Genomic DNA, 72,089 nt, shown 5'->3' on the forward strand with positions numbered 1-72,089 from the left:
TAGGTTCAACATCTTTTGGCTATTTGTATTGTATTCAAGTATATAGGTCTATATTTCCACGTTTTTACAAAACTGTAATGGAATTGCCTTTCTCCATTTTGGCCAATAATTTTGTTGACAGAAAAAGAATGGGACTCAATATCAACACAACTCACTGATGAATTTAGTAGCCAAAATTACTATTGGTTATCATCAATCCGTGATCCCATATTCTCATGTGCATGCGCATGCATAAAAACTTTTTATTTATTTGGATATCCATTGCCTCTTCAAGGGCATTAGACTGTCTCTTCCAGGACAGTAATACTTTAGAGAATGTGGATCATAACCTCCTCTAGAGCGTTATAGAGCTTGGATTTTAATCTTTACTTCCGGGAGTTGAGTCATTGGAACCTATACGTCTATCTTGCTTCATGTATGAGACATTAACATTCCCATGTCTGCGAATTGACCTTTCCGGGACAAGTATCCTTGCGGCAACTGTCATGCTTCTGGCATGCGACAGTTATGCTTCGTGAATGCAATAGTTTTAGTGGTGCCATATTCTTCTTCTTTTAAAAGACTAAACCTTTTGAGTCTGATGGTCTGCCACGTTTCAGGCGTGTAATAGATAAATCATTTGCTGCCACATTATTTTGTCTAACAGGGACATCAATTCTTGTAGGCATATTTGCAACAAGTATATGTGATTTCATCACTTTCGTGGTATCATTCAATTATTCTTACTTCATTTTCTCATTGATCACTTCGTGGATCAAAATAAGACAAATTCTATTCGTTCTTTTGGAACAGTCTTTTCTCATCATTCTTCTGGAATGATTCTCATTGTTCTTCTGGAACAAAGTTATTTTCTCCCGTTAACGATGGGAAAATTGTCTTATCAAAATGATAGTCTGCAAAACCACGCGGTAAACACATCTCCAATCAAGGGTTCTAAATATTGAATGATAGATGATGAAGCAAATCCAACATAAATTTCCAATTTGTGTTGATGCCTCATTTTAATATATTGTGGAGCGTAATAGGTACATAGATAGCACAACCAAAAACTCATACATGTATAATGTTTGGCTGGTTCCCAAACACAAGTTGTATTGAGAAGTATTGATGGTTGGAGACAGGTCCCAACCAAACTAATAATGCATCATGACATGTCACCATGTAGAAAACTTGACAATTTTGTTTTCATGAGCAAAGCGTGGGTAATCAATTTCATCCGCTAAATAAATACTTTTGCTAAACCATTTTGAGTATGGGCATGAGGAATTTCTGGTCCTTATTTAATAGTCTGTAGACTGAGACTCTTATGGCTTTTATTGCAATTAAGTTGTGGCACTGCGGCACTTCAAACTTACTGTACTCATCAAGGAACTTCATGTCCTGATCTTGAGGATCTAGGGACTTCATGCCCAATCTTATGGAACTTCTAGTCCAATCATTTTTATATGATGAGGATCAAGAAACTGCAGGTTCTGATCTGATCAAGGAACTTCGGGTCCTATATATAGTCATCGTAACAAAAAAAATACAATAAATAAATTAAAGCAATAGGCGGTAATTTCAGCCGTAGTGAATAAATTGCATATAAGTAAATAAAGCTTGTGACAAGGGCTTTAATTCAGTACCATTCACATAAATCAAAACTTAAAGCAGTAGGTGGTAAAACCGTCCATGATAAATAAATTGCTTTAAAGTAAATAGAACTTGTGAAAGTGTTTTAAGCCAACACCATTCACATAGATAAATATATTTTTCCTTCTTTCTTTTCAAATGGTGTAACACCATCCAAAAACCTTTACCCTTTTTTTTATTGATTTTTTTTTCTTCTTATTCATTCACATGCATTATTCCAAAAACTTTGCCTTTTGTTTTCTTTCACATGGTGCAATGCACCTTTCCAAAGCTTTGGCCCCAATTCCAACACATCAAAGTAGCTCTTCTGGAGCTTTATGGCTGCTGGTTTTTCTTTGCCCTGAGCAGAAGTCATCCTACTTAATTATCTCCCAACTTCTTGTAGGTAATGGGGAGCTCTGGGGATTTTTCAAGCTTAATTCAGAGAACTGCAACGCCATCAAAAGACAGCAGCCATGGGTGCCAGGCGAAGTAACGTAAAACTCAGAGCTAGAATTCCTGTGAGTCCTCAGATCCATTGAGAGCGATGCGATCTGGGTTTCCAAGTCTAATAAGATTATTTTGGATCTCTGGAAACCAATTGTCAGATATGAGTTTTCTTATCTCGTGACGATTACAAGTCGTTGTAAATTTCAATTCTCACCGAAATTTGGTGGGGCGCTTCTGGCGCGGTGGGAGAGACAAACAAATAATGGAAGTCATATAATAAGATATATAATTGCTTCAAGAAAATCAGTAGTACAGAAAATTTGAAGATGAAATGAAAAGATTTTCTTATCTGGGAGATTTTAGCTCACGGAGATGAACTGGATTTGTGGTGTTGTGCTTTCCACTGACACAAGAGCTTTCCGTGTTGATAACGTGTTGTAAAATCGATGATGTATGCAGTGGAATAAAAGAAACAAGACACAAAATTTACGAGGTTCCTCTACAGTCAGTGTGACTGGAGTACATCCTCGAAGTAGCAGTGGTGCTTCCATTATAATTTAGAATAATAAGAGTACAAAATAACTCTCTCTATTATCCTCTCTCCTCCTCCTCTCTTTTCTCTCTTCCTCTTCTGTGTGCCTTGTGGCTTCTATACCCTTATTTGTTTTATAAGTAAAGAGAATATTATTCACTTTACAAATTTTCCACAAATGAATAGTGAAAATACTATGCATATATAGTAATAGACTATTCATGTGGGCCATCCACATATTATTCACAACACATGTAATACTACAAAAAACGAAAGGCAATTGTAACCTAAGTAGGAAAATAGAGTAGAAGACCCCCAAATCAAAAGTATTATTCACGTGTTTAATTATTGGGTTCTGATCTTCAATCCACACGTTCCATGTGGCACCATTGGGTAAAAATGGTCCCTATTTTCAGGCTACTATCCAAGCTCAATTAGGTTATAAATAGGGCAGGCATATTGCAAGTTCTACACTCACACTCACACAAGCCAAACACAACTACACAGATGCCATCATTATTCTCTCTTTCCCTACCTTCAAACCCCCCAAAGAATCACCATGCTAGGTCTAGCAAACAATGTGGCTACCAAGGTGGCCTCAGTAGTTACCACTACGCACGAACACCTTGATGGCCATCATGACCTTATTAAGGGTACAAGTGTTATACAGTTAGAAATACAGTTAGTAAAGTTGTTAGTATTTGGTTATCGTAGTTAGGATTTCGCTTATAAAAACAGAGTGTGTAATCTTCACTTAATCAGTTAATACAAATCATATTTCTCCCTCTAAACTCTCTATCTCTCTCTCTCTTTTTCTCTCTCTATTATCTTTGTATTCATCCTTCTGTACATCTTTTCTTCTTGATTTTCCTTGCAGTTCCCAAACATTACAATGTAGTTAACATGCTATCAGAGCCAGGCTCACGCCATGGATTATGGTGGTTTGTCTTTGTAGTAGTTTATATTTTTTTTTTCTCCTAGTTTAGTTTCTCTTCAATTTCCATTAGATTTTCGGTGCTTTCGTGATTGTTACGATTGTTCTGGTTAATTGTTCTTGTTGGGCTCATAATTCTTTGGGGAGTTACGTAGCAGCCTTGCCGTCAAGCCACTAGGTCTTGGCGGTGCAGATAAAGAACTGAGATCTGTTGGTTCCGGAACCAGCGTTAGCCATGGTTCGTATGCGGCAGAGTCCAACGGGTATTGGGCAGTTGGTGTCGGTGTCTAAGCATAAGGAATACAGAACTAAAGTCGGTGTTTGTCACAGAAATAAGTCGGTGTTTGTCACAGAAAGAAGTCGGTGTCTAAAAGTGTATGCAATCAGCTTGTTATTTTCTGAGTATTTCGCATTTGTTGGTTATCTTGGTTGGAGGAAGAAGACAAAGAAGTCACCATTGGAGACAACAAAGATGAAATCTCGAAGAATGGAAGTGGGTTGTTTGGATTTCTGGAAAATAGGGTTTCTGCAAGACTAATTCTTATGAAAGGTCGATGCTTTAAGAGGAAGACAAGATGTGACTGAGAACAGAGTACGGCAAAAAGTTTAGACCTATGTGTAGTCCAAGTGTTTCACAAAATGCCCAGCTTAGAATTTTCATGTGAAGAGAAAGGACACGATGGTATCTTGGGTGCTTTATCAAGATTTTCCTTATAGGCAGCTTCCTGGAGGATCTTATTTTCATTGACATATGCAATTGATGTTGCAGCAAGAGGCCTGGATATTCCTAGTGTTCGAATTGTTGTTTACTACTAGCTTCCACATTCAGCAAAAGTTTATGTTCATAGAAGTGGTAGAATTGTTAGAGCTTCTGCTGATGGGTGCAGCATTACATTAATTGCACCAAATGAGACCTCCAAATTTGCTTTTTTGTGCAAATCATTTTCTAAGGAAAGTTTTCAATGATTTCCCATGGACAACACGTACATGCCTGGGTCATGAAAAGGTTATCCCTTGCACGTCAAATAGACAAGATTATGTGGAAAGATTCCCAGGAGAAATCGAAGAAAAAAAAATTGGTTCGAAAGAAATGCAGAATTGATTGAATTGGTTGTGGACCATGATGATAGTGAAGAAAAAAGGTGAAAAGTCATAAGCAAAAGAAAGCCAGCTCTGCGAGTTTAGAGAAGTTGCAGTAAGAGCTCAAGATGTTACTTTTGCGACCATTACAACCAAAGTAATTTTCACATCGTTATTTGACAGGGGCTGGTGTGTCACCTTTCCTGCTACATCAATTCGAAGAATTGGCTAAGCAAAAATTTGATGATGGCAGTGACTCCGGAGATAAGAAAAGAAGTAAATTGGTAGTTATTGGTCAGGATTTGCATATTTTGGTATGGTTCTCTACTTCTTCCTTCCATAATGTTTCACTGCACTTGCACTGGATTTGGGTATGGTTCTTGGATTAGTGATCTTATTGAATAGCATTTGTTGAATTTGTTGAGTTGTTGAAACTATTGAGTTGTTTTCTCTAAGAATTCATGAAAGTTAGGAATACATTGTTGTATATTTGGGTTCAAGATTGATATGTTTGATGGTTTCACTGAGTCTCTTTATTGGGTTTGATCTTTCTGCAACTCTTGATTTATTTTGAAGAAATGGGTGTGAATTCTTGCATTCTGGCATGTATATTGTGGTTGTTTGGATTATGGTTTGCATAGACAGAGCACTTGCACGATCTTGGAGCCTCTTCCACCTCTGATTCTTGAGCTTTCTCAACCTTTGTATCGAGTTATCCAAGCTATCAATTGTATTGTTGCTTATGTCCTTTGCTCCCTGAGAATCAATCAAAGTGGGGTGGATTTCATGAATTGTCTGCTTAAAATCCATACTGAGAACCAAGCAGAGAAAGGTTATTATGTTTAGGTGGTCCATTATCAGTTTCAAACGGTTTCTCTTCTCATCTTGATATTCAAGCAGCTGTCTACGCAATTTGTCAAGTCTCTTCAAGGACAATTTGTTTTCCTATCACAGCCTATAATTTCAGAGTCTAATCAACTCAATTGTTAGAATGAATCTACAATAAGTCCAGTTATACGATGAAGTTTGAAGAAGTTGTAAGTGGTAAATCCCACGAAGGGTAATTCCGTGATGTGAATAGGTAAATCCCATAAAGGGTAGGAAAAGTTGTTAACGGTAAATCCCACGAAGGGTAATCCTAAGTAGATGTTGATTTTCAATTTTTGAAATTTTGAAGGCCGATGCCATTGTTCAAAGAAGTTGGTTTTTGGTAAAATCTACAAAGGGCGATCCCGTGGTGCTATAGTTAAGGCCGATGCCACACTATAATTTGTTATTTTTCTGTTTTTTGTAAATATTAAAGGCTCAAGCCAAGTTGAATGAGATTGTTGACGGTAAATCTCACGAAGGGTAAACCTGCAAGAAATTGTTTTAACTGGTATGAAGGTGTGTTACAACTTTATAAGAGGTTGTTCTTTGATTGAAGCTCCTGTTAGAGGCAGTAAGGTTTTGTGTTGTTAGAGGCAGTAAGATACTTTGAAGGAAAACTACGGGTTGGTGAATCAAGACACAAAAATAAGAAGAAGAAGATATTGTTGCTGCTACTGTCCTCTGTTTCTACAAGTTGTTGCTGCCTATTGGAAGTATTTTGTACAATATTAGCAGTAAGGTCATCCATAGTTTGGTCAAGATTCATCGAATTTTGGTGCAAGTCTAGCAGAAGATTTATATGTCGGGTCGTTGGCAAGTTGCAAGTCTTTTGGTCCATTGGAATTATTTTGAACTTCCTTCCAGATTTCTCTTTTGTGTTTTTTGGCAAGTTGTTGCAGGACTTGTTCTAGCTTTTCCATATCATTGTAGCTATGAAGATCATGCAGATGTCTCAAAATTGCAAGATTCAATAGTCTATTTTATACTCACATTGCTGCAATTGTGTTATGGTTTATGGTTTGTGGACATACAGGAGGGAAAACAGATGATGCATTGTGGCATTGAATGTATGGTGGAGATTGAAGGACTTATGGCTTGTGGAAGAATACAGAATTGAAAGAGGAGAAGTGGTGGATCTGTTGATTTTTGTTGATGGGTCTGATGCCTAACTGAGAAGTGATTCCATCAAAAGCAGCTTTTGAAGTTTCAAGTGATTGCAAGATTGCAAATTATTCAACTCTGTGTTCTGTTTTCTGGTTTCGTAGCAGTAATTGTAGATATGTTCTTCCAATCTCAAACTGGGCTACCCAGTTAAGATTAAGGGGTAGTATTAAGGGTACAAATGTAATAAAGGAAAAAAAAGGTTTTTGAATTAGCTTTCAAAGTAGAACATGTGAAGGCGACTATCAAAATATTAAGCATTGCTTCCGCCTCAACATCCCATGTGTTACCTAAAGGTGTTGGAGACTATGAAAAGTGTACTCGCACCATGGAGACATTCTTAAGCTATAAGGCCATCTCCAACTGAAGGGTCCTAAATCTAATAATTTATATAGTCGCCTTCACATGTTCTACTTTGAAAGCTAATTCAAAAACCTTTTTTTGTCCTTTATTACATTTGTCCTTTATTAAGGGTACAAATGTAATAAAGGACAAAAAATGGACAAAAAATGGTTTTTGAATTAGCTTTCAAAGTAGAACATGTGAAGGCGACTATATAAATTATTAGATTTAGGACCCTTCAGTTGGAGATGGCCTTATAGCTTAAGAATGTCTCCATGGTGCGAGTACACTTTTCATAGTCTCCAACACCTTTAGGTAACACATGGGATGTTGAGGCCACAACTTATCCATCATCAATTTTGAGAGGGCCCCAACTTTGGAAAATCTCTCATAATTGAAAAATCTCTCATCAATTTTTCTAATAATTTTGAAAAATCTCTCAAAATTGAAAAATCTCTCAAAATTGATGATGGAGACTATGAAAAGTTTCTGAGAGGGCCCCACAGAATTGGAGTTGTAGTTTTTAAATTTAAATTGTTAGATTTAAATTTAAGTTGTTGTAGTTTTTAAATTTAAATAATAAATTATGTTTGGCCCTATGACCCTCGGTTGGAAACGGTTTTTTGTGGCATGGCTAAAACGAGCCCTCTGGCCCTCTAGCCCTCAGTTGGAGACAGAGGCAAATATGACCATGTACTGTTCATTAAAATATTAATATCTTGGAGAATTTTGGAGGACCAGAGGGCTATAACGAGCCCTCTGACCAGCCCTCGGTTGGAGATGGTCCTCTCTATGCGGTTCTCTTTGTTGAATAATACGTGTACTATTTCCCACCATTTATGCCAATTAGGGTATCTAGAGCATAAAGTGCTCTAATATTTCTTTTGTTTGTCCAGTGTCTTGTCACATAATGGGCATCAATTATCACTATGCATGTTTCTCAAGCATCCTAACAATGTGATGTTCACTTTTTAATTATTGTTAATTATATGATGATCCACAACTTATCCATCATCAATTTTGAGAGATTTTTCAATGTAATCGGTACACAGGGTAGTACACCACGTGTCACTATATAAATTATTAGATATGTGTGATGAAAAGTTAATAACTTAAAAAATAAATTTCCTACCACATATATAAAAACATATGATATACCACCCATGTTCTGGTTACAATGAAAATTTTGTCCACCAGTTATAGGTGCATGGTTTCTTTCACGTAATCACCATCATTACATCACAACTATATCCAAGTCAATGAGTACTAGTCAACAAGTATAGGCTAGTGATGATATTTTTTTTTTACTTGTAAGTGAAAAACTCAACTCTCATAAGTCACATGTTCGATACCATCTTACTTGGGAGGTTTTTGCCTACAAGTTTCATTCTCTTGATGGTTGCAGATTTGCGTTTTGTGGCATGATGGAGGTGGGTGGAACCTTCTTGATTTCCGATTTGGAGGCTTCGTTTGGGTGGATTGCGGTGCCTGCAAGAGGTGGTGGTTTGTGGTCGGCGGTGTAGACGGGGGCCGTGTACTTAGGGTTTTTTTGCTTTTGTTTTGTTTGTTCTGTCTCAATCTTTTGGTTGGGCCTGTTGTTGTGGGATTCAGATCTTAGTTTTGAGCTTTATTTGTAATTGGATCCCATATTTTCAGTTTTGGTAAAGAAAATTATCCTTTAGACCATAAAAAAAGAAAAAGAAAAAGAAAAAGAAAAAGTCGGTACATGTATAGTTGATCCTTTCGAGAGTGTTCACACGGAGAAAAGTAGGTTTATTCAAAAAGATGTAATTCAACCCAAAGGTCCTATCTTATCCTATGCAGCTCAATAATAACCAGACATTTTTTCTTAGCTATTGGTACCTTACTATACCCCAAATTATCTTCCATTTTTTCTTTATAATTTTATATTCGTTCTTTCGTTGTACGTTGTCTATACTTTTATATTCGTTCTTTCCTTTATCAATAAAATTATAAATGTCGTGTTACATGATGCCAAGCTTAATCAATAAAATTATAAATGTCGTGTTACATGATGCCAAGCTATGATGAGCAGACCTCAAATGCTTAGTTGAAAGCCAAGCTAACCAAACCACAAAATTTCTTTAATCAATAAAATCATAAATGTTGTGTTACATGATGCCGGTGAAAACAAAATTTTAGAAGATACGGCTTTCATTTTCATGACATTATTTCTTAGAAAACAAATGCGCATTAATAAACGAAAGAACTAGGATTTCCTGGTTAACTGATAGAGTTTGAATCAACTTTGGTCCACATTCCACACATTGTTTTACAGTTGGCCAGATTCTTGATATTCAATACCTTATCCCCTTTAACAGATGCATGTGAAGCACGAGGGAATCAGATCGTCTGTCTCCCTTCAACAATTGGACCAAATTTAATCACCACAAGGGTTTCAAACCAAAAGAGATAAGCTTCTCTCTACATCTTTTTCGCTCCCTTATATTTATTAATTTAGAGAATTGTTATTAGCACTTCAAAAATCTCATTCTACACTCCTCATAAATATATTTTTCTTTTTAATTATAAAAATTTAGAGTGCAAAATAAGATTTTTGGAATGCCAATAACAATTCCCTTAATTTATACTTTTAATTTTAAGTGCTGAATTCCAAAACCAAATTGACAAATTGTATATATGTGCAGTGCAGAGAGCTGTAAATGTTAAAAGATGTTATTTGTCTTGCTCAATTGATTTTGTTGGGTGCTTGCCAGTTCATGTATATGAACCGTTGATGCTACAGCTTATTTAACGCGAAAATCACTAATTAATCTTTCTCATATTTTACGTGTTCGTTTGAGTTTTATTTGGACAAACAATAGTAATCTGTGCCATATTCATTCTGGGTAAGTACATTTCACAGGAAGCTCACTACAAGTAAAATGATTTTTAATGACATATATTAGTGGCGTTTAACCCAAAAACGTCATTAAAATGTACAAATATGACGTTTTTGATATCTGCCTCCTGAAAAATATATATGATGGCGTTGATTTTGGTGCCATTAGAAATGTACTACTTGGTGATGTTTTTATAACACCATTAAGAAAAAAAAAACTAACGAAAAATTTAAAAAAAAATTACTTTTAATGAAAAATGACAAATAAATGTGTAGTGAATAATACCAAGGAAACGTAAAAATGTGGTTTTTTGTTAAAAGTGAATAGTACCGGAAGTGTTTTGTTTAAACTCCCTTAAGGAAAATGATGTTTCTAAAATGTCATGGAAGCTGAAACAACCGCGCTCAACAGATGTATTCCCATTTAAGAGAACAACATACGGATCATTTTTAGTGCAGACAATGAAGGATGGTTTGAGAGGAAAAGATTGGGAAATTTAACTCTCTAGATAATAGGTTTTTAGACTTAAGTTGACTAAAGATTGGGAAAATCATTTTGTTTTGTAACTGGATGTTTTTGGGTTAATATTTAACATTGGGCTTTGCATTAGAGAAAAGCCCAAAGGCGCCAAAACAAGTCGAACTTGCCCAAAGCCCAGCAATGAGGCCTAAACCAAACTAAAGCCTTTTCAAGCCAAGGCATAGGCCATGTGCCTATGATGGAAGTAACAAATGACAAAGACCAACTCACTATCAGCCAAAAAGCAATTTCTAGTGGCATTACAAGTAAATAAATGATGATTCAGTGCCCTTCGAGAGCCATTGGCCATAGTAAAGCTAAAGCAGTCAGGCCAAATTGTTTATAAACGAAGAAAGAGGCAACAGAGATAAGGATACTCAACCAACCAATCAAAAAAACATACAAACTCTGCTCTTAAGCCAGTTCGTACCCAGAAAGCTGAAATTTGTCCAGATTCAATCCTTTTAAAGCTATAATTCCCTTAGAAAAGCTATATTTTGTCTATTGTAATAGTTCTGCTTCTTTCCCTTGGTGTTGTAGTATATATTCCCTCGTGTAAAACCTATTTACCATCCATCCTTTTTAGCATACAAACTCTGTAAACTCAAAGAGAAGTGGTTGCAAGAAGTTTGACCTTACCTGACAAGGTGAAATCTTGCCCGAGTCTCTTTCTTTGCACTTTAATTTAGTAGATATGTCGCTTAATGTACTTTTTAGCATGTATTTAAGCTATTTCAAACTATTTTCCATCTAAGAGTCTCATTTATATTCGAATCTGTTTAACTTAATAAACCTGTTCTCATTAAAAACTAATTGCGTTCGAGGAAATCGTTAAAAGGGCCCTGAACTCCCTTCGTTTTGAACATAAAAGATTATGAACTAAAAGTCGTTGTTCACAAGGCAAGAAAACGAATTTAATGCAGAAGAACAAGAAGTTTAACGTAACTTAGGGCGTAAGTAATCAACTTAAATCACATATGTTCAACGTTTGTTATACTGAGATAACAGTGGCACGTCAAAATCCTTGTTAGTTTTGATTACGAGCCTCAAGGCCTACACCTAAGGCCCCCCAAAGGCACATTTCAAACTAACTTTAAAATCTTCTTGCATCGCACTAAGCAGCAAGAGCTCACCTGACAACACACCAAATGCCAAACCCCTGGGGAGCTACGCAAGGGGAAATTATAGCTCGAACATAGTTTTGGCACACCCGATAGGACCTACACAAGTATTCTTGTATGCCAAGAAGAAGGAAGGAGCAAACTTTTAGGTGGAAAATAGAGTTTGGACAAACCCATTGTCCAACAAAAGCAAATATGACATACCACCCAGAAGATTTCCCCTCTCTATGAGGTCCTGCGATCTTAAAGAACCCAACTTCTTCTGAGAAGTCTGGCGGATAAATTACTAATAAGGATCTGCAAGCTACTATGGTACAAGTTTTAAGAAGTATGGGGAAGATCACTCTGGAGACTAGAAGAGAAGTGAGCAAACTTTGTTCCTTAACAGGAACTTTGCAGAGAAGGCTGGAGTTAGAGTACTCCATACCAAGATATGGTTTTGCCACAAAGGTGATCATAGAAGCGTGCCCTAAGAAAGAACCAGTGATTCCCCTATTTCCTTTGCTAGAAGAAAAGAAGGATAAGGGGAAGAATAAGTGTAGACATGTAAATTCGGTTGCATATTGATGCATCACAAAGTTCCACGTGACATATGACTCATCACAAATGGACAAGTCATCAATGACATGTGGCACAAATCAAGCAAAGGAAGCTTAAAACTTCCCACAATTCGATCCAAGAGAGAAAACCTCTCTTAAAAAAAGGGCAAAGGTTCAAAGTGTTCTCGAAAGAAAGTTAAGGCATCTTTATAAAAAAAAATAGGCAACAAAGGCCTTATAATTCGGCCAAGGGAGTAAAGATGGCTAAAATTAAGACAAAAACATCCCTAAATTCTCCCATGGACGAATTAGTACATAAATCAAAAAGCCAAATCCACCCAACGGCAAGCTTTGAAAAGCCTATAAATACAAGGTCATCCCACAAGCATAGGGGTCAAAAAATTACACATTGAGAAGAACCTCTGCACAAATCTTTGAAGACAAATACGCTACTAAACCTCTCTTCGATGAACGTACAAGCAAAACTGAAGCTTTCTTTTGACCAAAGCCGAAGCACACCCTTTGAAGAATCAACAAGCACTCGTGCCGATTTCTTCACGACTTTGTTGCAAGCTCAAAACTTGTAACAACGTTCGTTTCAAGATCAACTCGCCAAGACCCTTCAATTAACGACATCCTACATCAACACTCCCTTTGCCACAGCCCTAAACTTGAGGTGAAGACCATCCACTTGTTGTTTCAAGCTCAAAACTTGAAACAATCGTTCGTCCGAGATCAAGTCATCTCGACCCTTGGATCAACAACCTACACATCTACATCAAATTTGAAGACTGAATCAGAGGAAAATTGTAAATAGAGATTGTAACCTACAAATTCAAATCAATACAAATGTACTTTGTACATGTGTTCTCGTTTCATTTGTTGTAGAATTTTCGTGTTTACAAATTTGGCACGCCCAATGGGACATCTCTGCTTCTCATCTCTGACTTCAAATTCATAAGAAGCACAAATGGCATCAAGAAAGGATCAAGTTGTTCCACAACCAATGCGAAGAACAAGAACATCATTGCCATAAACGGTGGCACTTTAGGCGTCATAACCCGAAGCAAGGCAGGAGCTCTCTCTGTTGTGCCTTCCACCCCTACATCTTCTCTATCAAAGGAGCATGACCACCCGAGGCATGAGCCCGTGATTACCCTGGCCTTACTAAGAACGCCAAGGGAATAAAGCCCAAGGAGGTACTCCGAGTCGTTAACTTCTAATGCTGACTCAAGCAGAACCTCGTATCATGTAGCCATGCAAGTTATGACTACTGGTGCGACGTCCATCGAGGAGCAGCTAGCCCAAATGAATAAAGTAATTGCAAAGCTGACGAGGACCGTGGAGGAAAAAGACTTGCAAATTGCTACACTCGTTAACCGTCTAGAGGTGCGGCACGACAAGAAAGCTAACCCAAAGGTTGATCTGCCAAAAGAGGAAACGATGAGAAAGAGGAGCCTTTGGTGGAGAAAGCTGAAGAGAAGCTAGAGGTGGAGAGATGTGATGCATATTTTCATATTTTATCATCATATATTTTCTTTGGATTTTGTCTATATGAATGTGTTAAATGCACTAATTTATATTGTTTTAATTTATAGGCATTCAATACAAGAGTTACGTGAAAAAGAAGTGAAAAAAGGAGATTTTAGGTGTCTATAGTAATTTCAGTGGAACAAGAGGCTAACTAGCTACACGAAGACATGTGCATTACAATAAGAAGATAAAACCGAGCAGTTTTGGAATCAAATAGAGATGAGAATGCTATTCAATGGAATTTAGGAGAGAACTTAATTTCTAGTTTTTATTATTTCCGTTTATTTTTCATTTTCTTTAATAAGGACTTCAAGTCCATTAGTGTTAAGATTTTAGTGGGGTTTTAACTGGATTTCAATTAGCCTTTAATACCCTTGTTGTGGGTTTTATATTAAGGAGATCCATTCTCCTTATGAAAAGTCAACCACAAAAAAAATAAATAAAAAAATAAAAAAATAAAAAATAAAAAAAACAAAACAAAACAAAACAAAACCAAAAATCATCTATTCTGCATAAAGGGCTGTAGCAAGGAAGGCCAAGAGGAAAAGCTACTTTGGAGTTTTTCTTTACTAGGGCTACGACGTAGCCTAATCATGAATACTTAATTGCCTTGTGGCATTGTTATTATCAAGTTTTTCATCTTTATTGAGCATCTTTTGCTATTCATAATGTGCTTGATTTTTATTTAAATGCTTGATCACCATCTAGGTTTTAATTAGGTTGATTTGATGCAAGTTAGAGTAGATGCCATACTTAACTTGCGTTTAGCTTCTTGGAATTGATACCATAACCACCTATTTGTGGATGCCATACAATTAGGGTTTGTGTGATTTTCCAACAATTTCCATAGAGCTTAATGGGTTCTTACTTGTTTAAATTCATCTAGATGCCATAGAGGGTTAACATGTAAGGATACTTTTGATGTAATCAGATGTCATGGCCGTCGAATAATTTAGGGAAAATCGATCATCAGTATTGGGGAACTACTTGAGTATAACATATTAAGGGAATTAAGTAGAATTGGTTATGGTGAATTCGGATGCCCTAGGTTTTATTTTCTTATGTTTTTAATTTTATTATTTCATGCATTTTATTTTCAAGTCATATTTCATTTTTAGTTTAATTCAAATTTTCTCTCTTTCCCTTAAAGCTTCTTAATTACAATTTGTTTCAATTTAGTTAGTAAGATTTTTAGAATTAATTCGATCTCTATGGGACGATATCCGTGCTTATATGCTATACTGTCATTTGATTCGTATACTTGTGAGCACAAAAATTCGAGACTTAATAAGCCTAATTTTGGTTATCATATTTTCGCAATAAGTTGCGACGCTCATGGGATCTCTCTCTATCCAACAGCTGCAAGAGATGATCATAAGCACGATCAAGGCGCAGTACAAAGGAAGCTCACATTACTCCGTGTTGTACTCAAAGCCATACTCCAAGAAGATTGACGCCTTGAGGATGCCAAGGGGTTATCAACCGTCAAAATTCATGCAATTCAATGGAAAGGGCAATCCCAAACAACATATTGCCCATTTCATCGAAACTTGCAACAATGCTAAGATGGAGGGAGACTACTTCGTCAAGCAGTTCATGCGCTCGCTAAAAGGTAACGTTTTTTACTAGTATACCAACCTTGAGGCTGAGTCTATCAACAATTGGGACCAGCTTGAAAGGCAATTCATCAACCACTTCTACAGCACTCGCCGCACCATAAGTATGCTGGAGCTGACGAGTACAAAATAGTGGAAGGATGAATCTGTCATCGACTACATCAATAGGTGGTATTCATTAAGTCTAGATTGCAAAGATTAGCTGTCTAAAACCTCTACCATTGAGATGTGTGTTCAAGGCATGCACTGGGGGTTACATTACATCCTCGAAAGCATAAAATTGAAAACATTTGAGGAGCTGGCAACTTGTTCCCAAAACATGGAGCTAAGTATCGCCAATCATAGGAAAAATAAGCAAATCACCGACTTAAAAAAGGATAAGGTGTTCGCCCCAAAGGTAAACAAGATTGGACAAAAGCCCGCAAAAGAAGCTTTTGCCATCCATACTACCCCTATCAAGACCTCCTCTACACCCGTCAAGATCTCTTCCAAAAACAAAACGAAGGAGATGAAGAGAGGTGAGCCTTCTCACAACCAAGACAAGTACAAAAATACCTTGAGGGAACTAAAGTAGAAGATGTACCCTTTTCCGAACTCTTACGTGGCTGCAACATTAGACAACGTGCTGGAAAAAAAGGTGATTGAGCTACCCGAATGCAAGCGCCCTGAAGAGATGAATCGCGTTAACAATCCTAGATACTGTAAGTACCATCGTATCGTGAGCCATCCTATTGGAAAGTGCTTCGTCCTCAAAGATCTCATCATGAAGCTGGCATAACAAGGGCAAATTAAACTCGACTTGGAAGACACGGCCGCAATACACACTTCAAAAATAGCGTTTGGATCATTCGATCCTGTGCCACTCCAAATGACGCATGACCACTTCCATCAATGCTCAAACCACACGGCACCTTCTACACAACCATTGTTAGGGGCAAACGACCAAGATGCACCTACCGACATTGAAGAATGATGGACCATGGTGACCTACAAAAAAGACAAGGAAACCAAGACCACAAGCCATACGATCAAAGGTGGAATAAGGGAGAAGACACTGTTGTCGCAACAATAGAAAACCCAAAAGAAACGTACTTCCCAAAGGACTTCTTCCACCAGTGCACTGTCGTGGCCTATCACATGGTTGAAATAGAGATAGAAGAGCCCTCAAAAGGCAAAGTTATCGCTGTCGAGGAAGAAAAGACCCGCTCGCCCAATGAAGGCCTACCAATATACTTTAGCATTGAGGAAGTACTACGATTGCCCAAGGAGATGCGAAAAGCACTAATAGCAATCTTGGTGAGCCCCGATGACCACAAAGTGCAAGAAAGCAAGGACGAAGGCTTTAAGCTTCGACCACACAAATTTGCCACATGTTGTGTTGCCCATGGCATAATCAACTTCACTGACTAAGACTTGCTGCTGGGATCAAAGCCTCACAATCGTCCTCTCTTCGTCTCTGGATATATGAGAGAGAACAAAATCAATCGTATACTTATGGATGACGAGTCAGCCATAAACATCATGCCAAAGTTAATGATGACCATAATCGGCATCAAGGTGGATGAACTATCCTGAAGCCGTCTGCACTAATCCAAGGTTTTAACCAAGGAGGACAAAGAGCAATGGGTATGATCCAAGTGGAGATGATTATTGGCGAACTCAAATCAAGCATGTTATTCCATGTGAATGATGTAAGAACTTTCTACAGCTTGCATTTAGGAAGACCTTGGATCCACTAGAATGGAGTGGTGTCATCCACCCTTCATCAATGCTTGAAGTTCTACCAAGAATGAGTAAAGGTGATACAAGGTGACCCCAAGACATTCACTGAAGCTGAATCACACTTCGCGGACGCCAAGTTCTACATGGATGAAGCCGCACTTAAGAAATCAAATCCACGGGCAAAACCGCACCTAAGAAAAACGAGTGGCAAGCCTTGCCCAAGAAACAAGAAAGGGAAGCTATGCCATCTTCAAGCAAAGATGATGATGAGCCTGCCAAGCCCACAACAATCAAATGGAGTGTGACACCCTTAAAAGGATCAAACATACCCATCTTTTGATACATCACCATGTCGAGAAGAAGGAATGGGCAATCCTTATTCGAAACTAGAACAAGTAAAGCTAACACACAGCTGCACAAGGACTATGTAAAGCTGCTCAAGACAAATGTGATTTTACCCCTGACACAGCTATGTGACACTAAAGTTTCAAAACCACCGCAAGGTTTCGTAAAACCCCTCCCAAAAGGGGCGGAACCAAGCTCTCTTCCAACCAAGGGGACCGAAGAAAGTTTCGACCCAAACGCCTGGAAACTCATGTCAAAGGCTAGTTACGATTTCGCGTCCCCTTCAAATCTTGGAAAGAAGGTTTTAAACATTGTCGACGACAAAGAACGTGACCTCACAAAGACTCAGAAGAAGTTGAAGGAGCATGGTTACAGAGTTGACAACAACAAAGTTGGACTTAGCTTTACACCAAATACGTCTGTGAAGATTTCAAGAAAAGTGAAAAGCACTAACACTCAACACATCAGCATGAGTGTTGAACAAAATTAAAAGGAGCCTAGACTCGTCCCTCAAACATCAATCTTTGATATGCTATATCGTTCAAAACCCATAATTTCGACACTTGATCGCATTGGTGGTCAAGATCGAACTTCCGTCTTCAAGCGGCTTAACACGCCAACACCCTAAAGCTCTGTTTTCAAAAGGTTGTCAAAACCTAAGAAACAAAGCAACATGGCTACCTCTCCTCCACGACGATCGGCTTTGGAAAAAGTTGAAGAAACCAAGAAGCCTTCTGGAAAGAGGAAGACAACACCCAAGGAAGAAAGGCTCGACGGTTTAGCAGAAAAGGATGAAACGCCAAGCAACATTGGAAGTTGACACAAAATGACCGCTAAAGGTAAGAAGGCGCACCATCATCCGCACTAAAGATGAGGTCCAATACGTCTTCCACATCATGATCTAAGAAAACAAAAATGACGAAATCCCCAAGGAAAACATCACTGATATGCCACCATAGCTCAAGGATAGGGGCAAGCCACGGTGGATGATCTCAAGGGCCTCAACTTCGACACAAGCGAGGAACTGAAGCCTATCTTCGTAGCATTACTAAGTGTGGACCAAATCGAGGAGTACTACTAACTGCTCTTGGAGTACAAAGACGTCTTTGCTTAGGCCTACAAAGAAATGCCCGACCTTGACCCTACCATCGTCGAGCATCGTCTTGCAGTCAAGCCCGGAACACGACCGATAAAACAAACTCAAAGACGCTATCGATCTGAGCTCATCCCATAAATTGAGGGCAAGATTGACAAGCTAATCAAAGCAGGCTTCATCCGAGAGGTGCAATACCCTAAGTGGATCTCCAACATCGTCATTGTTCTTAAAAAAATCTAGCCAAATATGCGTTTGCGTAGAGTTCAGAAACCTCAATGATTTGAGGGATCGACCTAATGAAGGGAAAGATGCATTGCTCGAGTTGGAGGAGAAGAAACCTCGAGCTGGGATATCCCTTCGCCTCTAGTATCCTATTTCAAGTAAACAAAAAGTTAGGATGAGTTTAAAGAAAATGAATTTCAAGAGTAACCCAGTACTTAAGAAAATGAAGGCTATATGGTCAACTCCTCAAGGATTATGTCGAGGACTGCCTTATCCTCTAGCTGGACTTCTCCGCCCAACTGCCTCTCTGTAGGAATAAAGGCAAGTTTCTTAGTTGATGAAGGCCCTGGTTACAGTTCAGGCCCCAAGATAAATTGAAAACTAAAACTGAGAAAACAAAACTAAGGCTAAAATCACTTACTAAAGGATTTTTTCTTTTTCCTACCCGCTTCAGCTGGATGGGTAAAGGATGGCTTTGAGGAGTTAAAGGCTTGAGAAGTTTGGGACCTGGTCCTCTTCCTGGTAGAAGTTGCCTTCAGGCCAAGCAAAGTAAGACGAAGTTGAGGCCGCTCATCGGGGCTCTGACTCTGATGACTCTACCATGGTTACCTTTGCCCACCTAGGTACCTGAGTCTCCACTTCAGGCCTAGCCTCGGCCTCTGAGTCTCCAAAGAGCTTGGAGATGTCTCTAGTGTCTCCAGCAGCTTGGCTGGACTCTGTTTCTCGCCTTGCTACCTCAGTGGTGGCTTCTTGAAGGACAAGTACGTCTGCAGCTTCTTCTTCTGGTCTTGAAAACCACTTCTCCAGTGTTACCTTAGGTTGCAAGATCAGAATGAGAATTAATAAACAATAGACTATAAAAGCATCACAAAAGAGAAGACAAAAGTAATAAGGTATACCTATAAAAAGAAGCGGGTTCTTCTGGTTGATCGTCTCCTTCCAGTTCTCAAGTTCCTCATTTAGGATTTGAAGAAAAGTTGCCCGAAGAGACAATCATGGGCTTCCATAAGATCTCCCTCATACTTATTTTTCCATTTGGCCTCCCACCAAGTGACAAAAGAATAAGTGCATTCAAAATTTAGAGCCACAAGTTGTGGTCAATGCAGTTCATCACTTCTAGGTTGCGCTGAGCTGCCCGAAATGTCACATCGACAGGATAGCGAAGACGGAATGAGGTTCTACAGTGCATGGAGTCAAAGTAGCGCATTGGGATCAACTACCTACCATAGAAATTGAGATGGTAGGCCTCTAGCCCACGCTCGTAGCCCGTGCGGTCGCTCCGCACTCCCCAAGCCTGGTCTCGCTACTAGATGCAACTTACAAGTTTCTCCTTGCAGAGGCTATTTACATCTTCCCCGAATGCATCTTGGAAAAGCCTGAGTTTGACAGAGGCACCTCCTGAGCACAGAGGCACATCACTCCAAGTCTGCCTGAGTTTGACAGAATCTAAAGAAATATAAGCAGGCTAGAGTTCAATGATTTGTTGGATAAGCCTCAGCCAAGATATGAGTTGGAGCTACTCCTTCATGGAACTCCAGGTTGGGCACCCGAAACTTGGGGAAGTACCACTAGAGCCATAAATGGACCATCTAGGTTAGCTCGTTACGATTGGTTTCGAAAGGCTCACATCTGGTCATCTCGTAGAGGAGGTGATAGAGGTGTGCAAGGAGGAAGGGCCCCGTGGCCATTTCATCGAAGGAATGAAGGGTCTCCACCAAAGGAATCTACTCCAGCTTCACTCATTTGGATTTGTTTGTGAACACATGTTTGTTCAACCAATATAGGAGGAAGTAATTGTGTTCCTAGGACCTATTTACAGTAGAGGAAGGTGGGCTGAATGTCTTCTTTATGAATGGGATGAAGCTCGCGAAAGACATCTCATAGCTTTTAAAAGCGGAAGGAGTGTACTCTAGGCGGGTAATGGACTCAGAAGCACCTAAGCTTTCAGCAGTCGAGCTAGAAGGTGAAGACCAATCATAGGTGATGTCCACGCACCTGCCTAAGGACCTTAGCCCGAAGACCTGAGTCATGTCAATGACCGTGGAAGACATGGGACCCATTCTAAAATTGAATGTGTTGGTCCCATTGTTCCAGAAGAGAAGAATTGTGGTCATGAGCTCGAGCTCGGCAATCATCGTGACCTTGAAGAACATGATAAGCTCATAGATTCCATTGGCCATCCATTTTTGCTTCCAAATAAGCTCGTGCTCGTGCACCCATTATGACCAGGCCTCATCTCTCATCAGTGGAAGCCTCTTCGAAAGTTGGACCACTTGAAGGCCGAGATGCCAGCCTCAGTGAAGTAAGGATTGGGAGTAAACCAGTTGGCCGATGGCATGTTACTCTCCACCACAATTGGGACTCGAGCAATCCAAGTTGGTCCCAAAGAATGCACTCATCCTTCCTCAAAGAAAATTAAGGAATTCAGGCCAGCCCGAGGGCAATGAAGGTCATTGAGTCGACAACGCATGGTGGTGATGCCCTCACTGGACTCACATATAGGACACGTTTTAGGTGCCATTGATTGATTAAGTTTTGGGAAGAAAGTGAAGAGGGGTGAAAGCAGAAAGCAAAAGGGAACTGCTCGGGCAAGAAAATTCTGGAAAATCTGGGAAGTTTGGAAGCTCAGAAAATAGGATTGATTAAAGGTATTTGGCCGAGAAATTTAAATGAAGATTATATAATAGGTAGTTAGTTAACGTTGGAAATCATGGGTTGTTGCAAAGGTTTATTCGAAAACGGTTGTTTAAATGGTGCAAGTCCCGAGTTAAAGCATGCGGTTGGTATTTAATCATTATTACGGTCTCGATTTGCAGACTTAAAAAATGATTAAAGAGGGCACTATTTGGGTTAATATTTAACATTGGGCTTTGCATTAGGGAAAAGCCCAAAGGCGCCAAAACAAGTCGAACTTGCCCAAAGCCCAGCAATAAGGCCCGAAGCAAACTGAAGCCTTTTCAAGCCAAGGCATGGACCATGTGCCTATGATGGAAATGAAAAATGACAAAGACCAACTCACTATCAGCCAAAATGCACTTTCTAATGGCATTACAAGTAAATAGATGATGATTCACTGCTATCCGATAGCCATCGGCCAAGAATAAAGCTAAAGTAGTCAGTTCATACCCAGAAAGCTGAAACTCTGCTCTCAAGCCAGTTCGTACCCAGAAACCTAAAACTTGTCCAGATTCAGCCTTTTTAAAGCTATAATTCCCTTAGAAAAGCTATCTTTTGTCTAGTGTAAAAGCTCTGCTACCTTCCCTTAGTGTTGTAGTATCGATTCCTTCATGTAAAACCTATTTACCATCCATCCTTTTTAGCATACAACCTCTGTAAACTCAAAGAGAAGTGGTTGCAAGAAGTTCGACCTTGCCCAACAAGGTGAAATCTTGCCCGAGTCTCTTTGTTTGCACTTTAATTTAGTAGATTTGTCGCTTAATGTACATTTTAGCATGTATTCAAGCTATTTCCAACTATTTTCCATCTAAGAGTCCCATTTGCATTCAAATCTATTTAACTTAATAAACCTATTTTCATCAAAAACAAATTGCATTCAAGGAAATGGTTAAAAGGGCCTTGAACTCCCTTCTTTTTAAACGTAAAAGATTAAGAACTAAAACTCCTTGTTCACAAGGCAAGAAAAAGAACTTAACGCAGACTTAACCCATCTTCGACAATCCTTTGATAACAAGAAGTTTAAGTAACTTGGGGTGCAAGTAATCAACTTAAATCACATCTATTATCTGTTATACTAAGATAATAGTGGCACGCCAAGATCCTTGTTAGTTTTGATTGTGAGCCTCAAGGCTTACACCTAAGGCCCCACAAAGGCACTTTTCAAACTAACTATAAACTATTCTTCCAGCACACGAAGCAACAAGAGCTAGCCCGACAACACACCAAGTGCCAAACCCTAGGGAGCTGTGCAAGGGGAAATCATAACCCGAATAGGATGACTGTGCATAACCTAGTGAAGAAGGTATATGCTAATTTCCTATTTCCATGTCAGTAAAAGCTGAAATTGGTTGAATGTCAAAATTGTCATAGTGTAATATTAAAAATTTGAAACTGACTTCAAACCTTAATTAATAGTATAAAATGTACTTATCTCATTCATCTGAGTGCAAAATATACCTAGGGGTTGTATCGAGTTTAATGAATTTTGTTTGACTATCCAATCTAAGTGTAGTCAATACACACTATAAACATGAAAATCATGTGATAAATAAGACAAGAACAGGTGTACAAAGAATATTATTTGTATTAATGAATTTGTAGGGTTACAATCTCTTTACAACTTGATCCACTGATTCGATCTCCGAAATGTGTAGATGTGTAATGTTGTTGATCTAAGGGTCGGGATGACTTGATCTTGGATGAACGAATGCCGCAAGGTTTTGGCTCTTGGCAATGAAGGAACCAACACATGTAGGGGTGCTTGGTGGTTCTTCACGGAACTTGATGAAAAACACGAAGGATTTTCCGAGTCTTCTTGAGTATTTGAGTGTTTAGGGGGTTTGAGTGCTTGAGAGCTTCAGAATTTCAAAGCTTCAGCGTCTGGTTGTGAAATGATTTCTCTACCCTTTTCTTTGTCTTCGAGCCTCCTATTTATAGACTTTCCAAGCCTTGACTACAAATGGATTTGACTCCGTCAATTAACATTTGATTTAATTAAATTAAAATCAAATAATTCTTTTCCACCAAGTGTTGACACATGTCATTCTTGATGACTCATCCGATTTTGTTGAGTCACACGTCATGTGTACAATTTGTGCGACACATGGCACATGCCACGTATGCCCTGGCATGTCGAAACTTTAATGCATTAGTGAATATTTCGTTCACCGAAATTTCGATGTCTACATACACTTTGAATAAAAACATTTCAGGACTTCTAAAAAGTCTATAATAATTTAGTGGTATTCAATTATGATTTCTTGTGAGTCTACAAAATTTCACATGTTTTAAAAGATTTTAAAAACTCATGGATTTTGAGTGCTTTAATAGTAACCTTTTTGCCATAGCAAATCTAACATATCCCCTTAAGATTTTGATGGATTTCATTTCTAATGATATTTTCTACCATTCACGATTATGCAATGACTATCATTATCACCACCTTCCACCACAATGTCGCCACCCCAACACCACCACTCTCATCTCCTCCAACACCCCAACACCACCCTGCCATCACAATCACCACTCCTACTATTAGAGCAACTCCAGCGTTGGAGCCCTCCCCCTGGCAATACACTATTCAATCCACCTAATGAACAGTAACTGCCCTTAATGAACAGTAAGTAACCCTGGCAATAGAATTTGCATCTCCACCGTTACACTTCAATATCGGATAAGATTTTTAATCGTTCTCGTTGCGCCACGTGTCATTATCCGAAGTATTATTAAATAATACAAAATAATACAATTATTGGTGATGGATTTCTGATAAGATTATTAACCAATCACGTCACGCCACGTGTCATAATCGGTTCACAATCTTTGAGGATAGATTTCCATCAGATTTTTAACGAATGACGGCATGCCACGTGTCATAATCTGTTCACAATCTTTGAGGATAGATTTCCATCAGATTTGTAATGAATGACGGCATGCCACGTGGCATTATGCAGAACCTAATCCTTTCTGAATCCTCTATATAATTCACCATCCATCCTCACAAATCTCACACCAAAATTCTCAAGATCTCTATCATTATTCATAGTTTCTGCTTCCTTATTCACAAAAATCTGTATCATTATTCATAGTTTCTGTTTCTTTCTTTCAATGTCTTCTTCTTCTTCCTCAAGGATGATGTGGGAATTCAATCAGGAAGAGGAAGAATTGTTTAACGAATCAGAAGCAATGTTCAATCACCATGGGGTAAGAAATGAGAGGGAAGAGGATGAGGAGCGTCAAATGAGAGATGACGAAGTAAGAAGGGGCAGAGCCTCACATTCCCGTCGAGTCATCCAAGCTGCGGCTCAGATCTGCAGGCCCTGCCGTTCCGGAAACCTTGATAGAAGCAAGCAACGACGAGGTATGGAACTCTTGGATGATTATTTTGTTCCTAATAGTGCATTCCCTGATACGTACTTTAGACGTCGTTTTAGAATGGAACGACATTTGTTCAACAAAATCATAATTGCTGTTTGCAACCATGATTCTTATTTTGTGCAAAAGAAAGATGCTTTTGGTGCTATGGGTCTACTGCCTGAGCAAAAAATTACTGCTGCCTTGCGGATGCTTGCATATGGAGCATCTGCAGACCAAGTGGATGAGATAACGAGGATGGGGAAATCAACCATTCTTGAGTCCCTGATGAGGTTTTGCGGAGCAATCGAATCTATCTACACCGCTGAGTACCTCCACAAACCTACACACATGGACTTGGAGCGGCTGTTGAAGAAGGCGGAGATGCGTGGCTTTCCTGGGATGATTGGAAGCATTGATTGTATGCACTGGACGTGGAAAAACTGTCCAAGTGCATGGCAAGGCACTTACGGGGACAGAAAATGAGCAAAAAGTATCATTCTGGAGGCGGTTGCATCTTTTGATACATGGATTTGGCACGCCTTTTTTGGGGTCCCGGGAGCTCAAAATGACATCAACGTCCTTGCCCAATCCCCAGTGTTCAACGATGTCCTGCAAGGAAAGGCACCAAAAGTTACGTATGAGGTCAACGGACGTATGTACGACAGGCTATACTACCTAGCTGACGGCATCTACCCGCGCTGGTCAACATTTGTCAAAACAGTGCCACATCCGCAGAGTGCAAAGGAAAAACACTTTGCAAGCTGTCAAGAGGGGTGCAGGAAGGATGTGGAGCGTTGTTTCGGTATCCTCCAAGCTCGCAGGGCGATCGTCAGGGGTGCTACCAGATTGTTTGATGTTCGCTTCGATCCATCATGATGACGTGCATCATTCTTCACAACATGATTGTGGAAGATAAGTACGATTATGAAGCTGTTGATGAATATGAGCCAGACCTGATGAACAATTCAAGAACACGTATATATTGTGCTCATGACGCCACCGATGAGCCCGTGCAACATGAGCTATTACAAAGGGATGGACGTTACAATGAAAGGCTCATTCAACGATATACTGCATTTCAAATGCCAGACATGCACAATGCCCGACAAATTGACTTGATAGAGCACCAGTGGGCATTGAAACAAGCTGAAGATAATTAAGTTCATTTAGTGTGTTTTTTTGAATTTGGTATGTTTATGTTATTTTATTTGGTGTGTTTTATTATTTGGTATGTTTATAATTTTTTTATGTTTATGTTTATGTAATTCTTAGTATATGTAATTCTTAGTATGTTTATGTTTATGTTTATGTAATTTTTTTATGTTTATGTTTATGTAATTCTTAGTATGTTTATGTTTATGTTTATGTAATTTTTTTATGTTTATGTTTATGTAATTCTTAGTATATGTAATTTTTTTATGTTTATGTTTATGTAATTCTTAGTATATGTAATTTTTTTTATGTTTATTTTTATGTAATTCTTAGTATATGTAATTTTTTTATGTTTATGTTTATGTTTATGTAATTCTTAGTATATGTATTATAAGAAGAAAACAGAGTCACACTTCGTGTGGGTTTTAATCTATGTAAAGGACTTTTAATTAGAACGATGGACTTTTAATTATTTTATACAAGGACTTTTAATTAGAACGATGGTCATGGTCATGGACTTTTAATTATTTTATACAAGGAGGTAGAGGGTTTGTTAATAACTTACCAAGGAGGCAGAGGGTTTGTTAATAATTTTCATGTCGTGAGGAAAGCAAGGAGGCAGAGGGTAATTCTTAGTATAAATAACTTACCAAATTAATTTGAATAAATATTCAAGAAATTGGAAACAACATAAATAATACAAACAATAAATAATAAATTACAACCCAAAGTGATTGGAAAATTATGGCCTCCGATTACAAAAAGTACTCTATTCATCATCACTTAACCAATTTGTGGTGCTAGGATGATCTTCTCTTGCGGTGCTAGAACCACCTTGGCTTGCTATTGCTTCTCTTGCACGCCTCCTTCGCACAACATCCGCTTTCTCTGACTTCCAAAAAAATTTAGAATTTGGAGACTTCCCTTCTAAAGACATGTTCATAATCTCACGATCTTGTTGAGCCCGTCTTTCTTCTCTAACATGTTCCCTTTCTTGCCTAAGTAGCTCTCTTTCTCTCTCATTAGCATAAAATTCTCTCTCAACAGCTGCTGCTTTTGATGCCTCTCTAGCCTTATCAGTCTCATCTTTCGCCATTTCCCTCGCCAAAGTCAATTCACCTTGGCGAGTAAGTTCTTCCATGAACTTTGCATAATCATTCTTGGAAGCACCCCCTTTTCTCTTTGAAGCCTTCTTACCTTGAGGCCTAATTGGAAAACGGGTCGAACTTAACGCTTGTTCAGGGAGGGGCGTTTCGGGCACTTCTTCTGCATCATCTTCATGAACATGATCGGGTGTAGAGTGTAGATGGGTGCTGTTCATGTGCACTTCTGGACCGACTGGCACAACTCTAAATTTAGGACAATCTTTGACAATATTCCAACATTCCCACCGGTTGAATGATTTATTTTTGCTTTTGGTTTTGGCAGCGTACCAAGCTTGTGCTTGAAGTTCCTACACAATAAAAATAAGTTACAAATAAATAATACAAATAAATAATTATAATGAAAATAAGTAACAAATAAATAATACAAACAACATAATTATAATGTAACAAATAAGTAACAATAAATAATAAATTTTGTACGTAACAAATAAATAATACAAACAATAAATAATAAATTATGTAGATACCAAATAAATAATATAAACAAATAATTATAATGTAAATTTGGGTATCAAATAAATAATATATTGTTACCTGATCCGAGTAATTTTCCTCACTTCGAATATTACTACTAGCTTGTGCCTAAGTAATTTCCAACGACTGGACATCGATTCTTTGGTTCTTTTCCCACCAATTTTCTCAAGAAAATTGGTATGAATAAGACTCCACATCTCTCGCAACTGCATCTCATTACCCGTAAGCGAACTATGAGTAACTTCAACCCAGCTAGTACACAACGCAACATCTTTAATAAGCGACCAATTCGTACCTGCACCAATGGTCATTTTGTTGAAAAAAAATGGATTCAAACTTTGAGACAAAGAAATGAATGTGATTGAAAGTAGTTGAGAAAATATGAAATTGTTGTGTAAGGTAGATGATAATGAGAAGGTATTTATAGAAAAGTAAAAACAATTTTTTTTACAATTTTTTTCAGATTTTTCAGATATTTTTTTGAATTTTTTTGAATTTTTTACAATTTTTTTTAAATTTTTATTCAATTAATTAATCTCTGCCGTTGGATATAAAAAAATTTGAATTCCAACACTCTAGATTGTGCCACGTGTCACAATGGTAACTTTTCAGATTTTTAAAACTATTTTTTCATTTATTTTTTAATTTATAAAGCATTTTAATATCCATCGTTGATCTCAGATCGAACAATGGATATTAAATCTGACTTAAATTTTTTTTTTTACCGTTGAGATCGAACGGTCCACATTAAGTGACTGTTAAGATCTAACGCACTGTGGGAAGCCATGTGGCTTCCCAACAGTAACTGACAGATGCTTTTTTTTCTGATTTTTGTGTCGGCGACGCGCCCCCACGCGCGGGTGGGGTGCACACGCCTGACACAAAAAAAATAAAATATTGCGCTGACGTCACGCCCACCTCGGGCTCTCGGGCTGGCAATCCCTCACGGTCTCGGAGCTCGGGCCTCCCCCGTCCATCTGGCTAGCCCACGCTGGAGCGACGCCAACGGCCCTCGGGCCCTTCTTTTGGAGCCTGTCCCCCGAGCAAAACCCAACGGTGGGAATGCTCTTATCGCTTCCGCATAGACACCAACTTTACTAACACCATCTTCCAAACAATCATCACGTGTTATTCCACCACCATCGCTGCAACCACCACCTCATAAGACTGCTATATCATGGTCATGATCACTATTTCATTAATGAAAACTCATATATAATGAGGCTCATTTAAATTGGTCAGCAAAAAGTCCATGACAATCCAACGGATTAATTTTATTGTCATGTGTTGTCAGTCTTGCCTTCAGTCAAGAAAATAGTGCTCTGCTCTCCAACGGAGCTAGAAATTTATGGCACTAGGACACAACAAAATTATCAAAAATTGTACCTTTCATTTATAGTTATACATAGGTGTTTGCCTTTCTTCGCATGAACATATGTTTGAGGTCAACACTGAGAGGAAGAAATTCACACCGTTGGTGTCATAGTCACCTATCGACCCCACCCTCTCTTTCATTCTTATCTTCAAGAGCCTGTTATCCTTTAGTTTGGAATCTATTTTCAAAGATTCGTCTTTGTGGAACACGGTTAATTTTGTGTTCTCATTTGCCCTTATGGACACATTGATACATCACACTAATTACGTCACTAAGATATCACGTCACTAACTAAAGTGAATCACTGAATAAAAAGGACAAAATATAAGAAATGTAACTTCAAAACAAGAACTCTTAGCCCTAAAGAAAAACCCTATCCGCATCCCTGTCTTTGGCCTCGTGGTCCACGGTAATCTTTTTTGTCCGAATATCCTCTTTAATTGGAAGATTGGTTTGACAAAAATATCTTTAAAATGTAGTCGTTCATGTGACAATTTAACAAGAATATTAACAAATTTTTCACAGAATGACTAAAATAATTTACAGTGAACAAACTCATGGACCACTCATATCGATTTTCATTATTAGTTACAAAATGAGAAGTTATATCAATCTCAACGACTATTTTGTCTAAAAAGTCTCAGAAATTATTGGTGTGCCTCTTAAAACATAACGATCCTAGAAGTGTCGTTTTTCTATAGAGCTGGGCCACACCTATCTGCTACATTCCGAGATGAACATGGTTATAAATAGAGGCACTGGGCAGCAATGAACTGCACGGAACAGCCCACTAGCCCTTGTTCATAAGCCATCCTTCTGTGTTCTTCCTTCAGCTTTTTTCCCCAGAGTTAAGCCAGTAAGCCATTTTCCATCAACCATGGTAGGCATACCACAAAATGCGGTGAGCAAGGGTGAGCTCAGCCTCTTCACTATGTCCGACAACAAAATATTAGAGCTCATTTATGCAACCCACGTCCATGAGGACAACTCCTTTGATGTTGATTCTCTCTTCCTTGTCACTGAAAACATCATCAAGCGTTCGACCCAGATCGTTGATAGCATTGTGCAGGTATGAGATTGTGTAACATCCCTATGTTCTTCCGCTAATTAAAAGAGAAATGTTAACTACAGTCGCTTAAACGCTTAATACACGAGGTAGCACTTGCTTAAGAAGCTCAGAATAGTCTGTGTGTTTATATTGGGAAGACTGTTAGTTAGAGTGAAACGTAAGCCAGGGTCTGTTAACTTCAATTGCCTACCCGACAATAACTAGCATTGCTCTTAATTGCGATGGCTGTGCTAGATTCCCTTGCATTTATTAAAAATAATACTATGGCACTCGATATTTCAGTTGGTTTTGTCCTGAAAATTGGTAGAGATGAAGTGGGTAAGGGACATTTTGTTTGAGTACTTGTCAAATAGATCCAACGATTAAGTAGTCGTTTTCAGTCCGATCTGAGGCAGCAAATTAACCTAAAGGGGCCCTGGTTCCCAACACTAACGATTTGCAATTTGACAGCTTTTCTGGGGGCATGCTCGAAAAATACAAAAATTATATTGAAAACAGGATAGTTCTGAATTTTTAACCGTTAGGTCTTAGTTTTTGTCCAAATATCCTACAGTTAAAAATTTAGAATATCCGATACTCAGAAGCAGTATAGAAGATCCCCTAAAAGCATTGTCAAATCGGGAGTTATTGCACTAAACCAAAAGAAGGAAATAATTAACTTGATCTAGAGTCATAGTTCTAAAATATGTTACTGCAAAATATGCAGAATGAGAGTACCATTCAATACATATAGCTTGTTTTATTAGCACCTCACGTTTTGTTCAAATTATTAGAACATTGATTTTTTGCATCATTAAAAAAAAATTTGAAAACTATTTTATGTCTCTAACTTTTTATTAGAAAATATTCCTTTTCCGTTAATGAAATGTAGAGAATTTTTTGTAATAATTTTATCAGAACACTTTTCTTATAATTAAACTTAACTTTTTACCTTAGGAAAAAATTAATTTGGGAATGTAGAGACTGTTCTTATAAATTTGTTTTAGATAAAAACATGGTAAATGTTCCACCTCATAACTTCAAACGAGCTAAATTTTTTCAAAACAGAACGAGTTTAGAGCCTTTTAGTACGTTAAGGTAAACGACTACAAGATTTACAGTACTAAGAACACAAAGGTTGACATGTTCTACTTTTAAGATACCCAGCCTACCACAAAAGTACTCATCAGAGTAGACATTATTTGAAGTGGACAAGTTGTTTCACCTTGATGTTTTCTTTTGATTTATCTTCTTTGGCACCTTTTTCTCCTTAGGTTACAATACAGCTCTTGAACGCTGACATCTGGACATTTCATTCTCCTATTGATATTGATAATGATGTTGCCTCTGGACCTCTTTAAATTTATTATTTGACAGAAGGGCCACATACAATTTTCTTTGTTGGTAAATCGGACACGTATAAATTAGAAGCTTGAAAATGATTTTATTAATAATAATCCTCACTAAAATTAGAAGTTTTAAAGATTTGGAATCCAAATCATTATCAAAAAGAAAAAAACCAAATGTATAATATTACTTCTTTCTCCAACAATATATGGTTTCTTTTTGGGACTAATCCAACAATATCAGATTAATGAAGTGATTAGAAGTAAGAAATATCTTGCAATTATATTACTGTGCTGAGTTTAATTTGAAGTATCAGCAAACTTCCAAATGGTGAATAATTACTAGTGACTTGTTGCAGGGCACCCAAGTCCATGTTGAAACCATTGATGAGAACCCCCCCAAAGCCACCTTCAGCTCTCCATTGTGCACTCTCAAGTCCATTGGCTGTGAGGTCATTATTTACAATATTGCATGACAAATTGATTAATTCTTAATTTTCCTTTTATTTTTCCAAAAAAAACAAAATAAAAATAAATTCTTATAGTTCCTATAAAAAATCACGGGTTTAATTATCTGCAATTTCTTTCAGATGTCATGCAAGCCACCAGGTGAAGAAATTGCCCACGAATCAACCTTGGCAACACTCAACAAGCTCTCAACTTATTCATGGGAAACCAAGGCAGTGTTGGCCCTTGCAGCATTTGCTTTGGAATATGGAGAGTTCTGGCTCCTTGCCCAAACTCAACGAAGCGACCTACTTGCCAAGTCCGTCGCAATCCTCAAGAGAGTGCCAGTCCTTCTCAAGCCCGCGGACCTCCAGAAGCGCAGGCAAGCTGTTGCCGAGCTCAACGTCCTGATCAAGACCACATTGCAAGTGATTGAGTGCATCTTTGAGCTTGAGAAGCTTTCTGCTTATGATCCAAAGGATGTGCCAGCATTGGCAATTGCAATGGATCACATACCGGTCAATGTCTATTGGTCTATCATAACTATTTTTTCTTGTGCAACTAAGATCACCCTTCTAACCAGTGATGAGTAAGTTCTTTATTTCCAAGCCAATTACCATGTAAAAGTATATATTTCTTATCAATACAATTTTAAAACAAGTAATATTTATCTGAGTTGGTTTCCTGCGTTGTAGAGAGAAGCCATATGATTTGTCTCAATTTGCTCAAAAAATCCACTACATCCTCAACAAGCTTAAGATACAATTGTTAATCTGCAAAAAACAGATAGGTGAGTACTTGCACTGTTGTACACGTACATGTTACACTTGATATGCATTGCTGAAAACTAAGTGTTTTCTGTGTAAAACAGAGGAGGCAGAGACCTACCGGAAGCTGAGGAAACTTTTTCAGACCCCTGCCGAAGTTATGGAGGTTTTCAAGGTCTTGATTTTCACTAAGGATACCGTGCAGCCAATTATTGACGGTTCAATAAGCAAAATGGTTTGCTCTCATAGCACGTTACTACTTTTTGATAAATTTCACTATTACCGTTTGTAGTGTATGTAGCTAATTAATGTAATCATTGTCCGTAATTTTTCAAACAGGTTAGGATTGATGTGCTGCGGAGGAAGTATGTGCTTTTGTTCATTTCCACCCTTGACATTTCTGATGATGACATTTCGGTTATCAAACCAGTTTATGAGGGGACAAAGAAAGACGATAAGTATAAGATTGTGTGGATCCCTATTGTGGAGCAATGGACTGATGACCTACGAAAGAAGTTCGAGGTCTTGTGGGCCAAGATGCCATGGTACACTGTGCAGTATTTTGCGCCTGTAGCCGGCATCAGATTCATCAAGGAGGAGTGGCACTTCAAGGGCAAGCCAGTTGTGGTAGTGATGAACCCGCAAGGCAAGGTGGTAAATACGAATGCTCTCCACTTGATTCGGATTTATGGAATGAAGGCATTTCCTTTTCATGAGGGAATAGAAGATACTCTCACAAATGACAAAGAATGGATCACTCTTATTGTGAATGATATTCACCCATCCATACAGACCTGGGTAATTAATCCAATTCATTTTTCACAATTCCACAGCATTACAGCACCAATTTTAATTCAAATTTGTGGGTATAATTTTTATTTCTTCGTTCGAACAGATCAAAGAGGAGAAGTACATCTTCTTCTATGGAGGCAAAGACAAAGACTGGATCCAGCAGATCGCAGAGAAAGCAACTACCATTGCCAATGACCCCTTCATCAAGGAATTGAAGATCAATATTGAGCTATTTTGTGTTGGCAAGAGCCCTGAAGGCGGAGATGACCTTGGAATTCTCGGGAGATTTTGGAATGGAATTGAGAGCTTGTTCTTCACCAAAGTCAACAAGCAAACTGACACTGTGACCAAAGAAGTCCAGAAGCTGCTTTCCTACAAAAATGAGGTTGGATGGGCTGTGCTTACTAAAGGGTCCACTGTGGTGGGGAGTGGCCATGCCTTCACAATCTTGAAGGTCCTCAACGACTTCGACACATGGAAGAACTCCATAAAGGAGAAGGGCTTTGAATTCTCGTTCAAAGCATACTACGAGGAGGTGATTCAGACTATGAGGTACTGCTGCCGCCTTGACATCCCGAGCGTTGCTGGAAAGGTCCCAGAGACCATGAACTGCCCAGAGTGTCCTCGCACCATGGAGACATTCGTGAGCTACAAGTGCTGCCACCCTGATTCTCCCATGAACGCGCTTGATTGAAGGGTTTGCTGTTTTGAGTCTATGAGGTCATCTTATGACTATAGTATGAAGTTATGAACTTATGCGTTGTGTTTGTGTGGTACGTAGTGTCGTCCTTGGGACTTGAGTAATGGGTATTTTCATTATTATGTAATCTGATGATGCCTACCAATCTGAGTGGTGAGTGTTGTGTGATGTGTACGTGTGTCTTATGATGCAATGTTATGTTTTAAGTTTTATGTTTCTGTAGCACTTTTCGCCCTCGATATCATGCATATTTCTTTGAATTTATTATATTGACATGATCAATCAACCTGGTAAATCCAAGCATGATTTTATTTGGTGGTTTTCATTTTTTAGAGATGAATGTAAATATAACATAGAATTGGGTTCTATTATTTAGCAAAATGGGTGCAATCCTTACTTACAGGGAACAACTGAAAAAGGTCATAAGACCGATCAGTCCTCCTAATTAAGAATAAAACTCATCTAACCCAATAGCAATTAGCTAAGTTTGAGCAACCTTCTTATGCGTGAGCCTTGAGCCATATTTAATTGATCATCACCTCTTTAATACAGGTATACAGGTAGAGTATCTCGGACATAAATGGGAAAAGAATGACAAATAAAAAACGTTGTTGAATTTTATTTTAATAAAACGATTGTAAGAGGTAGTCTATAACATGGAGTCGTGTAGCAAAGGTGTGTGACCTTATCTGCAACTCTAGAGAGACATTAGTTGCTTGCTCGGGCACCCTACGGCTGAACTGTGGCGGGGTAGTCGACCACTCCCTCTGAGAGGGGAGTGGTGGTCTGCTGATGGCCCTAGTGTTGTACCAAGGTCCTTGGTTGATAAATTGGTCGTTGACCTTGATTGTTGTGAGCTTTATGTTATTTTTTGTTGGGCTAATCTACTCTGCCTATTAAGTTTAGATAATGATATGCTCATGCTATCAAGCTAGTTTTGTCAGTCCAATGTTACGATCTACATGACACGCTCTGATTAGACGTGGTTATTTATGCTTCCACTTATATCACCGGAGATGTTTTAATACTTTGAGGCCATGTCGTCAATTGTGAAGTACTAGTCCACAAACCTAACCCAACTTCTTTAGTGGTTAACGTTTCAGAAAAGAAGTTTTGATCCATGTAAAACAAGAGACTTTCAATTGTAATTCCTATTGGTGCACAATGGATATATCACGGATAATGTTAGGAAGGTCAAATTTTTAAATCAAACTTGTAAACTAAATGACGTGTCATCAGTAAGAAATAAGCACGTTAGTCAGCACTTAATTACTAATCCAATCATCCACAACCACATCATTCGATTTGCAAAGCTGGTTTAAAAAATTTTATCTTCCTAGAATTACCGATATATCATTGCGAATATGATAAAGGCTTGGCAGTAAATTGGCAATATAAACATCGAATTATTGCTTTTTAATTTGTGTCCTTTGATATTCTTCGATTCATTCAATCCAACGATTGAAAATTGAGAGGTGTATGGAAAATAAAAAAATGTGGATAGCACACCCCAAAACAAAATTTTAACAAAAAATAAAGACACCCAATGAACATTTTCAACCATATGAACAAAAAAATAAAGGCACAGGCCATGTCTCTTGGGTCTTGTCCGCATGACTTTCGTCCGTTTAAAATACTCAACCAAATGTTTTTGTCATTTTCAATGATTGATTTTATCCTTAGAGTTAAGAATCAATAGGTGTTGGATAAATTAAAATCCAATGAAGCCATTTTTTATTACTTTACTGATAAGGTTTGATCATTTGACCAACATCAACAGCAACAACAACAAAGTCTTATCCCATTAAGTGGGATTAACTTTATGAATCTTAGAACACCATTGTGCTCGGTTTTATGCTTGTCTTTTGTTAGATTCAAGTGATCCAAATCTTTTCTTGAAGTCTCTTTCCAAGTCTTCGATCATATGACCAAACAACGAAAAAAGTCCATGTTTGTTGAATGATCATGGAAAGCCTGCCTGAAAATGCAGTGATGACCGAGGAGTTTTCTAACTAGTTATTACCGATGATGAGCAAGAGAAACACATGGAGATGGAGGATAGGGATGAGGGTTAAGGTAGTGAACGGACCAGCCTTTTCGCCAGGTTTCAATCATGAAGCTCATTTTTGCAGTTAATTACCTTGTTCCTGAGAGACGCCAGCTTTAATGTTCATGCTCTATTCATAGTCAAAAAATAAATGACTGTAATTGGGCAAGTTTTTTTTTCTCTTTGAGTAGAGTGATATCATTAGTGGGTTAAATAGTTAACTTAATTATTAATGAGGAGGAAATTTGATAAGAATCGAACCCGTATTAAGTGCATTGACATGATTTCTTTCCGGCACTACGATAAATAACCCTTTGTAGTTGTCATTGCCTCCCTCCAACCGTAATATTATATTCCTTGTTCTTCTTTCATCTGTAGCAAGAGGGAAAAACTTGATTATATTCCTTGTTCTTCTTTATCATAAACGATATTACTATATATTATAAGCCATAATCTTAAGAGGAGTCCCGGGAAAAGTTAAACTCGAACTACATTGGATTGATGAGTGACACATTACCTTGATTTTTCTTGCGACTCCAGTGACATTTCATGTATATATACTCGAAAATTAGAAGAAAAATAAACATGATCTTATTTGTCAACAAACAGGAAAAAGAATACAAAGTAGCCCTGGAAAGCTTCAGCTAAAAAACAAAACAAAGAAAAGGCTCAATAGGCTAAAAAACTCTTTTAATCGATTTAACAATAGGCTAATAGGATTAACTAAATTAATCATTAGAGACCGAAACAATGAGAATGTCTAAAAATTAAAGTTCTTCTTGACTATTCTTTAACCCCTAGGTGAACAAAAACATTTTCAAGAAATCTGTTCAGGAAAATATAGAAACCCATGAGGCAATTCCATCGTCTGGGATAACACATATTTACCTGGACTCCAACCTTGAGCCAAAATTTTTCTGTTCTGTAGCATCCACCACACCGAACACATTTCTCGGTAGGGGAATATAACGCTTCTCCTTGTGAGACCTAATTTTCACTTGGAAGGTAACAGATACAAAACATTAATCAGTACACAGAACACCGCAAATAACAGAATTGTCAAACACATTATGCTCAAGGGAAATTATTGTAACAAAATTCAAACTGATAGCAATCGCGTCCGTGGATACCAATGACTTTTCTTTTAATTACTTGACAGGTCCAATCCCAACTTGTGTCATTTTCCTAAAGATGTTCCAATTTCTCAAAATATTAAATCCAACTACATTTCTCAATCCCCAAATGGCCACATATGAGAAACCAAAACAAAGCCTTGAAGGGGGAAGAAGAAAGAAAAAAGAAAACAGAAGAAAGGTACAGTTCGGCTCCTACAGCAATGATTTACCTTTTGTTTTGGCAAAAGTTTCCATTTTGTTAGAGGTTTAGGCACCGGTAGCTGTAGAAAACAATAGAATATGTCATTGGCAGTCCGACATCATGCTTAAGAACACAATAGTAACAACTAAATCAGTTACAGAAAATACCATTTTAGTCAACCAATTAACATGATAGGAACCGTAAATTGGCATCACAAAAGGGGATCAACAAAAATCTCGACAATTACCTGAATACACCATTCTACTTCTTTTCAATTGTCAAGCACTCTGCATGTATTCACTATCAAATGCTTATATACACGATCAAACCTATCAAAACAACATAAACAACATCGTTTTAACAACCACTGTCAAAAATACACCCAAAATTAAAATTAGTAATAAGAAACTAAACTAAAAGCAAGAAAAATAAAAATTGAAGATTGATAAGACTTACAAATGCCATCTTTACGACCTCCACCCAAATCACCTTCTCAAGTGTTGACCCTTGGCAGTTCATGTTCTGCAAAATAAGTACAGAACACTTCCATTTGACCAAAAAATTAAAAAAAACGAAACCCATGAGAGAATCAATTTTCTAGGCCAATTATACATTAAATTTCATAAAGTTCGATAAAAAGATAATAAAATTCCTAAAATTTAAAAAAAAAAAATCCAAGCTTTGAATTAAAGGAGCAAAGAAAATCTACTCCTAATCTTACAATTGATGGGGGAGAGAGGGATTCACCCACAAATTGCAGTCTCCATGGATCAATCTTTCTTTTTTTCTTGAGTTGTGGAATGTCCAGTTTAATCCAACACCTGGTTTCATCCATTTAAACAAACAAACCATCAACAAAAACATTTAAAATTTAAAAATAAATTAAAAGAAAGGAAAAATTGAATCATGGAAGGTTGCGGGGGTGAGACCAATGGCCCTGTATGCCAACAACGACAACACATGTGCGTAAATGCGACATTTGACAAAGTCCTATTTCAAAACCTACAGATTTAAGTGACAAAACTTGCTAAAGTGATCACAATGGCATTGGCAATAAAAATTAAAAGCATAAAACTTAATTTCCAATTGTCCAAAATGCCAGGAAAGATCTCATTTCTTAGTAGCATAAGACATACTGAGATACGACAAAAATATGGCTTTACCTTGAACCGGTCAGTCTCCGCAAATCTCTCACTCACATGAGTAGCCATGTGTGGATCCTAAAGCCCATAAAACATTACACATAATCAGTGCAATACCAAATTAATTCCTCAAATTTGTAACAAATACAAACTCAGAATTGTAATTGCATTCAAAGAAGAAACACAAAAACACAGACATTCAAACAACCTTTTTGATTGCGAGCACAAATGCACCAGCATTAATAAGAACATTGGTCAAAGAACATGTTCCCAGCCTAATTTCTAACATCGCATCACCTTCCCCAACATCGACCGCAGCTGTGAGCTGATCCGTTGATCTCAAAATTTGACATTGAGTGCTGCAAACAAACCAAAATCAATCAAAGAAAAGAAATTCGGAACTAAAACGATTTTACCTATGATGGAAAAAAAATATATCCAATTAGATGAGAATTTACATAGTAGAATTAATAATGCAATTTCCGCAATCATACAATACGAAACCCTGAACTCAAAATCCTGTGCAAATCCTCAAATCCAACGAAACAAAAGGGCGTACCTTTTCTGCTGAAGAAAACACATTTATTATCTGACGATACAGAGAAACCATAAAATCATGAAACCAAAACCCTAGTTGCCTAAACGCATTGCAGGGGAATGAAAAGGTAGGGTAAGGAGACTTAAAGGAGCGGATGCTTGAGCAGCAGCTGCCATGAAAGAATCAAAAGGCCAGACAAACAAATCCCTAGAAACAGGCCCTAAAAATCCATACCCATACCTCCCTTACCCGTTCCCTTCAACCCTCGCAAAAAATCCTCTCATCTCTCTCATCCTTGTCCCATCTCTCTGTGCAAATCGCAGAAAACAAACCCTAAACCAAATCCCTGAAATCCCTCGCCTAAATCATCCCACATCTCTCTTGGACACCCCCTATCTTTCACTCTGCAAGCCCTAAACCAAATCTCCTAATCCTATCTTGGACCCCCCCTAATCTCTCTGCCAATCGCACAAACAAAACTCCAAACCTAATCATTCAAATCCCACCAAAACCTAATCCTTGAAATCCCACCCAAACCTAATCCCTGAAACCCCTTGTCTCAGACGCTCAACACCTCTCTCTCTCAGAAAGCCCAAAACGAAATGCCTAGTAGGCATCGAAACAAAACTCCAAACCTAATCATTCAAATCCCACCAAAACCTAATCCTTGAAATCCCACCCAAACCTAATCCCTGAAACCCCTTGTCTCAGACGCTCAACACCTCTCTCTCTCAGAAAGCCCAAAACGAAATGCCTAGTAGGCATCGAATCGGCCTGCAACACCCCCAGGCGAGATCGAGAGCGACAGAATAAGATATTTGTGAGAGAGCTGCGAAAGAGAAAAGGGAAAACGATAGGTAAAGCAAACAACACAATTGAAAGAGAGAACCCAGCGATGATCAACACGTGGATCAAATAGGCAAAACCGAAATTCTAATCTGAACGGCAACGCAGCCGCGGTGTAAATAAACTGAAATTCATTCCAAATCACTGTTCATTTGAACAGTGCAATTGGAATCCCTTCTTTAGACTAAAGTAATCATGTGCGTTTGTTTCACCAGACTGTTTCGGATTGGACTAGCTGCGAGGACTAAGCTAGACTGGTTTAAACTAGATTAAGCTGGACTAGCTTAGTGAAGTGTTTGGTACAGTGTTGGACTAAGAAGCAGAATAATGAAAATAGTAGTGTCACCAGTTTGATGTTTGCTCAGACTAGGACTACATTATTGTTCTATTTTAATTGTTTTTTTATTAAATATATTATTAAAATTAATAATATTGGATGAGAGTGAGACTTAATAAAAATACAAAAACCAAATTTTCTTGCCAACGAAAGAAACATACATGATTCAAGAGTAGCATTGTTCCAAACATGAATATAACGAAGTGTTCTCCCAACAATCGACAGGGTTCAAAACGCTTTTCTTAATTATTCACCTTTGGTTTAAAGTTAGTAGATTAGAACCAAATCCACCCCACACATCATTAACTTGAAAGAAATGGTTCTTTGACAAGTTATCATTTTGTTTACATGCTTCCACACATACTCCGCAACCTGAAAATATATTGAACCAACACAAGGGCATGTCCGAAATCTAGACGCATAGTTTTCATTTGAAACGACGTTTGAAACTTGAAGTACATTTAAATGACAATATATAACATATCAAGTCTATGATTAAAAGTGTAACATCCCACATCGCTCAGGTGAGTGGATCATGTAAGCCTTATATGTATATTCTCATCTTTACCTAACACGAGGCCTTTTGGGAACTCACTGGCTTCGGGTTCCGTAGGAACTCCGAAGTTAAGCGAGTTTGGGCGAGAGCAATCCCAGGATGGGTGACCCCTTAGGAAGTTGCTCGTGAGTTCCCAGAAACAAAACCGTAAGGGCATGGTCGAGGCCCAAACCGGACAATATCGTGCTAAGTTGGAGTCAAGCCCAGGATGTGGGGGAGCCCAGGGCAGGATGTGACAATTTGGTATCAAAGCCAATCCCTAGCCGGATGTGTGCCGACGAGGACGTCAAACTCCTAAGAGGGATAGATTGTAACATCTCACATCGCCCAGAGGAGTAGATCTTATAAGCCTATTAGTATATTCCCATCTCTACCTAGCACGAGGCCTTTTGGGAACTCACTGGCTTCGGTTTCCGTAGGAACTCCGAAGTTAAGCGAGTTTGAGCTAGAGCAATCCCAGGATGGGTGACCCTTTGGAAGTTGCTCGTGAATTCCCAAAAACAAAATCATGAGGGCGTGGTTGGGACCCAAAGCGGACAATATCATGTTACGATGAAGTCAAGCTCAGGATGTGGTGAAGTCCGGGCGGGGATGTAACAAAAAGTGAGTGATAACTCATATAATCCTCCACAACATGAGGATTACCACCGCCATGGGTAAGGTAATTTAAGCAACTTAATATACTTGGAACAAAGCACAATTATCATTACAAGCACCACATGCAGCTTTGCTATTCATTATTCTGCAGCACTTAGGTCCACATTGAGGTCAAGAACCTGCTCAAACATTCCAGGAAATTTGGTTAAACCTTATATGAAAGACATGGTTCTATGAAACAGTAAAAACCAACAAACGCAAGTTAATTAATCAAGGAAATGTCCATCGACTTCAAGGATGAAATGAAATCGAAAACAACAGAACCAAACTAATTAGGCAATGCATAAATTTGTATTTCTTACATTCCCTGTTATTAAGGTGTATATGTTGAGTACATCCAAGACAGCGCACTCAAAGTGTGTGGAGGCATCATAACTCTGTTAAACATAAGAAGTCTTTTGTCAAGTGTGCATAAATCATATTGAAGAGTACCCAATACAGGTCAAGGCTTGAATAAGACTTACGGTTGATATAAAGCAATTGTCCAAAGTGGGTTCATTAACAGGCTCATATCTATCATAAGTCTTAAAAAATATGTTGTCAATAGGCCCTAAAAAGTCAATCCCTGGCTTTAGCTCAATCTCGGTGTCACATCCCGGCCCAGGGCGAATCACTTCCCGGGCCCGCTCCACCACCATAGCATGATATTGTCCGCTTTGGGCTTACCATTCCCTCACGGTTTTGTTTTTTGGGAACTCACGAGCAACTTCCCAGTGGGTCACCCATCATGGGATTGCTCTAGCCCCCTTCTCGCTTAACTTCGGAGTTCCTACGGAACCCGAAGCCAGTGAGCTCCCAAAAGGCCTCGCGCTAGGTAGGGATGGGAATATACATATAAAGCTCACACCCTTGGGCAATGTGGGATGTCACAATCCACCCCCCTTAGGGGCCCGACGTCCTCGTCGGCACACCACGGCCAAGGTTAGGCTCTGATACCAAATTGTCACATCCCGGCCTGGGATGTGACACTTCTCGGGCCCGCTCCACCACCGTAGCACGATATTGTCCGCTTTGGGCTTACCATTCCCTCACGGTTTTGTTTTTTGGGAACTCACGAGCAACTTCCCAGTGGGTCACCCATCATGGGATTGCTCTAGCCCCCTTCTCGCTTAACTTCGGAGTTCCTACGGAACTCGAAGCCAGTGAGCTCCCAAAAGGCCTCGCGCTAGGTAGGGATGGGAATATATATATATAAAACTCACACCCTTGGACGATGTGGGATGTCACACTCGGGATGATCAATCCATGTGTCTGTTGATACAAATGCAATAAATTTCCCCTTTGGAGCAACATTATGAGAGTAGGATCAACAGAAAAGATACATGTTCAGTCAATAAAGCGCCAAAGAATTGGCCACCAGTAATAAGAAAATACAACAAAAAAGAAACAGGGATAACTCAGGATGAATAAATATCCACCAACAAGCTATTGGTTCAAAGTATACACGAGTTCCCCAGAGGCCTGCTCTAAATACCACTATTTTCTCCTTTTGGTAGTAGTTTGGAGTCGAAATGATAGTAGGATAATATTAATATGCATCAAGCAAGTGTTACCACGAAACCTTTCCAACAGTTATAAAATAATATAACTGACTATATCATCCACCCAATATAACATTGCAACTGCATATCCAATTACACAACAGAAATTTAAAAATTGTGGTTTAGACATTGTATGCATATAAACTATACCATTCCTTTCTTCCTATTAAAGAAAACTCATGTCCTTGCCATAGAATAAAACAATCAAGTCATTGGATTGTTTTTTATAAAGCAACAGTTACAAAGGACCTTCTCAAACATGCACACAGCATTCATTGCAAAATAAATATTGGTCCCAAACAAAAGGTAAGAGAACTCACGTATCTGATTTGTGACCCAACTGCTTCTGTGGCAGGATAACCTGCACTGAGTGAGATTCATTGGTGTTTGGAATTGGGTGGCTCATGATGGCAATAGCTCTTGCAACCTTACCAACCTTCCTAACCTATCAAAATGCAATAAATTTTCAGTAAGTGTTGGGGAATAAGCATTTTTCTTCACCCTTCAAGCAAGATACAAAAGAACAGAGAAGATATTGTGTCCTTTGCAGACCTATAAATAAAAACAACCATATGCATAGTTGTAAGGCATACGATGAAATCTTTATTTGTCACTCTTGTTAAGTCCATTCCCTCATGTGTTTTAGGATCAGTTTCACTATAATCTTGAACATATAGGATGAACTTGCATGCAGGACGCTTTTCAAACAGACCCATAAGTGGAGATTTAAGGGCCTCCATGTCAGTTGCTGGAACCTTGTGAACCTGTTGCAACATTTGAGATCCCACATGTAAGGTTTAAGATGAAATTTATACAGGACAGTGTGTGAGTGTCTTTGTGAGTGTAGTTACTAAATGCAACTCAACTCATTTCTCAAACCCGATACCAAAATCCAAAAACTCTATTCCAACCTAATACCAAAATCTGTTGAAACTAGACCTAAATTACAAATTTAACTTTGCATCCGCCCTTACAACAACAATTTCGTGATGATTATCATCATTTTGGGACTGAAAATGGCATAAAATGTGAAAACCCCAAATTCTAAAAACCCTAATTTGTTCAAGTGCAGAGGTTTATTATTGAAAATTTCTCAAACCCAAAACACCTAAAAGCCTAGTAATATCACGATCTGCAAAACAAATCGAAGAAATAATGTCGGATTCAAAGTTTACGAGACAAGAGGAGCATGTAAGGGCGAGCAACATGCAGCTGAAGGCTAGCAGGACACAGAGATGAGGATGTGGAAGACGACGATGAGGGAACTGGGCAAGGAGGGAGCAGGGCGAGGATCGAATCGCAGGAGAAGAGAGATGACAGGATTAGAAGGCGGCTTAGCAGTCCTCTTCGAATCGGGGGGGGGGGGGTGGTCTCGCTAAGACCTGTTAGCGAGGGACTCAGTCGGGGCGAGTCCCTGCTAATCCCATTAAACTTAGTTCGGGTAGGGAACAAACATAAGACTGGACTAAAACTTAGTCCAGTCTAGTCCAATGAGGGCTAGTGATGCCAAACAAACACACCCGTACTTTCTAAGAGCGAAAACTCTCAAAATGAGAGAAAAAAGAAGAATGAGATTAAAAAAGCACCCAAATATACAAATCAAATTCGTAATTACATCAAAGATACGTGCTCAAACATATAATGGGCAAAAACATGAGTTAAAAATCCAAACCTCAAGAATATGATTGAATTACACCAAATATGATTGGGGTCGTCCTCGAGGATCAAATGGGGACTTGAGATTTTGGTAATTGTGTAGAAGAAAAAGAACACCAATGGAACATTCCTATTAACTAACCCTCAAACCCATCCAAATGAGATCAACTAATCAACCAAATTAGCCCAATCAATAATCCTTAAGGGCAAGATTATTTTTAACTATACACATTCACATGCTAGTTATTTGATACTTTTAACTAATTCTGCAAGTTGTATTTCTGTAAATGGGAATGAAAACGTAACTTTTGGTCTTAACTTTTAGAACCAATACACATCTCAAATATAGGAGTCTCAAAAGTTGTTTCATTTATTTCTTCCAAATAAATTTTTTGTTCAAACAGATATTCGAACACAATACTCTATGATTGACACACACTTTAGACACCTTAGAAGAACTCACGTTTCTCTACCTCAAAAGGAGTTCAGGGATACAAAAAAACTACTTAATACCAAAAGCATAAACTACACTCAATACAATCAATAACTAAACTAAAAATATATCCAACAATTTATCAAAAACACCATCAACTTAAATACATTTAAACCATAAAAACCAAAGAACAAACCATATAATTAATGAGTGGTGAGTGCAGACTTTCTGGCATTCAGGGCACCAATTATCCTAACAGAGAACGCGGTTTGGTCCTCCTCCTTTGCCATTTCCTACCCATCCCCTGAATCCTTATCATCTGCACGTTCCAACGCCGTCTCGAGAAGCGCCTTAGCAAACACTGAGGAGGAAAAACTAATTAATTTTTTTAAAACAAATATTAGTGCACTACAGAAATACATCATCTATAATAAGCAAAAACGTGAATGCTGAAAAGACTAAAACAACATAAAACAAATTGTATGATTGAACCCTGAGTATTGGGTGGCTATAAAAATCACCTTTGTTCAACCGGTTGCAGATGTCTCCACTGTTTTTTCTTCATATTGTTTGACTCTTTTACACTCTCAATCTACAATCTTATGATCATTAAAAGCAAGAAAAAATTGGAAAAACGTTGCTTATAATCTGTTTGTTTGGTGAAAAACTGCAAAAAGAGAAAGAAAAAACTAAAATTAAAAGCAGGAAATAATATATTTTTACACACACATCCGAACAAAGATGAAGAAGTTATATATATATATATATTTTGGTGGTGTAAATTGCAAAAGAAAACCTAATTTTCTTCCGTACGCTGTTGATGTTTTCTTCATCAGAAAAGGTCTCCTGATTCAGACTTCAGTACCTTAAGCCAAAATGAGGAATACCTCCGCATGAAAAAATAGTACTCTCCTACATTGAACTCCTTAATCTTTTGGTAGACTATCTCATCAACAAATAGGAACGTATCAGTTTAACCATTTATAAAGGAATAGAATTGAAGGAGGTCAACAATGTAATGCATTGATAACTCATATAGTCCAATGATAACTTCATATTGTCTTGAATCAATTCTTACATACAATTAACAATATATGTTGTATATTTATATGTATAAGCCATCAAATTACCTATCAGCACCCCCCAATTACCTATCAGCACCCCCCAAAGAAACCCTTATGATGCCACTAAGAAGCTTAAACCTCAATCAAAATGTCACTGTTTGACAAAAATAAACTCAATATTTACTAATTGAATGTAGACATTGTATTGCATAATATGCCTACTTCATATAATTGCTAATAAAAGGAACAATTGCTTATCTTTATGGAACATCAATTTTCCAGGTGTCTGATGCATCAAGAAAGGCCAAAGACAATTGCAAGAGTAAAAAGGTGAAGTGCATTGCAGCGGTTCAGGGGAAGATCATGGTAGGGAGCAAGGACTCAAGCATACATGTCAATTTAAAGGTCATGTACAAAGTAAATCATGTGCTCGTGCACTCATTAAAACAACATTACGTGGCATCTCACTGTATTTAGGAGTTTTTTATGATGAACAATTGGGCGCAAGAGATTAAAGCAGCAACGATTTCTGGAAGCTCCAAAAAGGGCCCAGCAATGCAATTGTCACGTACAAAGATTGCCTTTACGATGGAAGTTCGATCGTGGAAGGTTAAAATTTGAAGGTAAGGATTACAATTAGAAGCTCACATTGAGATAGAGCCTTCCATTGATAAATAACACGCAGGAATAGAGAAGGCACATCAAACCTCAAATTTCGCTAAAACCCGGGAAAAGACACATCAACTCAAGGTATTCCAACACATCCTTGGCAGGCTATGGATTTTCTTTGTCCTCTTCGTCATAACCTTACGTGCCAAAACAACCAAGCCCAACAAATTAACGAACTAATTTTTCTGATTCAATAATAGCATACATATTATCAAATAATCAATCAATAATTCACATATCATTAAGGGTTAAACAAATAGATGAAGACTGAAAAACACATTTAATATATCCTTGCATTTCTATTTGAATTCAGAGTACATGGAAATCACATCAACAAATCAAAGCCCTAAATTTTTATCATCCTGAACTGGAAAAATCTGTAAAATCTAAAATTTTTCGCCGCATCAAAATAATTACAAATTAAACCCCTATTCTCTTGGCTGATAATCAAAAACAAATTAGTAAATTACTCAGTTAAAAGCCTTTTTTCAATAAAAGCTCGGAAGGCAAGCCTAAGTCCCTAATAATCCAAAATCACGTCAAATGGAGGAAAGTGATGTATCAGAATCGAATACTCATATACGAATAGAAAATTTTATCCTTAATTTATCTAATTATAGAAATTAAAAAATTAAAAAAAATTAGATCAAGAAAACCAAGAGCCAGATTGACACACCCCGACCGAGATCAGGGCGTGCTGCCCGTCACGCGAAGGTGACGTAACCATGTGCGCGTGCGGAAGCTAATTAAGAAGGTAATATAAAAGTACGAATAATTAAAAATTAACTAGCATACAAAGTACTAGTGTATGTGAGACACAATTCAGAGCAAGTCTACAGCAGTCAAAAAGGAAAGATACGACATATGTACACCCGGAGGTGACCCTACAATGGTGAATGTCTGTCAGAAATGCCGGGACGCCCTCTGGGATAAACCACCGAACTCGCTAGACCACTAGAACCTGGAGGGGCGCAAAAACAAAAGCGTGAGTGGGCAAAAACAAAGTTCTTTGAAAACTCTTTAGCAAAATACATTCTAACCCCTCGCCGTAAAACCTGTATACTTCCCAGAAAATGAACATATGTACGTACGTATAGATATGTCAATCATGCTTCACATATGCCATTCATGCTCACAATATGCCATTCATGCTTGAGAATATGCCACAACAGAATATCATAATCAAATATAAATGCTCAAGCGTAATTCACATCAATAACATATAATCAGGCAGCCGGGAGTCACCTAACGTGACCTGTACGGCTGAATCTAGAGCTCCACTCTCAACTCAATAACTGAATATGCACACGAGTCGGAACCACCTAACGTGGTCTGTACGACAGGCTGGGTGTATTATATATATGTATGCTCTAGTGCTACGATCACGTGAAGCTGTGCGATAATCGCGGGTCACCTACAAGTCGGAACCACCTAATGTGGTCTGTACGACAGGCTTGCACCTATCTTGGATCCAAGGCGAGCATGCGGTGCTGGTGAACATACACGTGAAGGCTGTGCCCTGGCCCTGGGCGGGAGCACTAACACCGGGGGTGCAGATTATGAGCTCTCTAAACCTCTCAAATTACCATTGCATAATAAACAGGAATGCATAACCACATGAATACCGCTTACCTGGCACTTACCTGTGCGTCCACAGCACCAAATACACATTTATATATATATGTATGCCACTACTAATACATGCGATGATGCGTAAACAATATTCAAATGATGCATGGCATAAAACATATAACCTTTTCTATTTAATTTCTGGGAATTAATATGTATATAGGTATATACGGAAAACAAAAGCCCACTCACTGGTAATTAGAAGGGTCGTAGCCCCCCTGCCTCGAGTGTGTACGCTCGTCCTCGGAGAACGAATCACCTAAACGCGACAAAGTTACGAAAACATTAATTTAAAAGCACCTAAGCAACTTCTCGTAATAACTTCTCATACATTGCTCAAATTGGACCACGCCCATATTTTTAGAAAAAATTTTGGACCACGCACGCGCCCCCACGCGCCGGCCAAGGCACGGCCCTACGCGCCCCCACGCGCGGCCCACGTGCACTGCACACTGACGGCGTCAGTTGACGCCGTCAGGAATATTCCGTTAACTGACGGAATATTCCGTCAAATCTAACCGGATTCTGTCACTGCCGTTAGGAATATTCCGTTAGACTTAACGGAATATTCCCCTTTCTTCTCCGGCGAACCTCCGGCGCCGGCGACGGCGCCGGAAAACTGGGAATTTTTCAAACCTTGTTTTCTCCTTCGTTTTTCAACCAAATTTCACGTTCTTTATACCAAAATGAAGCTTGGAACTAGTAGAACAACGTTAGACTAGTTTTAAGGCCTAAAAATTAAAGAATCTCACCTGTCTTCAAGGTCAAAACTCGGCCAACTTTGCACAGGACGATCGTGACGTCCAAATTCACCCAACGAACTACTCCGAGGCTCCTTGGGACCTCACAAACACATCTACAAGCTTAGAATCTCCTAAAACAAGCTAGATTAGGTTTGCATGAACAGTGCAATAATCGGACCTCGTTGAAACGACGTGAAAACATCTATATTCTTACCTGAAAATGGCACCTTTGAACTCCTCTCAGCTCCACGAACACGATGGTGGTCTTAGTTTCTTGATTGGTGAAGGTTTGATTATGCTTGTATGTGTGTCCGTGTGTAGAGGAAGAAGAAGAACTCGGGGAGAGTGAGAGAGAGAGAGAGAGAGAAAGAAAGAAAGGAGAGACAGAGAAGAGACAGGAATGAGGGAAAAGAGGGAGGGAATCCCGGGAGAGTGAAACGAGGTGTATGAGTGTGTGTGTGGTCCTACACACCACACCATACTACACTAAACTACACGTAAGTTTAACGAACTAGGGGTAAAATTGTAATTTCACACGTACGTTAAAATGAAATTTAGGACGGGATGTTACAACCTACCCTCCTTAATAGAATTTCGTCCCGAAATTCAAAATAACTAATTACACCCCTAACGGTCAAAGAACAATCTAGGATACAAATCCCTCATCCTATTTTCTGTCTCCCATGTCGCTTCTTCAACCGAGTGATTCCTCCACAGGACTTTCACCAAATTCACCGTTTTGTTCCTCAGAACCTTTTCTTTCCAATCCAAGATCGTTAACGGTTCCTCGTCGTACGTCAAATCTGGATTTATCTCTAACGGTTGAGGAGGTATCACATGCAATGGATCAGCAACGTAATGTCGGAGCATAGACACGTGAAAAACGTTATGCACTTTAGCCAACTCCGAAGGCAACTCCAACCTGTAAGCTACCTCACCAACTCTTTCTGTGACTATGTACGGTCCGATGTACCTGGGACTCAACTTCCCTTTCTTTCCAAACCGTACAACACCTCTCCACGGTGAAAGCTTCAAAAATACCCAATCTCCGACCTCATACGTTCTGTCCGTAGCACGTCGATCTGCTAAACTTTTCTGTCTGTCCTGAGCTGCTTTCAGGTTAGACCTAATTACCTGAACATTTTGAGTAGTCTCCTCAACAATCTCCGGACCTACTAAAACTCTTTCGCCAACCTCCGACCAACATAACGGAGTGCGACAAGATCTACCATACAAAGCTTCAAATGGCGCCATGCCAATGCTCGAATGGAAACTGTTGTTGTAAGCAAATTCCATCAAATCTAATCGCTGGTGCCAAACATCACTGAACTGTAACACTGATGCTCGCAGCATATCTTCCAAGGTCTGAATAGTTCTCTCGGACTGTCCGTCCGTCTGTGGATGATATGCCGTACTGTAAAGTAGTCTCGTACCCAAAGCTTCTTGAAAAGCTACCCAAAACTTCGATGTGAATCGTGGATCACGATCCGAGACAATACTTACAGGGACACCATGGTATTTCACAACCTTTGAGATAAACAATTCCGCTAACCGGCTCAAAGAATACTTCTCTCTTACGGGAATGAAATGCGCCGATTTAGTGAGCCGATCAACGATCACCCAAATGCCATCAAAGCCATTATGTGTACGCGGCAACTTGTACACAAAATCCATAGTAATATTTTCCCATTTCCACTCTGGAACGGGAAGCGGCTGTAACAATCCAAACGGCTTCTTTCTTTCTGCTTTAACCTGCTGACAAACAGCACAACTGCTCACAAACTCAGCTATCTCCCTTTTCATACCCGGCCAATAGTAAAATGGTCGAATGGTATGATACATTTTGGTTGCTCCTGGGTGCATGGCATAGCCCGAGATATGTGCTTCATCGAGAATTTCCTTCTTCAACTCCACATTACTAGGCACAAACATTCTACCCTCTAACATCAACATGCCATCAGAATCACGAACTCTGAGATCTCGTCTCCTTCCTTGATCTCGAGCTCGAATTAGTTCTTGAATCTGTTTATCAGTTACCTGAGCTTCAAGCACCCGATCAACCAAGATTGGCCTAACTTGAAAATTAGCAAGTAATGCCACTTCTCGATCTTCTGCTTCTAACCTTACTCCTGTAGCACGCAAGTCAACCAAAAGAGGAATACGACTAGCGTACAACGCATTGATACGGCCATGTGACTTTCTGCTAAGTGCATCGGCTACTACGTTCGCACGACCAGGGTGATAATCAATCGTGCAATCGTAATCGCTGAGCAACTCCAACCACCTCCTTTGACGAAGATTAAGTTCCTTCTGGGTGAAAAGATACTGAAGACTCTTGTGATCTGTGAAGATCCTGCACTTCTCTCCGTAAAGATAGTGTCTCCACAACTTCAACGCAAAAATGATAGCAGCCAATTCCAAATCATGTGTAGGGTAATTCATCTCATGGGTTTTCAACTGCCGCGAAGCATAAGCAATCACCCTACCATGCTGCATCAATACACATCCCAGACCATTCAAGGAAGCATCGCTATAAACCTCGAAATCACCACTATCGTCCGGGAGTGCCAAAACAGGTGCATGAGTGAGACAATGCTTCAACTGCTGGAAACTCTGCTCACACTTATCATTCCACTCAAACTTAACATCTTTCCTTGTTAACCTCGTCAGTGGCAAGGCAATTACCGAAAAATCCTTAACGAACCTCCGATAATATCCCGCCAAACCAATGAAACTTCTCACCTCAGTGACGGTTCGTGGTTGCTCCCAACTCTCCACAGCTGCAACCTTTTGAGGATCAACAAGAATACCTTGAGCAGAAATGATGTGCCCCAAAAATGCAACTTGATCTAACCAGAACTGGCACTTGCTAAACTTAGCATACAATTGGTGTTCCCTCAACCTCTTCAACACCAAAGTAAGATGTCGAACATGCTCTGCTTTGGACTTAGAATACACCAGAATATCGTCAATGAAGACAATGACAAATCTATCCAGGTAAGGCTGGAATACCCGGTTCATTAAATCCATAAAAGCTGCTGGTGCATTCGTCAACCCAAACGGCATAACCAGAAACTCATAATGACCGTAACGAGTCCTGAACGCCGTCTTAGGAACATCATCCCTACTAATCTTCAGCTGATAGTACCCAGACCTCAAGTCTATCTTAGAAAATACACAAGCACCTCTCAGCTGATCAAACAAATCGTCGATACGAGGCAATGGATAACGGTTTTTAATCGTCACCCGATTCAATTGTCTGTAGTCGATACATAGCCTCAAAGTTCCATCTTTCTTTTTCACAAACAACACTGGAGCGCCCCAAGGTGAAGTACTAGGCTGAATGAATCCTTTATCCACTAATTCCTGTAACTGAACTTTCAATTCCCTTAACTCAGCAGGAGCCATACGATAAGGAGTTAAAGAAATAGGATTTGTACCTGGAAGCAACTCAACAGTAAAATCCACATCTCGATCTGGGGGTAAACCAGGTAAATCTTCAGGAAAAACATCAGGGAAGTGTCTAACCACTCTCACATCCTCAATTCTGCTAGGAACAGTCTCTTCTAGCACCACATGAGCTAGATACCCCTGACAACCTTTAGACAACAACTTCTTTGCTCGCAAAGCCGAAATAACACCATGTCTTACTCCACTCTGCTCACCCACAAAAGTAACTTCAGGTAATCCAGGACGGTGAAACGTAACTACTTTCCCGTAACAATCAATGTTGGCACGATAGAAGTGCAACCAATCATTGCCCAAAATCACATCAAAATCGACAATATCTAACGGAATAAGATCCGCGGGCATAACTACACCCTCTACTATCACTGGACATCCTGGGTACATACAATCTACAACACATCTCTCTCCTCTAGGCATAGCGAATTCTAAATCGTACCCTAGAGGTGTGGGGCGAGGTTGCGTTACTTGAGCAAATGTATGAGAAATAACGGAATGTGTAGCTCCACAATCAATTAAGACTCTAGCAAAATAACCAAGAATGTTTAACGTACCCATAATTAAGTCCGGGTTGTTCTGAGCATCCTGCAGGGAAATATTGTGAATACGCCCCTGGCCCTGCTGTCGTCCACCGCGACCTCTGCTCGCTTGAACACCGCGACCTTGAGCTCCACGCCCCTGACTGGGCTGACCCATCTGTCTCGAAGACCCTGCACTACTAGTAGCATTCTCACTCTGCTGATACTGTCCTCTTTGGTACCACTGAGATCCACCCGTTGGAACTGGAGGATACGGCATGTAGTTGCTGGGATACGAGGGATAACCACCTTGTGAATACGGGTCCTGGGGGTACTGATACGGTCCCGGAGCATAGGGAACAACATCACCTTGATAGTGATAGGCACCACCTCTACCTGCTGGACCATAATTACTCGGACCTTGGATTTGCCGAATCGGTGCAGGTGGCGGCATAAAGGTCTGCTGCGGCTTCTGCTGCTGACTCTGGGGACAATTCACCGCTCTATGTCCCACCTGTCCACACGTGAAACAATTACCGCTAATCTGCCTGCACTCGCCGAAGTGTCGGTTATTACACCTACGGCAAAATGGGGGTCGGTTTCGGCCACCATCACCTTGTCTCTGGCCTCGAGCACCTCCATAAAACCTACCTCCACGTCCTTGTCCAGAGGCACTGAAACCACCACTAGACGAACTCGAACTGGCACCACCCCTTTTGAAGTTCTGAGTTTGGCGAGGCCCAAGCGACACTTGACTTTTCCCCTTGTCATCTTTCTTTTCATCACTGTCGCTAGACATATTCTCTGAGTCTTCTACCCTCAACAATATCTCATAGAACTCCTGGTAGGACTCACAGTGAGTAGTAGTGGCCATAGAACGCCATCTCTTCTTAGTGCCCAAGCGAAAACGACGAAGCATCTCCGCCGGATTACCAGCGACATCAGGATAGTAACGAGACAAATCAGTGAACTTACGATAGTACTCGTTAGCCGTCATCTTTCGCTGTTTCAATTCAGTGAATTCCTGTTTCTTACGGTCGATATACTCAGGGGGTACAAATCTCCTTTGAAACACGTCCTTGAAAACATTCCAATCGGTCCTCTGAGCTGGAGTCAACCTCCGAAGTTCTTGTTCCCACCAAGCTGCAGACTCCATCTCCAGAAACCAAGAGGTTGTCTCAACCCACCTTTCCATAGGAAGGTTCCCCTGGTTATGCAACACCCGGAAGGTCTTCTCTAGGTGTTCCAACCAACGTTCTGCGCCTTCGTGACCCTCGTTACCTTTAAACTTATCCAACTTCAAGTTATACATAGTCTCCAGAGGAGTCCTCTGGGGAGGGCGCATCACTGTTTGAAGGGCTGTAGCAATCACTTCCCCCAACTGAGTAAGATCAGGAAAACTAGACTCATCTGAGCGACGTGGTTCCCGACGAGGCGGCATGATTCTGACAGAAGACACCAACTATTAGAATACTCACAAAGACACAGGACAGCCAAAACCTAGGCTCTGATACCAAGCTGACACACCCCGACCGAGATCAGGGCGTGCTGGCCGTCACGCGAAGGTGACGTAACCATGTGCGCGTGCGGAAGCTAATTAAGAAGGTAATATAAAAGTACGAATAATTAAAAATTAACTAGCATACAAAGTACTAGTGTATGTGAGACACAATTCAGAGCAAGTCTACAGCAGTCAAAAAGGAAAGATACGACATATGTACACCCGGAGGTGACCCTACAATGGTGAATGTCTGTCAGAAATGCCGGGACGCCCTCTGGGATAAACCACCGAACTCGCTAGACCACTAGAACCTGGAGGGGCGCAAAAACAAAAGCGTGAGTGGGCAAAAACAAAGTTCTTTGAAAACTCTTTAGCAAAATACATTCTAACCCCTCGCCGTAAAACCTGTATACTTCCCAGAAAATGAACATATATACGTACGTATAGATATGTCAATCATGCTTCACATATGCCATTCATGCTCACAATATGCCATTCATGCTTGAGAATATGCCACAACAGAATATCATAATCAAATATAAATGCTCAAGCGTAATTCACATCAATAACATATAATCAGGCAGCCGGGAGTCACCTAACGTGACCTGTACGGCTGAATCTAGAGCTCCACTCTCAACTCAATAACTGAATATGCACACGAGTCGGAACCACCTAACGTGGTCTGTACGACAGGCTGGGTGTATTATATATATGTATGCTCTAGTGCTACGATCACGTGAAGCTGTGCGATAATCGCGGGTCACCTACAAGTCGGAACCACCTAATGTGGTCTGTACGACAGGCTTGCACCTATCTTGGATCCAAGGCGAGCATGCGGTGCTGGTGAACATACACGTGAAGGCTGTGCCCTGGCCCTGGGCGGGAGCACTAACACCGGGGGTGCAGATTATGAGCTCTCTAAACCTCTCAAATTACCATTGCATAATAAACAGGAATGCATAACCACATGAATACCGCTTACCTGGCACTTACCTGTGCGTCCACAGCACCAAATACACATTTATATATATATGTATGCCACTACTAATACATGCGATGATGCGTAAACAATATTCAAATGATGCATGGCATAAAACATATAACCTTTTCTATTTAATTTCTGGGAATTAATATGTATATAGGTATATACGGAAAACAAAAGCCCACTCACTGGTAATTAGAAGGGTCGTAGCCCCCCTGCCTCGAGTGTGTACGCTCATCCTCGGAGAACGAATCACCTAAACGCGACAAAGTTACGAAAACATTAATTTAAAAGCACCTAAGCAACTTCTCGTAATAACTTCTCATACATTGCTCAAATTGGACAATTGAATATACCAACGTGACCTACACAACCTCAGGATCACGCCCATATTTTTAGAAAAAATTTTGGACCACGCACGCGCCGGCCAAGGCACGGCCCTACGCGCCCCCACGCGCGGCCCACGTGCACTGCACACTGACGGCGTCAGTTGACGCCGTCAGGAATATTCCGTTAACTGACGGAATATTCCGTCAAATCTAACCGGATTCTGTCACTGCCGTTAGGAATATTCCGTTAGACTTAACGGAATATTCCCCTTTCTTCTCCGGCGAACCTCCGGCGCCGGCGACGGCGCCGGAAAACTGGGAATTTTTCAAACCTTGTTTTCTCCTTCGTTTTTCAACCAAATTTCACGTTCTTTATACCAAAATGAAGCTTAGAACTAGTAGAACAACGTTAGACTAGTTTTAAGGCCTAAAAATTAAAGAATCTCACCTGTCTTCAAGGTCAAAACTCGGCCAACTTTGCACAGGACGATCGTGACGTCCAAATTCACCCAACGAACTACTCCGAGGCTCCTTGGGACCTCACAAACACATCTACAAGCTTAGAATCTCCTAAAACAAGCTAGATTAGGTTTGCATGAACAGTGCAATAATCGGACCTCGTTGAAACGACGTGAAAACATCTATATTCTTACCTGAAAATGGCACCTTTGAACTCCTCTCAGCTCCACGAACACGATGGTGGTCTTAGTTTCTTGATTGGTGAAGGTTTGATTATGCTTGTATGTGTGTCCGTGTGTAGAGGAAGAAGAAGAACTCGGGGAGAGTGAGAGAGAGAGAGAGAGAGAAAGAAAGAAAGGAGAGACAGAGAAGAGACAGGAATGAGGGAAAAGAGGGAGGGAATCCCGGGAGAGTGAAACGAGGTGTATGAGTGTGTGTGTGGTCCTACACACCACACCATACTACACTAAACTACACGTAAGTTTAACGAACTAGGGGGTAAAATTGTAATTTCACACGTACGTTAAAATGAAATTTGGGACGGGATGTTACACAGATACAATTTTGATGCAAAAAAAAAAAGCAAAGTTAGAATACCAAGAGCTAGATTATGCTATTAAATCAAAGAAAACTAAGATGCAATGGAATATATACAAATCTAATCCAAGAATGCAAACCAAAACCCTTACTTTATGAGAGAAATTGGGATAGAACATCGTAGAGAGAAAGCAAGAGGAGAGATATACCTAACTCTGGCTAGAATTGCTGGCGATGAATGTTTGAAGAGAAAAGCTTTACCTTTCACTTGCTTTTGATTCCTGTAGCCACAGCATACACATCGTTTGTGACAGTTTCCAAAGGGAATTCCGAATTCAAAATTCAACAATCTAAACCAAATTTTTTTTTTTTTTTTTTTTTGAGAAGATAAACCATAATTAACTTACAATTTAGTTCCACCAAAATGATAGACATACCAAACTGTCAACAGACTAACAAAAGTAAACATAAACCCTCCCTAGAAATAGCCCAATGGTAGGAGTATGTAGTCTGACTATGCTGAACTAAAAAAGAAAAAAATTCAAGTGATCAAAGCTAATCAAGAGCTTTCTCCGCTCCCAAATACAGCAAGAATCAGAACATACGTCGTCAATTTCAAGAAATTCACAGAAAGAGAGAAAGAAAGGGATAGATGATAGGATTAAAAGCACACCACAAAGTAGCACACAAATGTCCTATTGATTTTCCTTATTAACACTAAGATTTGTCAATTGGAGCATATGAAAATAAGGGTCTTTCCCGCAGAAGATTGTTTTATCTAACTACTTAAAATGTCACAAAAATTGGGCTGCTGTCCCTACTGGCCAGCCACCGAAAAATAATTATTAGACCGACTTACACTTATCTAAAATCTACGAAATTTTATATGCAAACACTAGACACACAGAGCTACACTCAGACAAATTTTTGGGATTTTTGGAGTTGATTTGCTATTTAAATTAAATCGAACAAAAACATGACAAAAACAGATTTTTAAGTAGTTCACAAATTAAGAAAAACGAGTTAGGGGAATTGTTATCCACCACCAAATAATTATACAAACATGTTATATTTCATTCAAATTCCTTTTATTTCCGGATGAAGATGCTCAAGTTGGCTCAATGTTAGAACTCAACCTATTACTCTTTCTTATGTAGTATGTTAAGAGAATGATGTTTTCAACTTAACTTAGTCCCTCGCATGCAATCTAGAATAGCATGTTCATAGATTTAACAATTAGAAATCATTAAGAACGAAAAGAGTTTGAGTTATCACAAGGTATCGTAAGTACTGGCGTTGTCTTACTTATCCTAGAAATTGGTTCACATGTTAATTGCAATTAACAAGTACTACTCTAGAACATGTGTAGGTCCTCATTTGACAAGGGCAGACACACACATGTTCATAGCATTAGAATCCTAGATATGCTTACTAAGTATGCATCCGTAGAAAACACATAAAGAATTCATCAATGAGACAAGTAGTGAACCAATTTTCATCTATTCATAAAAGTAATTCAAACGAAATGTCATAACAAACTTGCAATCATATTGGGGGCTTCAAACAGCCCCTAACTACTAAAAATTTAGTTACACAATCCTTGAGTTAAAACAAAAGATAGACATGAGTTTGAGAAAATAGAACCGAAAGAAATCGCTTAAGGCTTTTTCTTTTTCCTTCACCAACACTACTTTTAAACCAATTCTTGCTGCATCATTTTCTTCTCCTTAACTCACCCACTAATAGACATTTAGTGATGACGATAATTGAGAGGAAATGGTAAAACAATTGTAACTCCTTGGGTAGCCTTTATGCCAATTACTCCCTCTTAATCCTCATCTTTAATTCCATTTTCTCTGATATTTGAATAGGTGTCAGCTGGTTTGTTCTTGATTGCATCAATTTTGGCTGCTAGATTTATTGGATTTATTGCTTTCAATGCTTTCTTATTAGTTACAAACTGCTCAGCCTCTTGGGAACCTTTCAGTGTTAAAATGGCCATAACTTCTTCTAGAAAAATGATATTAACAATCCGTGAAATGCTCCAGAAAATAGACATCCGTAGCTTTCCAAGCACATAAGGCTCATTCTCTAATTCATTCTGAGCTGTCCGCAACTTGCTTCCAATGTTAGCCGACCTGCACAGGCAGTTTTGACGAATTTGTTACTTAAAATTTCACTTGTGCTATTTTTCTTTTCTTTACTTGACAAATCCTACAAAACACAAAAACAAAGTAACTAGCTCAAAAATATAAGGAACTAACTAAGAAAAGACAAGTGAATTTGATGTCAAAATTTATAAAAATATGAGCTTATCAATAGAGTAGTATAAACCTTAGATCGACTAGCCTCGATCCTCTAGATTGCCTCATTGTCGTGGCAAAAATCAACAAAAGCATATATGCAATGACATTTTATCAGCCACTGGTTGGACCGTGTTTATTACCTGCCATAAATGGAGAAACAATTTGGTATAAGAATCTGATAAGAATCTCATTCCAGAAAACTTCTTCAGTCCAAGCCTAAACAACTGCAAGCAAAAAAAATCCCCAAGATACATACTTTCATCCAAATCATCCACCGCCATTAACAAAACCACACCCTATATCTTCCTTCAACTAAGATTAAAAGAGTGAACTTATCACCCAAATAAAATAGATAGATTAACGAAAATGAGTTAAAAAATGGAGGAAAGCAACAAAACCAATCAAACAACGAATTGTCAATAGAATAAAATAACAAATCTAGATATCTTAATCAAAGTTTTTTTTTTTGTAAAATGAAGACTTAAATGTCGCTCAACATTGTTTCTAATCACAACTCCCTCTCTACCCGTAAAGCATGGTTGTCTTAGCCAAACATACATTTTGATCATGCAGAATAGAGATGGAGATGTTGTCTTCTAACAACCGAAATGGAAGTTCAAAATATTATTGAATCATCAAATGTTGAAATTACCAGTTCATAACACCATTAAGGAAAATGATATTTCTGAAATGTCATGAAAGCTCAAACAACCGCACTCAACAGACGTGTTCCCATTTAAGAGAACAAGATACGGAAAATCATTTTCAGTGCAGACAATGAAGGATGGTTTGAGAGGAAAAGATTGGGAAGTTTAACTCTCTAGAGAATAGGTTTTTAGACTCAAGTTGAATTAAGATTGGGAAAATCATTTTGTTTTGTAACTGGATGACTCTGCATAACCTTATCACGAATGGTATATGCTAATTTCCCATTTCCATGTCAGTAAAAGTTGAAATTGGTTGAATGTCAAAACTGTCGTAGTGTGATATTAAAAATTTGAAATTGACTTCAAACCTTAATTAATAGTATAAAATGTACTTATCCTATTCATCTGAGTGCAAAATATACCTAGGGGCTGTATCGAGTTTAATGAATTTTGTTTGACTCTCAAATCTAAGTGTAGTCAATATACACTTTGAATAAAAACTTTTCAGGACTTCTAAAAAGTCTATAATAATATAGTGGTATTCAATTATGATTTCTTGTGAGTCTACAAAATTTCACATGTTTTAAAGGATTTTAAAAACTCATGGATTTTGAATGCTTTAATAGTAACTTTTTTGTCAAAGCAAATCTAACATATCCCCTAAGATTTTATGGTGTGTTTATGTAAGGGGAATACAACGAGGGGGATGGGAATTGCACACAATCCAACCGATTCAAGTGTTTACCAACCCTTGGGGAATGAAAGCATCCGTGGGACCCACTTAAAATTGGAATCAGGTTACTGATTTTTCCGGAATTGGATTACCAAACAATGGGTAGTAATTCAACTCGGGAGAAAGCCTCAATTCGGAATAAACTTTTCTACCGCAAACTACCCTTCTCTCATTCTACCTCTATCTCTGCTTCTCTTTGTCAAAGAAAGATTATACAAACTTCATGGCTTGTGGGATTGTGCAGGTTTCATGACCAAAATCAGAAGGGAAGAAAGGAGATTTTGGAGTTCAGTTGTGATCTTACATTGGTTGGTGACGACCAAAATCAATTCGATTTATCCACCGTGTCAAATCCCAGCCCGGGCCCCACCACATCCCTGGCTCTAAACCGCCGTAGCACAATATTGTCCGCCTTGGGCCCCAACCACGCCCTCACAGTTTTGTTTCTAGGAACTCACACGAGAACTTCCCAGTGGGTCACCCATCCTAGGATTGCTCTCACGCGAACTCGCTTAACTTCAGAGTTCCTATGGAACCCAAAGCCAGTGAGCTTCCAAAAGGCCTCATGTTAGGTAGATATGATAATATACATATAAGGCTTACATGATCCAATCCCCTGAGTGATGTAGGATGTTACAATCCACCCCCCTTAGGGGCCCGACGTCCTCGTTAGCACACATTCGGCCAAGGATTGGCTCTGATACCAAATTGTCACATCCCGGCCTGGGCCCTCACCACATCCTGAGCTCGACTCCACTGTAGCACGATATTGTCCGCTTTGGGCCTCAACCACGGCCTCACAGTTTTGTTTTTGGGAACTCACACGAGAAATTCCCAGTTGGTCACTCATCTTGGGATTGCTCTCACGCGAACTTACTTAACTTCAGAATTCCTATGGAACCCAAAGCCAGTGAGCTCCCAAAAGGCCTCATACTAGGTAGAGATGAGAATATACATATAAGCCTACATGATCCACTCCCCTGGACGATGTGGGATGTTACACACCGACTCGATCTCGTTGTGACCCGAATTTAACATTTACAAAATCAAGAATTGGTGGAGAGAGATGAATTTGTACGAGAGAGAGAGAGAGAGAGAGAGAGAGCAAGGGGAGCCGACTGGTGGTGATATGGGAGGTGGCTAGTGGTTACAGGAAATGCGGCGGCTATGGATTAAAGGGTGGGGAAGAAGGATTGAGTCACAAAATGAAAATATGGGAAAGATAGAGATGGGGTAATAGAGGTCTCAACAAAATATTAAAAATTGAAAATATGAAAGTTTATTTAAAAAAAAAAAAAAGTATTCTCTGTACTAAAAAATAATAATAATTAATAGTAATTAGCATATAAAATAGATTAGTTAAAATAGGGGTATTTTAGTAATCACATTAGTTTTTATTCCCATTCATGTGAATTAGTAAACGATTTTAATAGATTAACGTCATTTCTATTCCGATTCCAGACAGTTTAAGTAAACAACTTCAACAAAAATCTGATTCTGGTTCCATCTCATTCCAATTCCTCTTTAATTCAATTTCTCCTCAATTCAATTTCCCTCAATCTGATTACAGATTAGTAAACGAGCTATTAATGGATTTCATTTCTAATGATATTTTCTACCATTCACCATTATGCAATGACTATCGTTATCATCACCTTCCACCACCATGTCGCCACCCCAACACAACCACCCTCATCTCCTCCACCACCCCAACACCATCCTGTCATCACAATCACCACTCCTACTATTATCGCTACCACATAGACAACAACTTTACTACCATCATCTTCCAAACAATCATCACCCGACATTCCACCACCATCGTTGCAACCACCACCTCAGAAGATTATTTTATGGTCATGATCACTATTTCAATAATGAAAACTCATATATAATAATGCTCATTTAAATTGGTCAGTAAAAAGTCCATGACAATCCACAAAATTTAAAAATTAAAAAAAATTCTATGAACTCTCTAAAATTAGGCAAAACTCTGTCATTTAACTCGTTTAAAAGTATATGATTAAAACTCTACGAAATTTTGGAGAATTTGTAGTCAGTAAAATTCCTTTTTTTTTTTTTAAATTACGATATTATCTACACTAAGGGAAGGTGAGTAGGCTTAATCTCATAATGGACTAGTAATAATGTGATTCGACTTCGGCTTTGGCAAAAATTAAATCTAAGACTTTTCACTTATAAATGAATAGGAATACCACAAGACTGTAGTACTAAGTGGCTCATTCTTCTTTTTAATCCAACTACTATCATTTGGAGTGCATTATGTGGCCCACTTTTTGTCTTATTTTTTAATTTTTGTTACAAGCACAGAAACATAAAGGAAAGAAGGTTTGAACTCATAATCTAATGAGTTTGAAATACTCTATTTACTAGTTCAATTCATCACTTACCTATATGATCCAAATTAAGAACTTCATATAGTTCTCTTTCCGAATTTTCAACTTGTTAATCTTCTTAAAAAGCTTTTTATATTAATTTATATCTATGGAGAAAAATCTGCTCCGAATTAATTTTATTGTCATGTGTTGTGCCTTCAGTCAAGAAAATAGTGCTCTGCTCTCCGACGGAGGTAGAAATTTATGGCACTAGGACACAACAAAATTATGAAAATTGGTACCTTTCATTTATAGTTCTACATACGTGTTTGCCTTTCTTTGCATGAACATATGTTTGGTTCAGCACCGAAAGGAAGAAATTCACACCGTTGGTGTCATGGTCACCAATCGACCCCACCCTCCCTCCGGTGCTGCTGCTTTCTGTCTTTCTTATCTTTCAAGAGCCTGTTATCCTTTATTTTGGAATCTATTTTTAGCTAGGCGATGCTATTATGGTGATCGGTCTTTCTAGAACATGGGTAATTTTGTGTTCTCATTTGCCCTTATGGACTCATTGATACATCACACTAATTACATCACAAACATATCACATCACTAATTAATGTGACTCACTAAATATAAAGGACAAAATATAACCTTAAAACAAGCAATCTTAGCCCTGAAGAAAAACCCTAGGTATTACATCACTACTTAATGTGCAACGCTGAATGTAACGGACAAAATATAACCTTCAAAACAAGAAATCTTAGCCCTGAAGAAAAACCCCAGCCGCGTCTCCGTCTTTGGCCTCGTGGTACGATAATCCTTCTTCATCTCTTACTTCTTTTTCTCTCTCCAATTCCATTCGAGCAGAGTTTTTTAAATTGTAATCACTCTCTTGCTTTATCGATAGGAATTTCATGATTATGATCGTGGTCATGACTTTGAAATGTGCAATCTCTTGAATTGCCTTAAAGATCACTTTTTTTTTATATGTGTTCTTGATTATATTCTTAAATGAAATTTCTTTTAATCTAAAAAATTGTGAATCCCGAAATAAATTGTCATCATTTACGAACCGTCACTTTTTATAAATTAATTTGAGCCTAGAAGGTATCTGGCATAATTATTTTTTATATGCAATGCCAGTTGGTACATTTATATTTGCATCCATGTGATTCACACGCCAATTTATGTTCAAATGCAACAGTCAAAAATATAAATTTTTATTTTACACAAAATACCTATATTACCTTCAAAACATTTAAGGGTAAATGCATTTTGCATCTTCCAATTTGAATGCAATTGCAATCCCATATATCATGTTTGAGTGCAATTGCAATCTCATATATTATCTTTAAAACATTATAATTCTTACACAAACTTATAATTATGTAGCAATATCTTAAATCTGTTATTCATTATTTTTTTTTGGAACTGTTAAATGATGACTTGGCTATAATAAACTCATATTTAAGCTGATGTGGCATTTCAGAAGACTTGAAATAGGGAATTTCATGCCCATATCCAAGTACGAAGGTTGGACTCTGGTACATGACGATCTGGTTAAGACGATTCTGGTAGTGGTGCCAAGATGTTAGCACCAGCTTCTCCCTGAATTTTGCTTCCGTTCAAAATATCTTGGCAGTGGCAAGTAAAGGCAACATAATCCTCTTGATTGTGTATACCCTGATCATTGGAGGCTTGGAGAAGGTGTTATATTTGGTGGCTAGAACTAGCTTTGCACTGGAAGATGCCAGAAGGAAATCGAAGAAGAAATCAGAGGTACCGGTCCAAATATTCATGTTCCTAGCGCTTCTTACAAAAGCCTGTCATCATCGGAAAATAGGCATTTTAGCAAAAATGTTCATTGAGATTGATATAACTTCTCATTTTGATTATTGACAATAAAGATCGATATAAGGGTCTATGAGTTTGCGCATCGTCAATATACTCGTTAATTGGAAGGTAGGTTTGACAAAAATACCTTTAAAATATGGTCATGTGATCGTTCATGTAACAATTTAACAAGAATATTAACAGATTTTTCACAGAATAACCAAAATAATTTACGGTGAACAAATTTAGGAACCACTCATATTGATTTTCATTATCAATTACATAAATAAAGAATTATGCTAATCTCAAAAATTATTTTGAATAAAAAGTCTCGGAAATTATTCACGTGCCGCTTAAAACATAACGATCCTATAAGTGTCCTTTTTCTGTAGAGCTGGGCCACACTTACCTGCTATATTCGGAGATGAACATGGTTATAAATAGAGGCACTGGGTAGCAATGAACTGCACGGAACAGCCCACTAGCCCTTGTTCGTAAGCCATCCTTCTGTGTTCTTCCTTCAGGTTTTTTTCCCAGAGTTAAGCCAGTAAGCCATTTTCCATCAACCATGCTAGGCATAGCGCAAAATGTGGAGAGCAAGGTGACCTCGACGGTCGCCACCACTGCTCAGCACATTGAGGGTGAGCTCAGCCTCTTCACCATATCTGACAACAAAATATTAGAACTCATTTATGCAACACACGTCCATGAGGACGACTCCTTCGACGTTGATTCTCTCTTCCTTGTCACTGAAAACATCATCAAGTGTTCGACCCAGATCGTTGATAACATTGTGCAGGTATGAGATTGTGTAACATCTCTATGTTCTTCGCTAATTGAAAGAGAAATATTAACTACAGTCGTTTAAATGCTCAGAATAGTCTCTCTATTTATTTTGGGAAGACTGTTAGTTAGAGTAAAACGTAAGCCAGGAAATGTTAACTTCAATTGCCTAGGTGACTGTAACTAGCATTGTTCCTAATTGCGATGGCTGTGCGAGATTTCCTTGCATTTATTAAAAATAATATCACGGCACTTGATATTTCAGTTGGTTTTGTCCTCAAAATTGGAAGAAATGAAGTGGGTAAAGGACATTTTGTTTGAGTGCTCTATGCTGTTGCCTCTGGACCTCTTTAATTTGTATTTGACAGAACGGGCCACATACTTTTATCTTTGTTGGTAAAGCAGACACGTATACATTGTGAAGCTTGGAAATGATTTTATTAATCTCAACTAAAATAAGAAGTTTTAAATATTTTGAATCCAAATCATCATCAAAAAGTAAAAAACCAAATGTACAATATTACTTCTTTCTCCAACAATATCTGGTTTCTTTTATTGGGACTAATCCAACCATATCTGATTAATAAAGTGATTAGAAGTAAGAAATATCTCGCAATTATATTACTGAGCTGAGTTTAATTTTAAGTATCAGCAAACTTCCAAATGGTGAATAATTACTAGTGACTTGTTGCAGGGCACCCAAGTACATGTTGAAACCATTGATGAGAAGCCCCCCAAAGCCACCTTCAATTCTCCATTGTGCACTCTCAAGTCCATTGGCTGTGAGGTCATTATTTACAATATTGCATGACAAATTGATTAATTCTTAATTTTCCTTTTATTTTTCCAAAAAAATAAAAAAATAAAAAAAACAATTCTTATAATTCCTATAAAAAATCACGGGTTTAACATCTGCGATTTCTTTCAGATGTCATGCAAGCCACCAGGTGAAGAAATTGCCCACAAATCAACCTTGGCAATACTCAACAAGCTCTCAACTTATTCATGGGAAGCCAAGGCAGTGCTGGCCTTTGCAGCATTTGCTTTGGAATATGGAGAGTTCTGGCTCCTTGCCCAAACTCAACAAAGTGACCTACTTGCAAAGTCCGTCGCAATCCTCAAGAGAGTGCCGGTCCTTCTCAAGCCCACGGACCTCCAGAAGCGCAGGCAAGCTGTTGTCGAGCTCAACGTCCTGATCAAGACCACATTGCAAGTGATTGAGTGCATCTTTGAGCTTGAGAAGCTTTCTGCTTATGATCCAAAGGATGTGCCAGCATTGGCAATCGCAATGGATCACATACCGGTCGATGTGTATTGGTCTATCATAACTATTTTTTCTTGTGCAACTAAGATCACCCTTCTAACCAGTGATGAGTAAGTTCTTTATTTCCAAACCAATTACCCTCTAAAAGTATATATTTATGATTACTACAATTTTAAAACATGTCATATTTCTGTGACTTGGTTTCCTGCATTGTAGAGAGAAGCCATATGATTTGTCCCAATTTGCTCAAAAAATCCACTACATCCTCAACAAGCTTAAGATACAATTGTTAATCTGCAAAAAACAGATAGGTGAGTACTTGTACTGTTGTACACGTACATGTTACACTTGATGTGCATTGCTGAAAATTAAGTGTTTTCTGTGTAAAACAGAGGAGGCGGAGACCTACCGGAAGCTGAGGAAACTTTTTCAGACCCCTGCAAAGTTATGGAGGTTTTCAAGGCCTTGATTTTCACTAAGGATACCGTGCAGCCAATTATTGATGGTTCTACTAGCAAAACGGTTTGCTCTCATAGCACGTTACTACTTTTTGATAAATTTTACCATTACCGTTTGTAGTGTATGTAGCTAATTAATGTAATCATTGTCCGTAATTTTTCAAACAGGTTAGCATTGATGTGCTGAGGAGGAAGTATGTGCTTTTGTTCATTTCCACTCTTGACATTTCTGATGATGACATTTCGGTTATCAAACCAGTTTATGAGGGGACAAAGAAAGACGATAAGTATAAGATTGTGTGGATCCCTATTGTGGAGCAATGGACTGATGACCTACGAAAGAAGTTCGAAGTCTTGTGGGTCAAGATGCCATGGTACACTGTGCAGTATTTTGCGCCCGTAGCCGGCATCAGATTCATCAAGGAGGAGTGGCACTTCAAGGGCAAGCCAGCTGTGGTAGTGATGAACCCGCAAGGCAAGGTGGAAAATACGAATGCTCTCCACTTGATTCGGATTCATGGAATGAAGGCATTTCCTTTTCATAAGGGAATAAAAGATACTCTCACAAATGACAAAGAATGGATCACTCCCATTGTGAATGATATTCACCCAACCATACAGACCTGGGTAATTAATCCAATTCAGTTTTCACAATTCCACAGCATTACAGCACCAATTTTAATTCAAATTTGTGGGTATAATTTTTATTTCTTCGTTCGAACAGATCAAAGAGGAGAAGTACATCTTCTTGTATGGAGGCAAAGACAATGACTGGATCCAGCAGATCACAGAGAAAGCAACTACCATTGCCAATGACCCCTTCATCAAGGAATTGAAGATCAATATTGAGCTATTTTGTGTTGGCAAGAGCCCGAAAGGCGGAGAAGACCTTGGAATTCTCGGGAGATTTTGGAATGGAATTGAGAGCTTGTTCTTCACCAAAGTCAACAAGCAAACTGACACTGTGACCAAAGAAGTCCAGAAGCTGCTTTCCTACAAAAATGAGGGTGGATGGGCTGTGCTTACTAAAGGGTCTACTGTGGTGGTGAGTGGCCATGGCTTCACAATCTTGAAGGTCCTCGACGACTTCGACACATGGAAGAACTTCATAAAGGAGAAGGGCTTTGAATTCTCGTTCAAAGCATACTACGAGAAGGTAATTCAGACCATGAGGCACTGCTGCCGCCTTGACATCCCGAGCGTTGCTGGAAAGGTCCCGGAGACCATGAAATGCCCAGAGTGTCCTCGCACCATGGAGACATTCGTGAGCTACAAGTGCTGCCACACTGATTCTCCCATCAACGCACATCATTGAAGGGTTTGCTAGTTTTGAGTCTATGAGGTCATCTTATGACTGTAGTATGAGGTTATGAACTTGTGCGTTGTGTTTGTGTGGTACGTAGTGTCGTCCCTGGGACTTGAATAATGGGCATTTTCATTACTGTGTAATCTGATGATGCCTACCAATCTGAGTGGTGAGTGTCGTGTGATGTGTACGTGTGTCTTATGATGCAATGTTATGTTTTAAGTTTTATGTTTCTATAGCACTTTTCGCCCTCGATATCATGGACATTTCTTTGAATTTATTATATTGGCATGATTAATCGACTTGGTAAATCTAAGCATGATTTTATTTGGTGGTTTTCATTTTTCAGATATGAATGTAAATATAACATAGAATTGGGTTCTATTATTTAGCAAAATGGGTGCAATCCCTACTTATAGATAACAACTAAAAAAGGTCATAAGACCGACGATCAGTCCTCCTAATTAAGAGATAAAACTCAGCTAACCCAATAGCAATTAGCCAAGATTGAGCAACCTTCTCATGCGTGAGCCTTGAGCCATATTTAATTGATCGTCACCTCTTTAATACAAGTAGAGTATCTCGGACATAAATGGAAAAAGAAAGACAAATAGAAAATGTTGTTGAATTTTATTTTAATCAAACGATTGTAAGAGGTAGTCTTTAACTTGAAGTCGTGTAGGAAAGTGTTTGACCTTATCTGCAACTCTAGAGAGACATTAGTTGCTTGCTCGGGCACCCTACGGCTGAGCTATGGCGGGGTAGTCGGCCGCCCCCTCTGAGAAGGGAGTGGTGGTCTGCTGATGACCCTAGTGTTATACTAAGGTCCTTGGTTGATAAATTGGAATGAGGATCTGCTCCGGATCCTCTTTGTGAGGATCCTAGGGATCCTCAAATCATGTTCGTTCATCGTACATTGTGCGACCAGAAATCATTTTAAATACTTTTATTTAAAATTAAATATAAATATAAATATTACATTTCGAAAACTGACCGCACGATATACGATGAACGGTTATGATTTTAGTATCCTCAAAATCCTCACAAAGAGGATCCAGAGTGGATCCTCCTAGGATAAATTGGCCATTGACCTTGATAGTTGTTAGCTTTTGTTATTTTTTACTGGGCTGATCTACTTTGCCTATTAAGTTTAGATAATGATGAATGAGGATCCTCTCCGGATCCTCTTTCTAAGGATCGTAGGGATCCTTAAATCATGTTCGTTCATCGTTCATCGTGCGGTCAGAAATCATTTTAAATACTTTATTTAAAATTAAATATGAATAATACCTGACAAAAACTGACCGTACGATATACGATGAACAAACACGATTTGAGGATCTGAAGAGGATCCTCCTGGGATAATGATATGCTCATGCTATCAAGGTAGTTTTGTCAGTCTAATGTTACGATCTACATGACACGCTCTGATTAGACGTGATTATTTATGCTTCCACTTATATCATTGGAGATGTCTAAAGATTTTGAGGCCATGTTGTCAATTGTGAAGTATTACTCCACAAACCTGGCCCAATTTCTTTGGTGGTTAACGTTTCAAATATGAAGTTTCGATCCATGTAAAACAAGAGACTTCCAATTGTCGATTCCTATTGGTGCACAATGGATATATTAAGAACAATGTTCGGAAGATCAAAATACGTGTCAATAATAAGAAATAAGCACATTAATCGACATTTAATTACTAATCCAATTATTCACAACCACATCATTCGGTTTGTAAAGGGATTTAAAAAATTTGGTCTCCCTAAAATTATTCATATATCAATGTGAATATGATAAAGGCTTGCCAGTAAATTGGCAATATAAAGATAGAATTATACTTTTTTTATTTTTTTATTTTGATATTTTTCAATTCATTTAATTAGACGGTCAAGAATTGAAAGTAGGGTGTAGGAAAAAAAAATGTGGATAACATACCCCAAAACAAAATTTTTATAAAAAAAAAACACCCATTGGACATATTTCAACCATATGGGAAAAAAAAATGGAAAAAAAAAAAAAAAAAAAAAAAAAACCCGAGTCTATTGGGTCATGTCAACATGACTTTTGTTCGTTTAAAATACTCCACCAAATGTTTTTGTCATTTTCAATGATTGCTTTTATCCTTGGAGTTAAGAATCAATCGGTGTTGGATATTAAAATAGAAAACTAATGAAAAAGGGTTTCAAATCTTTTCATTTTAATAAAAAATTATCCATTAACTTTATTTAATGATAAGGGACGAAATAATAAATAAAAAAAAACATAAAAAACACCACATGTGCTGGTGCGCATACACCCCACCCCACCCCCCATTTCCACTTTGTTTTCTCCCAATTATTAGCTATCATTAAGACATTATTGTTGTTGTTGAAGTCATATTTAGAATAGAAATGTGATTGTGTAAATCATAGTAGATATGATAATGTATTTTATATTCCTATTAGGAGTTGGTTACCTATTAAATGTTGTAATCCTAAAGGGAAAGGTTTTTACTTGTCCTACTACTATAAATAAACGCATAATGGGGTGAATCACACCTCACAATTAAATCACTCTCTCTTCTCTCTAATTATGGGCGGCCCCCTCTCTCTCTAAACCCTAGATCATTCAATCAAATAGGATTACAACAAGTTATCAGCACGCTCTTGCCAGAAGCTGAGGAATTGATGCACTGTAGGAGGAGGCTATCATCCACAAAATTCAAAGGATTATTCGTTTTCTGCTAATTAGGTACACTTAAAATAAAAGAAGATATTTGAAATGTCCACGAAGCATGAAAACATTCCCCATGATGCATACCCCTCTATGTTTATATTTTCCTTACAATATATATATATATATATTGTATATGTTCATATATTTGTCAATATATATATATATATATATTTGTTTCATGCATCACACAATTAAATTGTTATGTGGAATATGTGAGTCAATGTATAAACTTAAATTAGAAGCATATTTAGGGTTTCCTAAACCCTAGGTTCGAAAAATTTTGGGTAATCTTTGGCATCACCGTGGCAACACCACAGCATCACCGTGGATGGCATTGACAAGTTGGACCATCTACGCAGCTCTTTCTGGGCCTACTGCTCCTTCTCGGACAGAACCAAGCCTCGACTTGAGTTCCATGTCGCACGGGCCTGCAGCTCTGCTCCTTTGTCTCGGTCCACGGCCTGCACGCCGCAACCTTTATGGTTGCTGGGCTTTGCAACAGCCCTGGCCTACACACATACAGCCAGCCCATTGCGACTGGGCTTCTTGCGCCAAACCCACAAGCTAACTTTCACTGGACTTTGTCATGTGCCCTCCCCTAGGCCTAAAATTGAAACCTAGTTGCGACTAGGATTTCTCCCTCACCCCTGTGGCCTATAGTCCACTCCTGAGGCCTTTTTTAGGCCTTGGCCGTTACTTAAGGCACCCAACCCTAGCCTAATTATTTTTAGGGCAATATTTTTCGACCCAAATGCTATTGTTTTAGCATTCTAAATAATTTTAACCCGTATGTTAATATTATTTTTGCTTCTACAATCGACCTTGTATGGCTCGATTTATTGAATTAATTAAAAGTGACCTGTAATCCATTAATCT

General features: G+C 38.7%; 3 protein-coding genes and 1 long non-coding RNA gene across 4 annotated transcripts; 3 read left to right on the plus strand and 1 right to left on the minus strand.

Annotated features, from left to right (window-relative positions):
• Positions 1-29,482: 29,482 nt before the first annotated feature.
• Positions 29,483-34,069, plus strand: LOC137731911 (protein SIEVE ELEMENT OCCLUSION B). The gene is made up of 7 exons (XM_068471171.2): positions 29,483-29,826; positions 31,511-31,603; positions 31,742-32,187; positions 32,294-32,388; positions 32,470-32,600; positions 32,705-33,163; positions 33,261-34,069. The coding sequence occupies exons 1-7, from the start codon at positions 29,635-29,637 to the stop codon at positions 33,849-33,851; spliced, it is 2,007 nt and encodes a 668-aa protein (XP_068327272.2). The 5' UTR covers positions 29,483-29,634; the 3' UTR covers positions 33,852-34,069.
• A 1,505-nt stretch (positions 34,070-35,574) lies between these two features.
• On the minus strand, positions 35,575-39,439 carry LOC137731477 (ribosomal RNA small subunit methyltransferase, chloroplastic). Its single transcript, XM_088687327.1, has 9 exons — positions 38,923-39,439; positions 38,572-38,722; positions 38,385-38,441; positions 37,678-37,743; positions 37,469-37,550; positions 37,250-37,300; positions 36,793-36,901; positions 36,166-36,276; positions 35,575-36,034 (listed from the first exon to the last, which is right to left on the minus strand). Exons 1-5 carry the CDS (start codon positions 38,943-38,945, stop codon positions 37,545-37,547), a joined length of 303 nt encoding a protein of 100 aa, XP_088543453.1. The 5' UTR covers positions 38,946-39,439; the 3' UTR covers positions 35,575-36,034; positions 36,166-36,276; positions 36,793-36,901; positions 37,250-37,300; positions 37,469-37,544.
• Positions 39,440-63,589: 24,150 nt separating this feature from the next.
• On the plus strand, positions 63,590-64,773 carry LOC148690018 (uncharacterized). The gene is made up of 2 exons (XR_015957585.1): positions 63,590-63,659; positions 64,341-64,773. It is a non-coding gene; the product is annotated as an uncharacterized LOC148690018 (long non-coding RNA).
• A 367-nt stretch (positions 64,774-65,140) lies between these two features.
• On the plus strand, positions 65,141-68,729 carry LOC137732419 (protein SIEVE ELEMENT OCCLUSION B). The gene is given in 8 exon segments (XM_088687326.1): positions 65,141-65,483; positions 66,162-66,254; positions 66,396-66,841; positions 66,948-67,042; positions 67,124-67,171; positions 67,174-67,253; positions 67,358-67,816; positions 67,914-68,729. Coding segments are annotated over 8 exon segments (2,043 nt in total). The 5' UTR covers positions 65,141-65,252; the 3' UTR covers positions 68,505-68,729.
• Positions 68,730-72,089: the final 3,360 nt, after the last annotated feature.

This window comes from Pyrus communis, chromosome 16, assembly GCF_041283825.1.
Source record: "Pyrus communis isolate YQ-2024b chromosome 16, ASM4128382v1, whole genome shotgun sequence".
NCBI lineage: Eukaryota > Viridiplantae > Streptophyta > Magnoliopsida > Rosales > Rosaceae > Pyrus > Pyrus communis.

Excerpts from the sequence above, each read along its gene's own strand:
- LOC137731911 (XM_068471171.2), top strand. The coding sequence starts at position 29,635 with ATGGTAGGCATACCACAAAATGCGGTGAGCAAGGGTGAGCTCAGCCTC. Across the intron at positions 29,827-31,510 it reads TCGTTGATAGCATTGTGCAG|GGCACCCAAGTCCATGTTGA; the intron begins GTATGAGATTGT and ends GACTTGTTGCAG. Across the intron at positions 32,188-32,293 it reads ACCCTTCTAACCAGTGATGA|AGAGAAGCCATATGATTTGT; the intron begins GTAAGTTCTTTA and ends CCTGCGTTGTAG.
- LOC137731477 (XM_088687327.1), bottom strand. The coding sequence starts at position 38,945 with ATGTGTTTTCTTCAGCAGAAAAG. Across the intron at positions 38,442-38,571 it reads TTGTGCTCGCAATCAAAAAG|GATCCACACATGGCTACTCA; the intron begins GTTGTTTGAATG and ends TATGGGCTTTAG. Across the intron at positions 37,744-38,384 it reads CGGAGACTGACCGGTTCAAG|AACATGAACTGCCAAGGGTC; the intron begins GTAAAGCCATAT and ends CTTATTTTGCAG.